The sequence below is a fragment of the Arachis hypogaea genome, chromosome 6 (assembly GCF_003086295.3).
Source record: "Arachis hypogaea cultivar Tifrunner chromosome 6, arahy.Tifrunner.gnm2.J5K5, whole genome shotgun sequence".
NCBI classification, from domain to species: domain Eukaryota; kingdom Viridiplantae; phylum Streptophyta; class Magnoliopsida; order Fabales; family Fabaceae; genus Arachis; species Arachis hypogaea.
Genome location: NC_092041.1, coordinates 19,318,066 through 19,390,154, shown reverse-complemented (window position 1 = coordinate 19,390,154; position 72,089 = coordinate 19,318,066). Strand labels below are relative to the sequence as shown.

Genomic DNA, 72,089 nt, shown 5'->3' with positions numbered 1-72,089 from the left:
TTTGAGTTCTCTATTTGAGACTTCAGCTTGCCCATTAGTCTGTGGATGGTATGGAGTGGCTACCCTGTGGCTAACTCCATAACGAACTAAAGCAGAGTAAAGCTGTTTATTGCAGAAATGAGTGCCCCCATCACTGATTAATACTCTAGGGGTACCAAATCTACTGAAGATGTGTTTCTGGAGGAATTTTAACACTGTTTTAGTGTCATTAGTGGGTGTTGCAATAGCCTCCACCCATTTGGATACATAATCCACTGCCACCAGAATATAAGTGTTTGAGTATGATGGTGGGAAAGGTCCCATAAAGTCAATACCCCATACATCAAACAACTCAATCTCCAAGATCCCTTGTTGAGGCATGGCATAACTGTGAAGCATATTGCCAGATCTTTGGCAACTGTCACAATTAAGTACAAACACTCGGGAATCTTTATAGAGAGTAGGCCAATAGAAGCCACATTGGAGGACTCTTGTGATTGTTCGCTCACTTCCAAAATGTCCTCCATATTGTGATCCATGGCAATGCCATAGGATTCTCTGTGCTTCATCTTTAGGCACACATCTACGGATTACTCCGTCTGTGCATCTCTTGAAGAGATATGGTTCATCCCAAAGATAGTACTTTGCATCTGTGATCAACTTCTTTGATTGCTGCCTACTATACTCTTTGGGTATGAATCTTACTGCCTTGTAGTTTGCAATATCTGCAAACCATGGCGCTTCCTGGATGGCAAAGAGTTGCTCATCCGGAAAGGTTTCAGAGATCTCAGTAAGAGGGAGGGACGCCTCTTCTACTGGCTCTACTCGGGACAGGTGATTTGCTACTTGATTCTCTGTCCCTTTTCTGTCTCTTATTTCTATATCAAACTCTTGCAGAAGCAACACCCATCTGATGAGTCTGGGTTTTGAATCCTGCTTTGTGAGTAGATATTTAAGAGCAGCATGATCAGTGTACACAATCACTTTTGATCCTACCAAATAGGATCTGAACTTGTCAATGGCGTAAACCACTGCAAGCAGCTCTTTTTCTGTGGTTGTGTAATTCTTCTGTGTGTCATTTAGAATACGGCTGCCATAATAAATGACGTGCAGAAGCTTACCATGCCTTTGTCCCAATACTGCACCAATGGCATGGTCATTGGCATCACACATTAGTTCAAATGGCAATGTCCAGTTTGGTGCAGAAATGATTGGTGCTGTGACCAATTTAGCTTTCAGGGTCTCAAACGCCTGCAGACACTCCTTATCAAAGATAAATGGCGTGTCAGCAGCTAGCATATTGCTTAGAGGTTTGGCGATTTTTGAGAAATCCTTGATAAACCTTCTATAGAATCCTGCATGCCCCAGAAAGCTTCTGATTGCCTTAACATTGGCAGGTGGTGGTAATTTTTCAATTACCTCTACCTTAGCTTGATCCACCTCTATTCCCTTGTTCGAAATTTTGTGCCCAAGGACAATTCCTTCAGTCACCATAAAGTGACATTTTTCCCAGTTTAAAACCAGGTTAGTCTCTTGGCATCTTTTCAGAACAAGTGCTAAATGGTTAAGGCAGGAGCTGAATGAGTCTCCAAATACTGAAAAGTCATCCATGAAGACTTCCAGAAATTTTTCCACCATATCAGAGAAAATTGAGAGCATGCACCTCTGAAAGGTTGCAGGTGCATTGCACAGGCCAAATGGCATCCTTCTGTATGCAAATACTCCAGATGGACATGTGAATGCCGTTTTCTCTTGATCCTGGGGATCTACTTCAATTTGATTATAACCTGAATATACATCCAGGAAGCAGTAGTATTCATGACCTGCTAGTCTTTCTAGCATCTGGTCTATGAATGGTAAAGAAAAATGATCCTTTTTGGTGGCTGTATTGAGCCTTCTATAATCAATACACATACGCCACCCTGTAACTGTTCTTGTAGGAACCAGTTCATTTTTTTCATTGTGAACCACTGTCATGCCACCTTTCTTAGGGACAACTTGGACAGGGCTCACCCAGGGGCTGTCAGAAATAGGATAAATAATCCCAGCCTCTAGTAATTTAGTGACCTCCTTCTGCACCACTTCCTTCATGGCTGGATTCAGCCGCCTTTGTGGTTGAACCACTGGCTTGGCGTCACCCTCCAATAGGATCTTGTGCATACATCTGGCTGGGATAATGCCCTTAAGATCACTGATGGACCACCCAAGAGCTGTCTTGTGTGTCCTTAGCACTTGAATTAGTGCTTCCTCTTTCTGTGGCTCTAGGGTAGAGCTTATGATTACAGGAAAGGTATCACCTTCTCCCAGAAATGCATATTTCAGGGATGGTGGTAATGGTTTAAGCTCGGGTTTAGGAGGTTTCTCCTCTTCCTGAGGGATTTTCAGAGGTTCTATTATTCTCTCTGATTCTTCCAAATCAGGCTGAACATCTTTAAAGATGTCCTCTAACTCTGATTCGGGACTCTCAGCCATATTGACCTCTCTCACCAGAGAGTCAATGATATCAACACTCATGTTGTCATTTGGGGTGTCTGGATGTTGCATAGCTTTGACAACATTCAACTTGAACTCCTCCTCATTGACTCTCCGGGTTGGTTTGACTTCTTCAGTCAAACCAAGCTTTGTGATAATAGATGCAGGTATTAGGTTGATACTTGCCCCAAGGTCACACAGAGCTTGCTTGGTGCAATTACCCTCTAATGTGCATGGTATCATGAAGCTCCCAGGATCTTTAAGCTTCTCAGGTAAGCTTTTCAGAATGACTGCACTGCATTCTTCAGTGAGGTAAACTTTTTCAGTCTCTCTCCAATCCTTCTTATAACTTAAGATCTCTTTCATGAACTTAGCATAAGAGGGTATTTGCTCAAGTGCTTCTGCAAACGGAATCTTTATTTCAAGAGTCCTGAGATAGTCTGCAAAGCGAGCAAATTGCTTATCCTGTTTCGCTTGGCGGAGTTTTTGAGGATAAGGCATTTTGGCTTTATATTCCTCAACCTTAGTTGCTGCAGGTTTATTACCTATAGAAGTGGGTTGGGAAGCCTTTTTAGAAGGGTTGTTATCAGCACTTGTATGTGACTGATCCCCCACTGGCGTTTGAATGCCAGGGGTGGAAGCTGGAGTGGCATTAGACGCTAACTCCTTATTTGTTACTGGCATCTGAATGCCAGAACTATGCTTCCCTTGGGCGTTCAACGCCGGATTCATGCTTGTTTCTGGCGTTGAACGCCAGAAATGAGCATTGTCTGGGCGTTCAGCGCCAGCCTTATTCCTTTCTGGGCTCTGATTGTCCTCAGAGGGATTTTGAGTAGCCATTTGTTCATTTCTTGGCTTCCTGCTGCTTTGAAGTGAGGTATTTAATGTTTTCCCACTTCTTAATTGAACTGCTTGGCATTCTTCTGCTATTTGTTTTGATAGTTGCATTTCTGTTTGCTTTAACTGTACTTCCATATTCCTGTTAGCCATTTTTGTTTCCTGTAGTATTTCCTTGAATTTGGCTAGCTGCTGGGTTAGAAAGTCTAATTGCTGATTGAATTCATTAGCCTGATCCACAGGACTGAGTTCAGCAGTTACTGTTTTAGCTTCTTCTTTCATGGAGGATTCACTGCTCAGGTACATATGCTGATTTCTGGCAACTGTATCAATAAGCTCTTGAACTTCTTCAATTGTTTTTCTCATATGTATAGATCTACCGGCTGAGTGATCTAGAGAAATCTGAGCTTTTTCTGTAAGCCCATAGTAGAAGATGTCTAATTGCACCCACTCTGAAAACATCTCAGAGGGGCATTTTCTTAGCATCTCTCTGTATCTCTCCCAGTCATCATAAAGGGATTCATTATCTCCTTGTTTGAAGCCTTGGATGCTTAGCCTTAGCTGTGTCATCCGTTTTGGAGGAAAATAGTGATTCAGGAATTTTTCTGACAGCTATTTCCATGTCTTTATGCTGTTCTTAGGTTGGTTATTTAACCACCTCTTAGCTTGATCTTTTACAGCAAATGGAAATAGTAATAATCTGTAGACATCCTGATCTACTTCCTTATCATGTACTGTGTCAGCAATTTGCAAAAATTATGCCAGAAACTCTGTAGGTTCTTCCTGTGGAAGACCAGAACACTGGCAGCTTTGCTGCACCATGATAATGAGCTGAGGATTCAACTCAAAGCTACTAACTCCAATGGAGGGTATACAGATACTACTCCCACATGAAGCAGTAGTGGGGTTAGCATATGACCCCAGAGTCCTCCTGGACTGTTCATTTTCACTTAGTTCCATGATGGAATAAAGGAGATGGTATGAATGTTGATATTATTTATTTTATAAAAATTTATTTTATAAAATAAAATAAAAACGAAATAAATAAAAGAAATTGAAAATATTTTGAAATTGAAATCTGAATTTTTATATAAAATTTTCGAAAATGTAGTTCAAAATTAGTTAGAAAAGATATTTTTTTTTGAATTTTGAATTTTATGATGAAAGAGAAAAACACACAAAAGACACAAGACTTAAAATTTTTAGATCCAATGCTCCTTATTTTCGAAAATTTTGGAGGAAAAACACCAAGGAACACCAAACTTAAAAATTTTAAGATCAAAACACAAGAAAGACTCAAGAACACCTTGAAGATTCACAAGAACACCAAGAACAAAAGAAAGAACACCAAACTTAAAATTTTTAGAAAACCAAGACAAATTTTCGAAAATTAAAGAAAAATTAACAAGAAAACACCAAACTTAGAGTTTGCCACAAGATTCAATCAAAGAAAAATTATTTTTGAAAAAGATTTTTAAAAGAAGATGCCCAATTGCCAAGAACATAAGCCAACGCTATAACCAACTGAGCTAAAAATGTAATGTATTTTAAAGATGTATTATTTTTGTGGATAAAAGTATAATTTTTGAAAGTTAATGTTTTGAAAAAGCACAAGAAAAATAAGAAAAGACACAAAACAAGAAAAACTCAAGATCAAACAAGAAAAATAAACAAGAACAACTTGAAGATCAATGAAGAACAAAGAACACAAGTTCGAAAATTTAAAGAAAAATATAAAATATGCAATTGACACCAAACTTAGAACAAAGACACTAAACTCACGAAAAAAATTAAAAATTGATAAAGAAAAATAATATTTTTGAAAAATTTTTAAAAAGGGATAATAAAAAATGCAATTCTAGTGAAAAAAAAAGGATAAATTCTTCCTAATCTAAGCAACAAAATAAACCTTTAGTTGTTCAAACTCGAATAATCCCCGGCAACGGCGCCAAAAACTTGGTGCACGAATTTGTAATTCGTACAACTAACCAGCAAGTGCACTGGGTCGTCCAAGTAATACCTTACGTGAGTAAGGATCGATCCCACGGAGATTATTGGTTTGAAGCAAGCTATGTTTATTTTATTATTCTTAGCCAGGATATCAATAAAAATTATCAGTTGGAATTATTAGAAAAATAAAAGAGTGTGAAATAATTACTTGTTATGCAGTAATGGAGAATATGTTGGAGTTTTGGAGATGCTTTGTCTGATTTATTCCTGTAATGTAATATTCCATCCATGGAAAAGTGCAAAGTTCCCTCCATGGCAAGCTGTATGTAGGGTGTCACCGTTGTCAATGGCTACTTCCCATCCTCTCAGTGAAAATGGTCCAAATGCTCTGTCACAGCACGGCTAATCATCTGTCGGTCCTCAATCAGGTTGGAATAGAATCCAATGATTCTTTTGCGTCTGTCACTGACGCCCAGCCTTCAGGAGTTTGAAGCTCGTCACAGTCATTCAATCCCGGAATCCTACTCGGAATACCACGGACAAGGTTTAGACTTTCCGGATTCTCATGAATGCCGCCATCAATCTAGCTTATACCACGAAGATTCTGATTAAAGAATCTAAGAGAAGCTCATTCAATTTGATGTAGAACGGAGGTGGTTGTCAGACACACGTTCATGGATTGAGGAAGGTGATGAGTGTCACGGATCATCACCTTCTTCATAATTAAGCGCGAATGAACATCTTAGATAGGAACACACACGTTTGAATGGAGAAATAGAAACAATTGCATTAATTCATCGAGACGCTGCAGAGCTCCTCACCCCCAACAATGGAGTTTAGAGACTCATGCCGTCAAAGTGTATAAAATTCAGATCTGAAAATGTCATGAGGTACAAGATAAGTCTCTAAAAGTTGTTTAAATAGTAAACTAGTAACCTAGGTTTACAGAAAATGAGTAAATTAAGATAATTGGTGCAGAAATCCACTTCTGGGGCCCACTTGGTGTGTGCTGGGGCTGAGACTAAAGCTTCTCACGTGCTTGGGCTGTTTCTGGAGTTGAACACCAGGTTGTAACGTGTTTTGGGCGCTGAACTCCAACTTGTAACTTGTTTCTGGCGCTGGACGCCAGACAGCAGCATGAAACTGGCGTTGAACGCCAGTTTACGTCGTCTATCTTTGCACAAAGTATGAACTATTATATATTACTGGAAAGCCCTGGATGTCTACTTTCCAACGCCGTTGAGAGCGCGTCAATTGGATTTCTGTAGCTCCAAAAAATCTATTCCGAGTCCAGGGAGGTCAGGATCCAACAGCATCAGCAGTCCTTTTTCAGCCTAACTCAGATTTTTGCTCAACTCCCTCAATTTCAACCAGAAAATACCTGAAATCACAGAAAAACACACAAACTCATAGTAAAATCTAGAAATATGATTTTTTGCCTAAAAACTAATAATATTTTATTAAAAGCTAATTAAAACATACTAAAATCTACATGAAATTACCCCCCAAAAAGCGTATAAAATATCCGCTCATCACCTGGTCCATCTCATGCCCCCTAGTACACCCATCATGTGGGCTTGACAGTTTGAGGCCCAAATTAATATCATTATCCTTGGGCAGCAAACGTTGGGCCATGGACTTATTAAGAACAACAGAAGCATCACTTTGATCCATCCACCTCCTCATACTCGTGGCATCACCTTCTGCACCCGTACCATTAACCACATCCTAGGACATAGTCCTTTCCGAATCATCATCCGCATCGTGCACTAAGGATCCGGCAAATCCAGCCTTCGTCATATTGGGAGTAGACTCCTTAATTATAGTCATTTCTGGTTTCAAATTCAAATGTTTATTACTCTACTCATTCAAATCTTCTGAGGAAATTACAATCCTACCCTTCATCTGTTCTTCCTTTCTTACTGGAAATGTCATCAACTCCACCGCTGCAGTCTAGCTCTCCAGCTGCCCATGACTACCATTACCAGCATCAGTGCTTACACCGCACCCATTAGCGCAGCCTTATCCAAGAATGAGGCCCTGGTTACCTCCTACCCCATTGTTCATCTCAGAACCCAGTGGAGTATATGCCCCGCTTCCCACCTCTGAGACAAACACCTCAAACATATCCGTGCCTACAGAGATGTGAACCCTTTCACGAATAACCTCGTAGTTACACGTATCGATCAACACCCGGCCAGCGCTAAACGATGAGCATAAAGATGTTGCAGGATCACAAACGACCACCTCTCCCCACTATTGACCAATCAAGCGGAACGTAGCTTCGGACCATACATGTATCGGGACACTGATGCACTCGAGCCAGAGTCGCCTCTTATCACACCGATCATTCTCACACCATTGACCAACGCGGTAGAAGAACTTCAATAAGCCATTCATGCCAAATGTGAGAGCCTCGTCTGCTGAGCGAGTACTATAAAAAATTAGCAAAGCTTTGTAGGCCCCTAATTTGCAAACCTTAACGACATGAAGCCATTTCGTTCGAGCTACAGCGTGCAGGAAACGGAAGTCAATAGCTTTCATAGTACTCTCGACAATACTCCGCTGCAGCCAGCCCAAATTATTCTCTGCCATTGATGCCTGTATGACCCTTGTCCCTGGGCCCTCCTTATCCTTCGGTGGATAACTTTGCAAGGGATCATTCTCATGTTCCATCCGTTTCCTACCGTCCAAGTGATCGTTGTCCAAAGCAAGATTTAACCCGCAATCACCCATTCTATCCACCAGAGGATCCCCACCCTTATCATGAAATATCCGACAATCACCCACCCTACTGCCTGTACCCTTCCTAATACCGTCACTCTCCAAGATCGTCTCCCCCTTAGAGGTATTCCTCCTAAACTTAGCCTCCCCGACGAATATCTCCTTTCCCCTTAAGCACATGCGATTCATATCTGCAATTGCCTTCAAAGTGCCACCCTTCGTAGTATACCGGATGAATGCAAACAAGTAAACCACCCCACTCCTCATCTTTCTGAACAGGTAAATGTCATTGATCCTCCCCGTCCATGAGAACAATCCAAACAATTCCTTCTTTGATATGTCTTCCGGTAGCCTGTTGACAAAAATGGTGAAAGAGTCCTGTTCCAAACGAAGAAACGCTTCTCGGTTCCAAACCCTTGGATCCTTGCCTACATGTTGGACCTTCCTAGTCCTACCCCTCCCGGTGTTTCCCCACCCCTCTCTCTCTCTCGCTCACTCATTTAATAATGGCGATAACTTACTCTCTATCCCTATGGAGACCGACATAACCTTGCAATATAACTCAATTTCTTACACACAGTAAATTTCTCTTCTCTTGTATGAGCCCCATGCACCAAAGAAAGCATAATTGAAATTATTTTTAGTAAGACCCATTCAACATATAAACAAAACTCCCCTTTATGACATAAACTCATTTTAAACATTATTTCATCCCAAATTAACAGTAAACCACTTGAGGCACTCTCCGACTCAACATATTTTCATCTAATAGCATTACTCCTCTAAATTCTTATTACATCAAACTTTGTCACTAGCTGCCTCTTAGTCTCAAACAAGTCTAACATATTCAATTTAAATTTTTTCTTGGGGTTTTTGACCATGCTCAGTTCTTCATCACCCCTCAACCCCTTAACATTCCAAGAACAAAATTATTTTAATAAATTATTACACACTTTATTTTTATTTTTAGACCTGCAATGCCTTGCTTTCTCTTTTTTGTTTTGCCAATCTTTTTTCCTGAGCAATTTTTTCATACTGTGCTTATGGAGAGTAGCCATAATATCATCTTCTTCATTGTATAAAATTGCACCTGATTCCAATGCGAGCTCCCAAGTTTTTCTATTTTCAAGCATCTGCTCCTCCAAAATACTATCTCTCTTGTCCGAACCACCATCATCAACAACTCTCTTCCCAGCTACTTCTTTCCGACAGGTCCTCTGTCTCTTTGTCAATGTTGTTCCCTTTCTGCTGAAACCCATGCTACTATCATTCACAATGTCATCTCCCACAAGATGGAGGATGAAAAATGTCAAGAACTCCTAGTTTTAAGAGATTACGATGAAAGGAATGAGGGGACAATGGCTTAGTAAAGATGTCAGCCAATTGTCCTGAAGAAGAAACAGAAGAAGTTTCATCATTCCAACTTGAGTCTTTTGACGGACTACATGACAATTAACTTCCAAATGTTTAGTTCGCTCATGAAAAATAGAATTTATTGCAATGTATAGAGTGCTCTGATTATCACAAAAAAGAACAAGAGTGCGATCATCAGTTAGAATTTAAAGAAAATGCAACATATTGATCAACCATTAGAGCTCACAGATGGTGTTTGCAAGAGCCCTGTATTTTGCTTCTGTTAAAGACATGGCAACAGTGGATTGCTTCTTTATTTTCCTAGAGATCAAAGACTTTTCCAAAAATAAGTAATAACCAGTTAAAGAATGGTGAGTATCTGGGCAACCCGCCCGTCAGAATCACTGAATCCACATATATGAACAGAAGACTTCAAGTATCTCAAAATTCGATTTGCTGCACGAAAATGAGATTCAGTTGAAGAAGCCATGAATTGACTAGGCTGCTGCGTAGCATATGCAATGCCAGGCCGGATAATAGTAAGGTAGCGGAGGCAGCCAACAAGACGACAATAAATTAAGGGATCAGGAAGCAACGGACTACTGTCCATGCAACTTTGTAGAACTATCCATGGGAATAGATACTAGTTTAACACCCAACATGTAACATAATACAGCTACATACTTTCTATTGCCCAATAAAACTGAAATGCAGCAAAATAGCAATCTGTTAGAGTTTGTTTTGTATAGCTGTAGATATAGCTTTGACTCTTTGAATCAATTAAATCATTCCAAAATCCCTTTCTCTCTCAATCACAATCTCGTTCTTCTCTCCTCTGTTTTCTCTACTCAAGGCTGCATGACAAGTCGTCTTCTCTTCAAGCTTGCTCTTACAAGTTATTTTAATTACAAGCTCAATACCATTTTACATGGCGACCTTCATGAAGATGTTTACATGAAGCTCCCAAAGGGATTGTAGTGTTCGAATCCAAAGTTAGTTTACAAGTTGACGAGGTCTTTGTACGGCTTGAAGCAGGCTAGTCGCTAGTGGAACATCAAACTCTCTGCTGCTCTTGCTGACTTGAGGTTCACTCAATTTAAAAATGATCATTCATTGTTTACTAAATCCACTGGTACAAGATTTACTGTCATCCCTATTTATGTGGATGATCTAGTGATGGCAGGGAACGATCTGGATGAAATTCAGGCTGTTAAGATTTTCTTAGATGATAAATTCAAGATTAAGGATCTTGGCATCCTCAAGTTCTTTATTGGTATGGAGGTAGCGCGCAACAAAATCGGTATTGCACTATATCAAAGGAAGTATGCATTAGACTTAATCACGAATTGTGACTTACTTGGTGCTAAGCCAGCTTCTACGCCTATGGAGTACACTACCTCCCTGTCTAAGGATTCAGGTTCTCCTCTTCCTAATGCAACCATGTATCGCAGATTGGTGGACAGACTTCTATATCTTACAAATACAAGACCCAATCTTAGCTATTCAGTTGGGTGCTTATCTCAGTTCATGGATTCACCCACTGATGCTCACTTGACGGCAGCCTATCGAATCCTTCGATATCTTAAGCAATCCCCTACAACAGGCCTATTTTTCTCAAGCAACAATTCTTTTAAACTGTCTGGTTACACAGATTCTGATTGAGGTTCTTACAAAGACACTAGAAAATCTATTAGTGGCTATTGCTTCTTTCTTAGCAACACTCTCATTTCTTGGAAGAGTAAAAAGCAAGTCACAGTTTCAAGGTCCTCCTCAGAAGCTAAATATCGTGCCCTTGCTAATGGCACTTGTGAGCTTATTTGGTTACTCAAGCTGTTAAAGGAATTTGACATTCACCCTCCACTTTCAGTTGATATTTTTTGTGACAATAATTCGGCTATCTACATTGCATCAAATCCTGTACTCCATGAGAGAACCAAGCATATTGAGGTAGATTGTCATGTGATTCGAAACAAGTTTAAAGAAGGAATTTCTAATCTCGGGCACATTGTCTCTAGCGATCAACCTGCAGATCTTTTCACTAAACCCCTTGCTCCCATTTTCTCACTTGCTTTTCAAGCTGGGCTTACTTGATTTGCACAACCCAAGTAATACCAGCTTGCGGGGGGATGTGACATAATATAGCTGCATACTTTATATTGTCCAATAAAACTAAAATACAGCAAAATAGCAATCTGTTAGAGTTTGTTTTGTATAGTTGGCAGATTAGTTAGTTTGTTAGATTTAAATCCTACACCACTAGTTAGTTATTTATTTTTTTCTATTTGTACAGTACAGCTATATATACTGCATATAGCTTTGACTCTTTAAATCAACTGAATCATTCTAAAATCCCTTTCCCTCTCAATCACAATCTCGTTCTTCTCTCCTCTGTTTTCTCTACTCAAGGCTGCATCACAAGCCTTCTTCTCTTCAAGCTTGCTCTTGCAAGTTATTTAAATTACAAGCTCGATACCATTTTACACAACAAATCAGAGTCTCCTAATAAATCAACACAATACTTTCTTTGAGATAAAGGAATTTCTTGAGCAGAATGAGCAACTTTAATAACCAAATCTTTGATTTTAAAATGCTGATTTGAAATAGATTTTATGGCAGTCATCTCAGAAATAGAATTGTCAGTGAGAACAATATCATTAACATATACCAATAAGATAGAAACTTCAGCACCAATAAATTTGACAAAAAGACGGTAGTAAGAGAGAGTCTGTTGATACCCACAAAAAATTTAAAGTTTGAATAATTTTTCATACCACATACGACTTGATTGTCGCAAACCATATAATGATTTTAGCAGTTTACAACATTGATTTGGATTACTAGAACTGATGCCAGGAGGCAAGGTCATGTATACATCTTCAAATAAATCTTCGTGCAAAAAAATATTATTAACATCTAGTTGATGGATAGGCCACCTCTTCATGGAAGCCAGAGCTAATACAAGTCAGATGGTAGCTGATTTCACTACTGGAAAAAAGTCTCGAAGAAATCCACCCTTCTGTTTAAGTGAATCCTTTTGCTACGAGACAAGCCTTATAGCATTTCACACGATGATGCTTGATCCGATACACCCATCTACAGCCAATGAATTTTACATTAGGAAGATAATCTACAACAGACCAAGTTTGGGTCAAATCCAGAGTAACAAGTTCATCTTTCATAGCACTGCGCCAACAAAAATATTTATTGGCTGAAAAGACTTTGCCTCAATTTCATAATGCAAGAATAAAATGAATTTCTTATGAGAAGGGGATAGAGAAGTAGGGTACCTATAAGTTGGATATGGTGGAGTTGGAGCAGCGAGAGAAGAGCCTCAGATGTAGTCAACGAGACGGTTGGGGGATGTCTTTGATGGAGGCTGTGACAGATGGTAGGAGGAATGGTTGAGGACGGTGTAGGAGAGATTATGCTTGATTGGGATGTAGGGGACGTGGGCAAGGATTGTGAAGGAGGGGGAAGAGATGAACTCAGGTGTATTAGATTGATGATGAAATATAGGTGGGTCAATGGGTAATGGTTCAGGCCTAATGGAAAGGAAAATGGGTTGTTCGGTTGGTGTTTCATGGAATTTTTTTTATGGACATGTGTGGGTTTGGTATGTTTAAAAATGATCTAGTACTAGTAGCAAAAGGCATTACCATTTCATAGAAAACAATGTTCTTAAAAATTTTAGTTTTTTTATTTTCCAAAGTATAAACAATGTACCATTTAATTCTACTTTTAAAACCAAGAAAAATAGCTTTCTTTGCCTTTGGATCAAATTTAGAATGATTAGCCATAAGAGTTGATACATAGCATAAGCAACCAAAAATCTTCATATCATCGTAGTTAGAAGATTTATTAAATAAAATTACAAAAGGAGTTTTAAAATTATTTATAGAAGAAGGGACTCAGTTAATTAGATAAATTGCATGATTGATAGCGTAGGACCAAAATGATAGAAGTAAGTTAGATTAGAACATGAGAGCACGAGCCACGTTTAAAATATGTTGGTACTTACGTTCTACTCTCCTATTTTGTTCTGGTATTTTAACACAACTACGTTGATGAATTATACCTTTTGAAGAAAATAAATTATGTAAGAAAAAGTTTAATCCATTGTTGGAACGTATATACTTAACTTTGGAGTTAAATTGTGTTTCGACCAATGCAATAAAATTCTTGACATGAGTTTGCACTTCGCTTTTTTATTGTAATAAAACTACCCAAGTGAAACAGTTAAAATCATCAACAACAGTTAAAAAATATTTATGATTATGAGTTGAATTTTGTCGAAACGGCCCCATATATCAAAATGCAATAATTCAAAAACTACATTAGCTTTATTAAAACTTGGAGAGAATGAAAATTTCTTTTGTTTGAAAAAATTACAAATATCACAAGGCTCATCATGGGGCATAGAAATAAAGGGAAATTGTCTATGTAAAAATTTTAATTTTTGTCCAGAAAGATGTGCTAAACGGAAATGCCATAAATTAAAAAGTGTAATGGGGTTGAAAATTTGACAACACCTTTATAAAAAGAAGTAACTTTAGAACCATTAGGCATATGAATAGTAACTGGATTAATTTTAGAAAAAGATATGAACCAAGATAAATTGAAAGTAATATGAGCAGTAAAATTATTTAAAATAGAATAAGTGTGGAATGAGCACAAATAATGGGTACCCAAAGTTGGGTTAGGAAGAAGCCCAATTTGATTGGAGGGTGAGAGACTTTTATCCTTGCTGTTTGAAGATTGAGATTCAAGCTTTTGTAAAAGTGCCTGAAGGATGTTGTGTTGGGCTGGAGTGAGGTCCAAAGCCTACTCTGTGTGTATTCTCTGACAAGGAGCCCTTTCTTCATGAACTAGGACATGAAAGAGAATTGGTGGCGTGGGAGAACCAGGAGGTGGTGTCGGCATGACGGCATTAACGGAGGCAGAGTCACGGTCAAAGAATCGTGGTTTCCTTGGGTGATGCGGGTGGCCGAAGGGTAGCAATGTTTGTTGTAACACACATTCACAGTGTGCCCTCCTCGACCACAATAAGAGCAAGCCTTCAAGGAACCGCTGCTGCCACATCCTGGCTTTGAAGAGGCATACTCACGACCATGGCCAAGAGGAGAACAACAAGCTTCTACCGCAGCAACAATGGTTCGTTAATCATCCGGAATCCCTAATGCGTTTTGAAGTTGACATTTGTATTGAACGACAAGAGAGAAGACCCTAGTGACGGGTGGAAGAGGATCGAGAAGAAGAACTTGTGACCAGACTACAAAAAAATGTTCATCAAGATCTTTAAGAAATCGAATGATGAAATCTTGTGGGCGATGTGTTTTGGATGGGCAATTACAAACGAAAAGAAGACATGAGTTATCGAGCTCTTCCCATAATGTCTTCAAAGAGGTATAAAATTCTGTTACTGATTGATTTCCTTGTCTAAGAGCATAAATTTCTTGTAATTTTGCAATACGAAGAATATCACTTTGGAAAAAATGCTATTTAAGGTCAATCCATACAGAAGATGCAGTAGAAAAATAAACAAGGCTTTGAGTAATAGAGGGAGAGAGGGAATGAAATAGCCAAGAGAACACCAGGTTATTACAATGCTCCCATATTAAAAACCGAGGATCATTAATTAGAGGAGAAGGAATAGAGCCCGTGAAAAAGCCATATTTGCTTTTGGAGATGATGACCATAGAAAATGGTCAACACCAAGAGTGATAATTACTGCCAATAAGGACAAGAGTGACAAGGTTGGATTTTCACTAAGATGAATATAGAAAGAGATGGTGGGATCTTGTAGTACGTTAGAAGATGATTCTGCTATTGGAGAAGAAGAAGGCGATATGGGACTGATTATTTGGATTTGAAGTTTTCACCATAGGTACCAACAGAGCTCTTGCTCTAAAAGAGCTCTGATACCATAACAAGAAAACAAAGATAAGAAAATAAAAAATATGTATTGAAGTTGTGTTTTACATGATACAAGAGTCATGCTATTTATAAAGATATTTCAAACTAACCACATAAATATTTATCTACCAACTACTTACTCTCAACTACTCATCATTACTCTAACACAACTAATCATTATTGCTCTAATAATCATTATCGACATACACACCCAACCCACCAGTCCCTCCATTCAATGTCACTGCCGGGAGAGTAGCGGCTTGGTTCTCCGGCACCAATTCTTCCTCAATCTCACAACCCAACATAGGTGGCATCAGGGTTACGCATCTCCCTTGCCATGTTGAGCCTCCTCTGCTATGGCCAGCTTTTAGCTTCACTCCTTCAATACCGATTCAGTCTCCTTCGGTCATCTCCGCGCCGGTCTCCAAGGCAAGTTTCGCAGATGCAGCTTCTTACACACTTGTCGTAAACCCTTCCCTAGCATGCACATCCCTATCGTGGAAATCGTGCTCCATTTTTGTCAAGCCTGACCCGAATTTTATACCAAACCCAACATTACCGAACCAGTTGATTAAGGAAACTAGGCCCAAGGATCCTTTCCTATCTTTTTTAGACATCCTTGAATCGTTGGTATAACACCCTAACTTTTAACATATCATGATTGCATTAAAGGTCCGGGCATTACCTAACTTTACTCCTTGAATTTCATACTTTATATATTTAATATTGAGTTTCTACACGTTAACTTGTTGATAGTTTTTAAGAAAAATAAAATTCCTTTTTATTTTGTTATATACATCAAACTCAACTATGTCAGATAAACATATACTCACATAATTACTATTAATACGTAATAATTGTTCATACAAGACTCAATTGCAAACCTACCCCTCTATAAAAATACAAAATTTTAAAACATCAAGGGCGAGGGGAATAAACCCAGAAGCAACTAGCCAAACAAGTCTTCTATTCGTCCATAGCTTTTCTGAAAAGGTTTTTTTTTTAAACTATGGGTGAGAACAAAGCCACACGTTCTCCGTAGGGAACGTGAGTGCCGCAATAAATAGAGTAAATACAAATAGTTAATTCATATCACAAAAAAATTATTACTGAAAACAGTTTTAAATCCCTTTCTTTAAATCACGTTACTTATACAAAATCTCAGTCACATTAACAATTCCTCTTCCATAAACAACATTCCTCAATTACTAAAATATCTAAATAAGCTAGCATCATAAATAATATACCTAAATCCAACACACAAGTATGAGTCCTCAATACATTATTAAGTCCACAGCACAAGTAAAATATCCAGTCAAGCACAAAAGCAAGTCACAAAAACAATAGCACAATCACAAATAAACAAAATAAACAAACACAATTAAATGTAAATACGCAAACAAGATGATTCATGTCTATTCCTAGCACAGGCCATGAGCTCATGCATCGGTTGTCTACCCGCAACTTGACCTTACTCGAAGCAAACCCCGAATATGGTTTGTTTATTGTATCAATTAGGCACATTGGTATCATCATAGGCGAACCCATGTTAGTTAGAATATTTTGACATCACGATTATCCGTGTTAGTTAGGCCACTTTACAGTAACATTTCTATGTACATCACAGTAAGAAAATGGACTATCAATTAGGCGAACATTTCCGCATTAACAACCTTAGGTTATTCGTTAGGCGGGTACTTTCGCATTAGCAATTTGGCAAAAAGGTCCATTCAACATACCATTTTTATGAAACATTATCCGTTTCAATTATCTTTTCCATTTATGTTTTCTCATTTTTTTTCTTTTCATTATACCTCCACATCACCAGTTACATACACACACCTCCGTATCACCATATTATTAAACGTACCTCCGCATCACCACTTAACTACACATACCTCCGCATCATCAATAAACTTTAAACTTTTCTTGGTTGTTATAGTACTACTGATTTAGAAAGAAAGACTTGGTGTTGAGGTAATTTGGTCACAATTAAAACTTGTACCATTTTTCTTAAAATTCTGTTATTATTTTCTAAGAAAATACAGAAAAAATAGCAGGGAGCAATAAGTTTTATAAATCCATTAAAATTAAATTTTCACCCATTGCCTTTCAAAATTCATGACCTCAAACAAAACTCTACTAGCTTTCCGGGAAATCAAATTCCAAATTGTTACCATATCATATGAAAAAGTTATAGAGTTAGAAACACAGTCCTGCCTTTTAGAGTTCTGTTTCAAAATCCAGTGAGCTACTGGTGCACGAAATTGCAATCACACTTTTTACAATTCCGCACAACTAACCAGCAAGTGCACTGGGTCGTCCAAGTAATACCTTACATGAGTAAGGGTCGATCCCACGGAGATTGTCGGCTTGAAGCAAGCTATGGTTATCTTGTAAATCTTAGTCAGGATATCAATAATTATCAGGGTTGATTGTAAAAAGTGAAAGAACATGAAATAAGTACTTGTTTTGCAGTAATGGAGAACAGGTTGAGGTTTTGGAGATGCTCCATCTTCTGAATCTCTGCTTTCCTACTGTCTTCTTCTTCAAACACGCAAGGCTCCTTCCATGGCAAGCTGTATGCAAGGGTTTCACCGTTGTCAGTGGCTACCTCCCATCCTCTCAGTGGAAATGTTCAACGCACCCTGTCACGGCACGGCTATCCATCTGTCGGTTCTCAATCAGGCCGGAATAGAATCCAGTGATTCTTTTGCGTCTGTCACTAACGCCCCGCCCTCAGGAGTTTGAAGCTCGTCACAGTCATTCAATCATTGAATCCTACTCAGAATACCACAGACAAGGTTTAGACCTTCCGAATTCTCTTGAATGCCGCCATCAATTCTAGCTTATACCACGAAGATTCTGATTAAGGAATCCAAGAGATATCTACTTAATCTAAAGTAGAACGGAGGTGGTTGTCAGGCACGCGTTCTTAGTTGAGAATATGATGAGTGTCACGGATCATCACATTCATCCGGGTTAAGAACAAGTGATATCTTACAATGGAAGCAAGCATGATTGAATGAAAAACAGTAGTAATTGCATTAATCCATCAAGACACAGCAGAGCTCCTCACCCCCAACCATGGGGTTTAGAGACTCATGCCGTGGAAGGTACACAAAGAGACGTGTAAAGTGTCATGAGGTACTGATACAATGTCCAAAAGATCCTATTAATAGTAAACTAGTAACCTAGGGTATACAGAAATGAGTAAATGACGTAAAAATCCACTTCTGGGTCCACTTAGTGTGTGCTTGGGCTGAGCAATGAAGCATTTTCATGTAGAGACCTTTTCTGGAGTTAAACGCCAGCTTTTATGCCAGTTTGGGCGTTTAACTCCAAGTTTTATGCCAGTTCCAGCGTTAAACGCTGGAAATTCTGAGGCTGATTTGCCACGCCGGTTTGGGCCATCAAATCTTGAGCAAAGTATGGACTATCATATATTTCTGGAAAGCCCAGGATGTCTAATTTCCAACGCCGTTGAGAGCGCGCCAATTGGGCTTCTATAGCTCCAGAAAATCCACTTCGAGTGCAGGGAGGTCAGAATCCAACAGCATCTGCAGTCCTTTTCAGTCTCTGAATCAGATTTTTGCTCAGGACCCTCAATTTCAGCCAGAAAATACCTGAAATCACAGAAAAACACACAAACTCATAGTAAAGTCTAGAAAAGTGAATTTTAGCTAAAAACTAATAAAAATATACTAAAAACTAACTAAATCATACTAAAAACATACTAAAAATAATGCCAAAAAGCGTATAAATTATCCGATCATCACAACACCAAACTTAAATTGTTGCTTGTCCCCAAGCAACTGAAAATCAAAATAAGATAAAAAGAAGAGAATATACTATAGACTCCAAAATATCAAGGAAACTTAGCTCCAATTAGATGAGCGGGACTAGTAGCTTTTTGCTTCCGAACAGTTTTGGCATCTCACTCTATCCTTTGAAGTTCAGAATGATTAGCATCTATAGGAACTCAAAACTCAGATAGTGTTATTGATTCTCCTAGTTAAGTATAATGATTCTTGAACATAGCTAGTGTATGAGTCTTGGCTGTGGCCCAAAGCACTCTGTCTTCCAGTATTACCACCGGATACATACATGCCACAAACACATAATTGGGTGAACCTTTTCAGATTGTGACTCAGCTTTGCTAGAGTCTCCAATTAGAGGTGTCCAGGGTTCTTAAGCACACTCTTTTTGCCTTGGATCACAACTTTATTTCTTTCTTTTTCTTCTATTTCTTCTCCCCTTTTTTTTCGTTTTTTTTTAATGAATCACTGCTTTTTCTTGCTTCAAGAATCACTCTGATGATTTTTCAGATCCTCAATAACAGTTCTCCTTTTCCATCATTCTTTCAAGAGCCAACAATTTTAACATTCTTAAAACAACAAATTCAAAAGACATATGCACTGTTCAAGCATTCATTCAGAAAACAAAAAGTATTGTCACCACATCAAACTAATTCAACTAGTTTCAAAGATGAATTCAAAATCCTGTACTTCTTGTTCTTTTGTGATTAAAGCATTTTTCATTTAAGAGAGGTGATGGATTCATAGGACATTCATAGCTTTAAGGCATAGACACTAAGACACTAATGATCATGTAATAAGACACAAACATAGATAAACATAAGCATAAAAATTCGAAAAATAGAAAATAAAGAACAAGGAGATTAAAGAACGGGTCCACCTTAGTGATGGCGGCTTGTTCTTCCTCAATGTCTCTTCCTTGCCTTTGTTGCTCCTCTCTCATAATTCTATGATCTTCTTTAATTTCATGGAGGAGGGTGGAATGTTCTTGGTGCTTCACCCGTAGTTGAGAAACAAAAAGCAACGCTTTTACCACACCAAACTTAGAAGGTTTGCTCGTCCTCGAGCAAAAGAATAAAGAAGAGAGAGTGTGGTGGGGTAGGTGGGGATCCTGTGGGGTCCACAGATCCTGAGGTGTCAAGGATAATTCATCCCTGCACCAAGTGGCGAGCAAAAATGCTCCTTATGCCAATTCTGGCGTTAAACGCCGGGCTGGTGCCCATTTCTGGCGTTTAACGCCAGCTTGGTGCCCATTCCTGGCGTTTAACGCCAGTCTGGTGCCCCTTTCTGGCGTTAAACGCCCAGAATGGTGCCAGACTGGGCGTTAAACGCCCATCTGCTAGCCTCACTGGCGTTTAAACGCCAGCAAGTTCTCCTCCAGGGTGTGCTGTTTTTCTTTCTATTTTTCTTTCTGTTTCTGCTTTTTCAATTGATTTTGTGACTTCTCATGATCATCAACCTATAGAAAACATAAAATAACAAAGGAAAATAGATAAAATATAACATTGGGTTGCCTCCCAACAAGCGCTTCTTTAATGTCAGTAGCTTGACAGTGAGCTCTCATGGATCCTCACAGATATTCAGAGCAATGTTGGAACCTCCCAACACCAAACTTAGAGTTTGAATGTGAGGGTTCAACACCAAACTTAGAAGTTGGTGGTGGCCTCCCAACACCAAACTTAGAGTTTGACTGTGGGGGCTCTGTTCGACTCTGTTTTGAGAGAAGCTCTTCATGCTTCCTCTCCATGGTTACAGAAGGAGAACCTTGAGTCTTATAGTTTGCACTATCTGCAAGCCACGGAGCTTCCTGAATAGCAAATAATTGCTCATCCGGAAAGGTTTCAGAGATCTCAGTAGGAAGGAGGGATGCTCCTGCTACTGGTTCTATCCTTGACAGGTGATCAGCTACTTGATTCTCTGTCCCTTTTCTGTCTCTTATTTCTATATCAAACTCTTGCAGAAGCAACACCCATCTTATGAGCCTGGGTTTTGAATCCTGCTTTGTGAGTAGATATTTAAGAGCAGCATGGTCAGTGTACACAATCACTTTTGATCCTACTAAATAAGATCTGAACTTGTCAATGGCATAAACCACTGCAAGTAACTCCTTTTCTGTGGTTGTGTAGTTCTTCTGTGCATCATTTAGAATACGGCTGCCATAATAAATGACGTGCAGAAGCTTACCATGCCTTTGTCCCAATACTGCACCAATGGCATGGTCACTGGCATCACACATTAGTTCAAATGGTAATGTCCAGTCTGGTGCAGAGATGACTGGTGCTGTGATCAGCTTAGCTTTCAGGGTCTCAAACGCCTGCAGACACTTCTTATCAAAGATAAATGGCGTGTCAGCAGCTAGCAGATTACTCAGAGGTTTGGCAATTTTTGAAAAATCCTTTATAAACCTTCTGTAGAATCCTGCATGCCCTAGAAAGCTTCTGATTGCCTTAACATTGGTAGGTGGTGGTAATTTTTCAATTACTTCAACTTTAGCTTGATCCACCTCTATTCCCTTGTTTGAAATTTTATGCCCAAGGATAATCCCTTCAGTCACCATAAAGTGACATTTTTCCCAGTTTAAAACTAGGTTGGTCTCTTGGCATCTTTTCAGAACAAGTGCTAGATGGTTAAGGCAGGAGCTGAATGAGTCTCCAAATACTGAAAAGTCATCCATGAAGACTTCTAGAAATTTCTCTACCATATCTGAGAAGATAGAGAGCATGCACCTCTGAAAGGTTGCAGGTGCATTGCACAGACCAAAAGGCATCCTTCTGTAGGCAAATACTCCAGAAGGACATGTAAATGCTGTTTTCTCTTGGTCCTGAGGATCTACTGCAATTTGGTTGTAACCTGAGTAGCTGTCTAAAAAGCAGTAGTATTCATGACCTGCTAGTCTCTCTAGCATCTGGTCTATGAATGGTAAAGGAAAATGATCCTTTCTGGTGACTGTATTGAGCCTTCTGTAGTCAATACACATACGCCACCCTGTAACTGTTCTTGTAGGAACCAGTTCATTCTTTTCATTATGAACCACTGTTATGCCTCCCTTCTTGGGGACAACGTGAACAGGGCTCACCCAGGGGCTGTCAGAAATAGGATAAATAATCCCAGCCTCTAGTAACTTAGTGACCTCTTTCTGCACCACCTCCCTCATGGCTGGATTTAGCCGCCTTTGTGGTTGAACCACTGGCTTAGCATCATCCTCCAATAGGATCTTGTGCATGCATCTTGCTGGGCTAATGCCCTTAAGATCACTTATGGACCACCCAAGAGCTGTCTTGTGTGTCCTTAGCACTTGAATTAGTGCTTCCTCTTCCTGTGGATTTAAAGCAGAGCTTATGATCACTGGAAAAGTGTCACCTTCTCCCAGAAATGCATATTTCAGGGATGGTGGTAGTGGCTTGAGCTCTGGTTTAGGAGGTTTGTCTTCTTCTTGAGGAATTTTCAGAATTTTTTTTATTTCCTTTAGTTCCTCCAGATCAGGCAGAACATCTTTAAAGATGTCATCTAGCTCTGATTCAAGACTTTCAGTCATATTGACCTCCTCCACCAAAGAGTCAATAATATCAGTGCTCATGCAGTCATTTGATGTGTCTGGATGCTGCATAGCTTTGACAACATTCAACTTGAACTCATCCTCATTGACTCTCAGGGTTAATTCCCCTTTTTGGACGTCAATGAGGGTCCGTCCAGTTGCTAGGAAAGGTCTTCCTAGAATGAGAGTTGCACTCTTTTGCTCCTCCATTTCCAGCACTACAAAGTCAGTTGGAAAGGCAAATGGCCCAACCTTGACAATCATGTCCTCAATTATGCCTGATGGATATTTAATGGAGCCATCAGCAAGTTGGAGGCATATCCGGGTTGGTTTGACTTCTTCAGTCAACCCAAGCCTTCTGACAGTGGATGCAGGTATTAGATTGATGCTTGCTCCAAGATCACACAGGGCTATCTTGGTGCAAGCACCTTCTAATGTGCATGGTATCATAAAGCTTCCTGGATCTTGAAGCTTTTCTGGTAAGCTTTTTAGAATGACTGCACTGCATTCTTCAGTGAGAAACACTTTTTCAGTTTCTCTCCAATCCTTCTTATGACTTAAGATTTCTTTCATGAATTTAGCATAAGAAGGTATTTGCTCAAGTGCCTCTGCAAACGGAATCTTTATTTCAAGAGTCCTTAGATAGTCTGCAAAGCGGGCAAATTGCTTATCCTGTTCCGCTTGGCGGAGTTTTTGAGGATAAGGCATCTTGGCTTTATATTCTTCAACCTTAGATGCTGCAGGTTTATTCCTTACAGAAGTGGTTGAAGAAGCCTTGTTAGAGGGATTACTGTCAGCACTCTCAGGTGTCTGATCCTCCCTTGGCGTCTGAACGCCAGGATTGGGTGGAAAATGGGCGTTTAACGCTAACTTTTCCCCCTTTTCTGGTGTTTGAACGCCAGAACTGGGCAGAGAATGGGCGTTTAACGCCAGCTTTCCTTCCCTCTCTGGCGTTTGAACGCCAATAACATTCCTCTCTGGGCTCTTACTGTCCTTAGAGGGATTTTGAACAGTGGTTTGGTTATCCCCTGTCAATTGTTCCTTGTTTGGCTTTTTGCTACCTTGAGCAGTGTTATTCAATGTTTTCCCACTCCTCAGTTGAACTGCTTGGCATTCCTCTGTTATCTGTTTAGATATCTGATGTTTTGCTTGATTCAACTGCAGTTCTATGTTCTTGTTAGCAACTTTAGTTTCATGGAGCATCTCTTTAAATTCTGCTAACTGTTCTGTCATCAGGAGCAATTGTTGACTAAGCTCAAGCATCTGTTCTTGAGGATTAGGATCAGTGGCTAGTGCCATGACTTCCTCCTTTGGAGAGAACTCATTGCTAGAATACAAATATTGGTTTCTAGCAACAGTGTCTATAAGCTCTTGAGCTTCTTCAATTGTCTTCCTCATGTGTATAGATCCACCAGCTGAGTGGTCTAAAGACATCTGAGCTTTTTCTGTAAGCCCATAGTAGAAGATGTCTAATTGTACCCACTCTGAAAACATTTCAGAGGGGCATTTTCTTAGCATACCTCTATACCTCTCCCAGGCATTGTAAAGGGATTCATTATCCTCTTGTTTAAAGCCTTGGATGTCCAGCCTTAGCTGTGTCATCCTCTTTGGGGGGTAAAAGTGATTCAGGAATTTGTCTGATAACTGTTTCCATGTCTTTATGCTTGCTGTAGGTTGGTTATTCAACCACCTTTTAGCTTGATCTTTTACAGCAAATGGAAACAATAATAGTCTGTAGACATCCTGATCCACCTCTTTATCATGTACTGTGTCAGCAATTTGTAAGAATTGTGCCAGAAACTCAGTAGGCTCTTCTTGTGGAAGACCGGAATACTGGCAATTTTGCTGCACTATGATAATGAGTTGAGGATTTAGCTCAAAGCTGCTTGCTTTGATGGGAGGTGTACAGATGCTACTCCCATATGCAGCTGTAATGGGGTTAGCATATGACCCCAGAGTCCTTTTGGACTGATCAATCCCACTTAGGTCCATAATGGATGATATGGATTGCAGATAGATAAATTTTTTTTTTGAATTAACCAAAAAAAATAAAATGAAACAAAAGGAAATTAAAATAAAAAAAATTCGAAAATTAAAAAGAAAACAAGATCAAAGCAAATTGAGAACTGAATCAATTAGTTAATTAAAAGGATTTTGAAAATAGCAATTAAAAAGATATGATTGAAAAATTTTATGAAAAAGATTTAATTTTTGAAAAGAGGAAAGAGAAAAACAACAAAATGACACCAAACTTAAAATTTTTAGAAAATCAAACACTAATTTTCGAAAATTTTTAAGGGAAAACACAAGAGGACACCAAACTTAGAATTTTTAAAGATCAAAAAGAGACTAAGGACATGCAAATTCGAAAAACTAAAAGAAAACAAAAGCATGCAATTGACACCAAACTTAAAATATGAAACTAGACTCAAGTAAAAGACTCTAAACCAAAAAAAAATAAACAGTCCTAATCTAAGCAACAAGATAAGCCGTCAGTTGTCCAAACTCGAACAATCCCCGGCAACGGCGCCAAAAACTTGGTGCACGAAATTGCAATCACACTTTTTACAATTCCGCACAACTAACCAGCAAGTGCACTGGGTCGTCCAAGTAATACCTTACGTGAGTAAGGGTCGATCCCACGGAGATTGTCGGCTTGAAGCAAGCTATGGTTATCTTGTAAATCTTAGTCAGGATATCAATAATTATCAGGGTTGATTGTGAAAAGTGAAAGAACATGAAATAAGTACTTGTTTTGCAGTAATGGAGAACAGGTTGAGGTTTTGGAGATGCTCCATCTTCTGAATCTCTGCTTTCCTACTGTCTTCTTCTTCAAACACGCAAGGCTCCTTCCATGGCAAGCTGTATGCAAGGGTTTCACCGTTGTCAGTGGCTACCTCCCATCCTCTCAGTGGAAATGTTCAACGCACCCTGTCACGGCACGGCTATCCATCTGTCGGTTCTCAATCAGGCCGGAATAGAATCCAGTGATTCTTTTGCGTCTATCACTAACGCCCCGCCCTCAGGAGTTTGAAGCTTGTCACAGTCATTCAATCATTGAATCCTACTCAGAATACCACAGACAAGGTTTAGACCTTCCGAATTCTCTTGAATGCCGCCATCAATTCTAGCTTATACCACGAAGATTCTGATTAAGGAATCCAAGAGATATCTACTTAATCTAAAGTAGAACGGAGGTGGTTGTCAGGCACGCGTTCTTAGTTGAGAATATGATGAGTGTCACGGATCATCACATTCATCCGGGTTAAGAACAAGTGATATCTTACAATGGAAGCAAGCATGATTGAATGAAAAACAGTAGTAATTGCATTAATCCATCAAGACACAGCAGAGCTCCTCACCCCCAACCATGGGGTTTAGAGACTCATGCCGTGGAAGGTACACAAAGAGACGTGTAAAGTGTCATGAGGTACTGATACAATGTCCAAAAGATCCTATTAATAGTAAACTAGTAACCTAGGGTATACAGAAATGAGTAAATGACGTAAAAATCCACTTCTGGGTCCACTTAGTGTGTGCTTGGGCTGAGCAATGAAGCATTTTCGTTTAGAGACCTTTTCTGGAGTTAAACGCCAGCTTTTATGCCAGTTTGGGCGTTTAACTCCAAGTTTTATGCCAGTTCCAGCGTTAAACGCTGGAAATTCTGAGGCTGATTTGCCACGCCGGTTTGGGCCATCAAATCTTGGGAAAAGTATAGACTATCATATATTTCTGGAAAGCCCAGGATGTCTACTTTCCAACGCCGTTGAGAGCGCGCCAATTGGGTTTCTGTAGCTCCAGAAAATCCACTTCGAGTGCAGGGAGGTCAGAATCCAACAGCATCTGCAGTCCTTTTCAGTCTCTGAATCAGATTTTTGCTCAGGACCCTCAATTTCAGCCAGAAAATACCTGAAATCACAGAAAAATACACAAACTCATAGTAAAGTCCAGAAAAGTGAATTTTAGCTAAAAACTAATAAAAATATACTAAAAACTAACTAAATCATACTAAAAACATACTAAAAACAATGCCAAAAAGCGTATAAATTATCCGCTCATCAGCTACCCATACTCTTTTAAACATATCTAATTGGTTAAATAGGGTATTGGCATGAAACTTAAATTGAAGATTGTGGACACACAAGGGAGTAGATCATCTCCAGTGAAAAAAACTGGATGGTGTCCAGTGTTTAATTTCACCTTTCATTGTTCTTTCTCTCCTATTTAATTTTGGTCCTACTTATAGAATTAAAGGTGAGAGATCACACTTTATTCTCTCAAGTGTTAAAAAAATAGAGAGGATCCATTTCCAACACACAAAGTTTGACATTGCCATTGGTTTCAACTCAAACACTAACCAGAATTAAAAATTAAGTGGGTTGGAAGTTGGTGCTTCTGCAGTAAAAAAAATAGAATTTTTTGCAGAAATCATCAATCTTCAAAAATTCATTTCTTCCAAACCACTCATCAATTAATTCTAAATTTTTTGTGAGACGTTTACAACACATTAAAGCTTCAGGAAAAAATAGTTTTTCATTCAAAATCATGACCTGGACCGCTCCCAAAAATTGATTCTTTCTACTATCAATTATGCATAAATTCTGCCTTAAATTTTTTCAACAACCTTACAAACCAAATTCCACATTTAAATTTATAACCCTTCCAAAATCACACGTTTAACCTTTCTTCAGTTATTCAAAGTTATCTTCACTACCCACACAGCCCAAGAACCCAGAATCAACAATTTACACGATTTCAAGTACTTAAACTTAATCAAACCTTTACTTTTCTACACTATGTCAAACATAATTTTTCATATACACTCATCATTCAAACACATAATAATCTTTAATTATCATCAATCAAGCATATAATAAATAATTAATCCTCAACCGTAAGCACAGCCACAAAAATAATAATTTATCTGTCCTATCCCTTACAACATGCAATACGCAAAATCATCATCAACAAATACTAGCAGCAAGTATAACTTCAAAATATACAACATCATCATCAATAATTATCGCATTAAATCATCAAATCAATCACCAATTACAGCTATAATTCAACTCAATTTCATCAATTATTCACACAAAGCAACCATAAACCCTTTGCAGTTACTCATTTAATTTTATTGCCATTCATAATTTAAAAACTTTACTTTTAAAAAAAATCTCCTACCTCAAATAACCGAAATCTCTGCGACAAATTTCTTTTTCCTTTCTCACATCAGTAGTAGCCTTACACCGAACTAGCAGTAGATATAGCAATCCCAAAACAACATCGCCACCAATACTAGTTGCAACAGAAATTTAGAAGCAAAGTGGCAGAACTAAAATAAGAATATATGTGACTAGGATTAAAATAAGAACATGGCAAAGGAACAAATTTGAAGCAGAACAAGGATGAGAGTGTTACAGTTTCAAAAATGGAGGAATTTGAATTGGAACGGGAAGGATTGTGCTGTTGTAGACAACAGCGGTGGTATATCCTTCAGCGGCGATAGTCCTGGTCCCTGAGCCCTAGCAGCGACGCAGTGAAGTTGACCTTCTCATCACCCGTCTCTTTTCGTTATTGTTCTTCTCCCTGGTGAACTCAACGGCGGCCGTGGCTTTAATTGGCAACAAGGACGGCAGTGACAGAGATCCCCTTCCCTCTTCACCGTCGTGCTTCTCCCTTTCTCGGATTCATCCGTTCTCTGCTTCAGTCTCCTGATGGTGACACAAAGCAGATCAGCGGCGTCTTCTCTCTCCCCGCAAGCTTCCTCCCTCAACGCGACAGCGATGGTAGCACGGGAAGCCTTTGCGACGGTGTGGGCGATGGCGGCAAATTGGCAGCATGGCGGAGCCTACCCCTCCCTTCCTTCTTCTCCGATCCCCTCTGCTCTCTCTCGGATCACTCTCTCCCTTTCTTTCGTTTCCACCATTAGTTTATGTATGTGTGTCATGTGTTGGTGTGGGTAAAAGGGAAAAAAATTGGCAATGGTGAGTGATACTACAAGAAAAAGCAATATTTGTAACAAAAAAAATTGTTACAAAAGACCAGAATTTTGAAACAAAAGGAATTTGTAACAAAAAAAAGGCCTGTTGCAATATGTCCCGTTACAAAAAGTTTTTGTAACAAAAAATGAAACTGTTACCATACAAAGTAATATTTTATAACAAATTTTTTTGATACAAAAATCGAAATTTGTTACAAAAGCAATAACAAATTTAACAAATAAACTCTTTTTTTGTAACAATTTAAATTTGTGTTATAATATTTTGCTACAAAATACTATTTACTTTTGTAACATTTTTTTTATTTTTAGTTACAAAAATAGGTTCATTTTGCAAAATGTATTTAAATAATTGATATATCAATTAATTTTCTAAACACGCTAACTCAACATTTATATAATATATAATCAGATAGATAATTAAAATATCTTACATATAATTAAGATTCTTTTATAATAAAATAAGTTATATAAACTAGAATGAGCCCGCGCAATGCGCGGAACAGTAAATTAATGATAGTATATAATAAATATTAAAAATTGTTATGTTTTGTAGAAATAAATTAAATATGTGTAAATTGAAGTTAAATTTAAAAGGTGTTTTATTTTAAATAATTTTTAGTACAAAGATTTGGATGTTGGAGTTATACAAAGTGACATTTTTATTTGGTGGTTTGATTTTTGCATTTGTTTTAGTTGATGGACTTAGTCATCTTATGTGGCGCTCGTCCTCCTTTTTTGTTGGTTGTTAGAGTTGCTGCTTTCTTCTTTTTGTCGTAGGTTCTTGTGAAAACATGTTCTTTATGAATTGTTGAGTTTGATGCACTTTCTATTTGTTATTTGGTTCCATCTTTGTATGTATGTTCTTCTTCCGAAGACGTGTCTTGAATTTGTATGGTTTTCTTTCTCCTTAATCTCTTGATGGGTGGTGCTTCAATGTTATTATTTTTCTGAAATGTCATTAGATTTGAAGCAGTTGTGCCCAATAAGTTTTCTGCGTCGCCATCAAATAGTACAAAAGTTGTTGTAACACTTTGATCTGAAACCTTTAATTATTGAATTCTGAACCTAAAATAAGTATTGGGTTAGTGATGAGCGGATAATTTATACACTTTTTAACATTGTTTTTAGGTAGTTTTTAGTAAGTTCAAGCTACTTTTAGGGATGTTTTCATTAGTTTTTATGTTAAATTCACATTTCTGGACTTTACTATGGGTTTGTGTATTTTTCTGTGATTTCAGGTAATTTCTGGCTGAAATTGAGGGACTTGAGCAAAACTCTGAAAAAGGCTGACAAAAGGACTGCTGATGCTATTGGAATCTGACTCCCTACACTCGAAATGGATTTTCTGGAGCTACAGAACTTCAAATGGCGCGCTCTCAACGGCGTTGAAAAGTAGACATCCTGAGCTTTCCATCAATATATAATAGTTCATACTTTATTCGGAAATTGACGACGTAACTTGGCGTTGTACGCCAAGTACATGCTGCTGTCTGGAGTTAAATGCCAGAAACACGTCATGATCTGGAGTTAAACGCCCAAAACACGTTATAACTTGGAGTTCAACTCCAAGAAAAGCTTCAGCTCGTGGATAGATCAAGCTCAGCCCAAGCATACACCAAGTAGGCCCCGGAAGTGGATTTATGCATCAATTACTTACTCATGTAAACCCTAGTAGCTAGTCTAGTATAAATAGGATAAGTTACTATTGTATTAGACATCTTTTGACAGTTTAATCTTTTGACTTTGTAGTCTTTGATCATTCGGTCTCTTGATCATTCAGGGGGCTGGCCATTCGGCCATGCCTGAACCTTTTACTTATGTATTTTCAACAGTGGAGTTTTTGCACACCATAGATTAAGGGTGTGGAGCTCTGCTGTACCTCAAGTTTCAATACAATTATTATTACTTTCTATTCAATTCTCTTCTATTCTTATTCCAAGATATACGTTGCACAAAACTTTGATGAATGTGATGATCCGTGACACTCATCATCATTCTCATCTATGAACGCGCGTGACTGACAACCACTTCCGTTCTACTTTAGACCGGGCGCATATCTCTTAGATTCCCCAACAGAATCTTCGTGGTATAAGCTAGATAGATGGCGGCATTCATGAGGATCCGAAAAGTCTAAACCTTGTCTATGGTATTCCGAGTAGGATTCTGGGATTGAATGACTGTGACGAGCTTCAAACTCCTGAAGGCTGGGCGTGATGACAAACGCAAAAGAATCAAGGGATTCTATTCCAACCTGATTGAGAACCGACAGATGATTAGCCGTGCTGTGACAGAGCATAGGACCATTTTCACTGAGAGGATGGGATGTAGCCATTGACAACAGTGATGCCCTACATACAGCTTGCCATGGAAAGGAGTAAGAAGGATTGGGTGAATGTAATAAGAAAGTAGAGATTCAAGAGGAGCACAACATCTCCATACGCCTATCTGAAATTTCCACTATTGAATTACATAAGTATTTTTATCCCTTTTTATTTTCTATTTATTATTAATTTTCGAACTCATCATAAACCAATTTAATCTGCCTAACTGAGATTTACAAGGTGACCATAGCTTGCTTCATACCAACAATCTCTGTGGGATCGACCCTTACTCACGTAAGGTATTACTTGGATGACCCAATACACTTGCTGGTTAAGTTGAACGGAGTTATGATCACACCAGGGATTATTAAGATCCCAATTTATCACACCATGATCTCTTTGGGGTATTTTTGATTTCATACAAATACAAAGAGACCAACTTTAAGGATCACAATTTCGTCCACCAAGTTTTTGGCGCCGTTGCCGGGGATTGTTCGAGTATGGACAACTGACGGTTCATCTTGTTGCTCAGATTTGGTAATTTTCTTTTCAAAAACTTTTTCAAAATTTTTCTTTTCTTTTTCGTTTTTCCAAACCTTATTTTCGAAAAAAATTAATAAAAATCCAAAAAAAATCATAAAATCATAAAAATAAAAAAATTATTTTGTGTTTCTTGTTTGAGTATTGAGTCAATTTTTAAGTTTGGTGTCAATTGCATGCTTTAAAAATCTTTCTTACATTTTTTCGAAAATTCATGCATTCATGGTGTTCTTCATGATCTTCAAGTTGTTCTTGACAAGTCTTCTTGTTTGATCTTGATGATTTGTTGTTTTGTGTCTTTTGTTGTTTTTCATATGCATTTTTTGTTTGTTAGAGCCCATGCATTAAAGATTTCTAAGTTTGGTGTATTGCATGTTTTCTTTGCATCAAAAATTCTTCAAAATTATGTTCTTGATGTTCATCATGATCTTCAAAGTGTTCTTGGTGTTCATCTTGACATTCATAGTATTCTTGCATGCATCTTGTGTTTTGATCCAAAATTTGCATGTTTTGGGTCATGTTTGTATTTTTCTCTCTTATCATTAAAAATTCAAAAATCAAAAAAATATCTTTTCCTTATTTCTCTCCAAATTTTTGAAAATTTGAGTTGACTTAGTCAAAAATTTTCAAAATTAGTTGTTTCTTACAAGTCAAGTCAAATTTTCAATTTTAAAAATCTTATCTTTTCAAAATCTTTTTCAAAAATCATATCTTTTCCAATTTTTCCTCTTTTTCGAAAATTTTCAAAAATCTTTTTCAAAATAATTTTCAAAATCTTTTTCTTATCTTTATATCATATTTTCGAAAATTAGCTAACAATTAATGTGATTGATTCAAAAATTTGAAGTTTGTTATTTCTTGTTAAGAAAGGTTCAATCTTTAAGTTCTAGAATCTTATCTTGTAGTTTCTTGTTAGTGAAGTAAGTAATTTCAAAATTTTTAAATTAAATCTTTTTATCTCTTATCTTATCTTTTTCAAAAATTTTATCTTTTTCAAAATTTGATTTCAAAATATCTTATCTAACCTCCTATCTTCTTATCTTTTCAAATTTTGATTTTAATATCTTTTTCAACTAACTCTTTGACTTTTTATTTGTTTCTTATCTTTTTCAAAACCACCTAACTACTTTTCCCTCTCTAATTTTTGAAAATATCTCATCTCTTTTTCAAAAAAAATTCTTTTTTTTTTAAATTTTAATTTTAATCTTATCTTATCTTTAATTTTCGAAAATTACTAACCCCTTTTTCAAAATTGTTTTCGAAATTCTCCCTCTCTTTTCTTATTCTATTTATTTATTTAATTACTAACACTTCTCTTCACCCCTCTCCACCTAATATCCGAATCCCCTCTTCTACTTTCTTCTCCCCTTTCTTTTTCTACTAACATAAAGGAATCTCTATACTGTGACATAGAGGATTCCTCTTTCTTTTCTTGTTTTCTTCTCTTTCATATGAGCAGGAACAAGGATAAAGGCACTCTTGTTGAAATTGATCCAGAACCTGAAAGGACTCTGAAGAGAAAATTAAGAGAAGCTAAGTTACAACAATCTAAAGGTAATCTTTCAGAAATATTAGAACAAGAGAAGGAGATGGCAGCCGAAAATAATAATAATGCAAGGAGAATTCTTGGTGACTTCACAAAGCCAACGTCCAAATTTGATGGAAGAAGCATCTCCAGTCCTGCCATTGGAGCCAATAACTTTGAGCTGAAACCTCAGCTAGTTGCCTTAATGCAACAAAACTGCAAGTTTTATGGACTTCCATCTGAAGATCCTTATCAGTTTCTAACTGAGTTCTTGCAGATCTGTGAGACTGTAAAGACGAATGGAGTTGATCCTGAAGTCTACAGACTCATGCTTTTCCCTTTTGCTGTAAGAGACAGAGCTAGAATATGGTTGGATTCACAACCCAAGGATAGCCTGGACTCATGGGATAAGCTGGTCACAGCCTTCTTGGATAAATTCTTTCCTCCTCAAAAGCTGAGCAAGCTAAGAGTGGATGTTCAAACCTTCAAACAAAAAGATGGTGAATCCCCCTATGAAGCTTGGGAAAGATACAAGCAGCTGACCAAAAGATGTCCATCTGACATGTTTTCAGAATGGACCATATTAGATATATTCTATTATGGTCTATCTGAATTTTCAAAAATGTCATTGGACCATTCTGCAGGTGGATCTATTCACCTAAAGAAAACACCTGAAGAGGCTCAAGAACTCATTGATATAGTTGCAAACAACCAATTCATGTACACTTCTGAGAGGAATTCCGTGAATAATGGGATACCTCAGAAGAAAGGAGTTCTTGAAATTGATGTTCTGAATGCCATATTGACTCAGAATAAAGTGTTGACTCAACAGGTCAACATGATCTCTCAAAGTCTGAATGGATGGCAACATGCATCCAACAGTACTAAAGAGGCAGCTTCTGAAGAAGCTTATGATCCTGAGAACCCTGCTATGGCAGAGGTTAATTACATGGGTGAACCTTATGGAAACACCTATAATTCATCATGGAGAAATCATCCAAATTTCTCATGGAAGGATCAACAAAAGCCTCAACAAGGCTTTAACAATGGTGAACGCAATAGGCTGAGCAATAGCAAGCCATATCCATCATCTTCTCAGCAACAGACAGAGAATTCTGAACAAAACACTTCTAATTTAGCTAATCTAGTCTCTGATCTATCAAAGGCCACTTTCAGTTTCATGAATGAAACAAGTTCCTCCATCAGAAATCTGGAGGCACAAGTGGGCCAGTTGAGTAAGAAAGTCATTGAAACTCCTCCCAGTATTCTCCCAAGTAATACAGAAGAGAATCCAAAAGGAGAGTGCAAGGCCATTGATATAATCAATATGACCGAATGCATAAAGGAGGAGGAGGACGAAAATCCTAGTGAGGAAGACCTCCTGGGACGTCCTTCAAAGCAAGAAAGAGTTTCCTATTAAGGATTCAAAGGAATCTGAGGCTCATACAGAGACCATAGAGATTCCATTAAATCTCCTTATGCCATTCATGAGCTCTGAAGGCTATTCTTCCTCTGAAGAGGATGAAGATGTGACTAGAGAGCAAGTTGCTCAATACTTAGGAGCTATCATGAAGCTGAATGCCAAGTTGTTTGGTAATGAGACTTGGGAAAGTGAACCTCCCTTACTCATTAATGAACTAGATACCTGGATTCAGAAAACTCTACCTCAAAAGAAACAAGATCCTGGCAAGTTCTTAATACCTTGTACCATAGGCACCATGACCTTTGAAAAGGCTCTATGTGATCTGGGGTCAGGGATAAATCTTATGCCACTCTCTGTAATGGAGAAGCTGGGGATCATTGAGGTACAACCTGCCTTGTTCTTATTACAATTGGAAGACAAGTCAATGAGACAAGCTTATGGAATAGTGGAGGACGTGTTAGTAAAGGTTGAAGGCCTTTACATCCCTGCTGATTTCATAATCTTAGACACTAGGAAGGAAGAGGATGAATGCATCATCCTTGGAAGACCTTTCCTAGCCACAGCAGGAGCTGTGATAGATGTCAACAAAGGTGAACTAGTCCTTCAATTGAATGAGGACTACCTTGTGTTTAAGGAACATGGCCATCCCTCTGTGACAAAAGAGAGTAAGCATGAAGAGCTTCTCTCAGTTCAGAGTCAAGAACAGCCCCCACAGTCAAACTCTAAGTTTGGTGTTGTGAGGCCACAACCAAACTCTAAATTTGGTGTTAAGACCCCTTATCCAAACTCTAAGTTTGGTGTTGGGACTATACAACATTGACCTGATCACTTTGTGGCTCCATGAGAACCACTGTCAAGCTATTGACATTAAAGAAGCGCTTGTTGGGAGGCAACCCAATTTTATTTATCTAATTTTTATTTTATTTTATTTTATTGTTATTTTGTGTTTTATTAGGTACATGATCATGAGGAGTCACAAAAAAAATATAAAAATTAAAAACAGAATCAAAAATAGCAAAAGAAAAATCACACCCTGGAGGAAGCACAGGCTGGCGTTCAACGCCAGTAAGAAGCATCTGGCTGGCGTTCAACGCCAGAACAGAGCATCAACTTGGCGCTGAACGCCAGAAACAAGCAACATTCTGGCGCTGAACGCCAGGAATGTGCCTAAAAGGAAAAGCTAGTGCTGAACGCCAGTAACAAGCATGAAACTGGCGTTCAACGCCAGAAACATGCTTTATATGGGCGTTCAACGCCCAGAATGTGCACCACACGGCGTTTAAACGCCAGAATGGTGTGCAAAGGCAATTTACATGCCTATTTGGTGCAGGGATGGAATTCCTTGACACCTCAGGATCTGTGGACCCCACAGGATCACCTCAGGATCTGTGGACCCCACAGGATCCCTACCTACTATATTTCCACCTTACCTCCTAATCCTATTTTGTGATGAGTATTCCCCATGTCACACTTCCCAACACTCTTCACCAATCACCTCAATTCCTCTTCCCAATCACCCCCTTCACCACTCACATCCATCCACTCTTCCCCATAAACCCCACCTACCTTCAAAAATTCAAAAACATTTTTCCCATCCATTCCCACCCTAAATGGTCGAACATACACTACCCCCTCTCCCTATATATACCCTTCCATTCTACTTCATTTTCACACAACACAACCCCCTCTTCTTCCCCTTGGCCGAACCTACATCTCTCCCTCTCCTCCATATTTTCTTCTTCTTCTTCTTCTCTTCTTTCTTCTATTGCTCGAGGACGAGCAATATTTTAAGTTTGGTGTGGTCAAAGCATAATCTTTTTTGTTTTCCATTACCATCAATGGCACCTAAGGCCGGAGAATCCTCTAGAAAAGGAAAAGGAAAGACAAAAGCTTCCACCTCCGAGTCATGGGAGATGGAAAGATTCATCTCCAAGAGCCATCAAGACCACTTCTATGATGTTGTGGCAAAGAAGAAGGTGATCCCTGAGGTCCCTTTCAAGCTCAAGAAAAATGAGTATCCGGAAATCCGACATGAGATCCGAACAAGAGGTTGGGAAGTCCTAACCAACCCCATGCAACAAGTCAGAATCTTAATGGTTCAAGAGTTCTATGCCAATGCATGGATCACTAGGAACCATGATCAAAGTATGAACCTGAATCCAAAGAATTATCTCACAATGGTTCGGGGAAAATACTTAGATTTTAGTCTGGAAAATGTGAGGTTGGCGTTTCACTTGCCCATGATGCAAGGAGATGAACGCCCCTACACTAGAAGGGTCAACTTTAATCAAAGGTTGGACCAAGTCCTAATGAACATATGTGTGGAAGGAGCTCAATGGAGAAGAGACTCCAAAGGCAAGCCAGTTCAACTAAGAAGACTGGACCTCAAGCCTGTGGCTAGAGGATGGTTGGAGTTCATTCAACGCTCCATCATTCCTACTAGCAACCGATCTGAAGTTACTGTGGATCGGGCCATCATGATTCATAGCATCATGATTGGAGAGGAAGTAGAAGTTCATGAGGTCATCTCCAATGAAATCTACAAAATAGCCGACAAGTCCTCCACCATGGCAAGGCTAGCTTTTCCTCACCTTATTTGCCACCTATGTTACTCAGCTGGAGTTATCATAGAAGGAGACATCTCCATTAAAGAGGATAAGCCCATCACCAAGAAGAGGATGGAGCAAGCAAGAGAGACCCTTCACGGTTCTCAAGAGATGCATGAGGAAGCTCATCATCAAGAAATCCCTGAGATGCCTCAAGGGATGCACTTTCCTCCCAACAACTATTGGGAACAACTCAACACTTCCTTAGAAGATTTGAGCCACAATGTGGAACAATTAAGGGTGGAACATCATGAACACTCCATCATTCTCCATGAAATAAGAGAAGATCAAAGAGCAATGAGGGAGGAGCAACAAAGGCAAGGAAGGGACATAGAAGAGCTTAAGGACATTGTTGGTCCTTCAAGAAGAAGACGCCACTAAGGTGGATTCATTCCTTGTCTTATTTCTTTCTGTTTTTCGGTTTTTAAGGTTGTGTTTATCTATGTTTTGTGTCTCTACTTCATGATCATTAGTATGTAGTAACCATGTCTTAAGGCTATGAATAAACTCCATTAATCCTTCACCTCTCTTAAATGAAAAATGTTTTAATTCAAAAGAACAAGAAGTACATGAATTTCGAAAATTGTCCTTGAATTTAATTTAATTATATTGATGTGGTGACAATACTTTTTGTTTTCTGAATGAATGATTGAACAGTGCATATGTCTTTTGATATTGTTGTTTATGAATGTTAAAACTGTTGGCTCTTGAAAGAATGATGAACAAAGAGAAATGTTATTGATGATCTGAAAAATCATGAAATTGATTCTTGAAGCAAGAAAAAGCAGTGAAAAAGAAAGCTTGCGAAAAAAAATGGCGAAAAAAATAGAAAGAAAAAGAAAAAGCAAGCAGAAAAAGCCAATAGCCCTTAAAACCAAAAGGCAAGGATAAAAAGGATCCAAGGCTTTGAGCATCAATGGATAGGAGGGCCCAAGGAAATTAAATCCAGGCCTAAGCGGCTAAATCAAGCTGTCCCTAACCATGTGCTTGTGTCATGAAGGTCCAAGTGAAAAGCTTGAGACTGAATGGTTAAAGTCGTGATCCAAAGCAAAAAGAGTGTGCTTAAGAGCTCTGGACACCACTAACCGGGGACTCTAGCAAAGCTGAGTCACAATCTGAAAAGGTTCACCCAGTTATGTGTCTGTGGCATTTGTGTATCCGGTGGTAATACTGGAAAACAAAATGCTTAGGGCCACGGCCAAGACTCATAAGTAGCTGTGTTCAATAATCAACATGCTTAACTAGGAAATTCTATAACACTATCCGAAATTCTAAATTCCTAGAGAAGCCAATCATTCTAAACTTCAAAGGAAAAAGTGAGATGCCAAAACTGTTCAGAAGCAAAAAGCTACAAGTCCCGCTCATCTAATTAAATTAATATTCATTGATATTTTAGAATTTATAGTAGATTCTCTTCTTTTTATCCTATTTGATTTTCAGTTGCTTGGGGACAAGCAACAATTTAAGTTTGGTGTTGTGATGAGCGGATAATTTATACGCTTTTTGGCATTGTTTTTAGGTAGTTTTTAGTAAGTTCAAGCTACTTTTAGGGATGTTTTCATTAATTTTTATGTTAAATTCACATTTCTAGACTTTACTATGGGTTTGTGTGTTTTTCTGTGATTTCAGGTAATTTCTGGCTGAAATTGAGGGACTTGAGCAAAACTCTGAAAAAGGCTGACAAAAGGACTGCTGATGCTGTTAGAATCTGACCTCCCTGCACTCGAAATGGATTTTCTGGAGCTACAGAACTCCAAATGGCGCGCTCTCAACGGCGTTGGAAAGTAGACATCCAGAGCTTTCCATCAATATATAATAGTCCATACTTTATTCGGAAATTGACGACGTAACTTGGCGTTGAACGCCAAGTACATGGTGCTGTCTGAAGTTAAACGCCAGAAACACGTCATGATCCGGAGTTGAACGCCCAAAACACGTTATAACTTGGAGTTCAACTCCAAGAAAAGCCTCAGCTCGTGGATAGATCAAGCTTAGCCCAAGCATACACCAAGTGGGCCCCGGAATTGGATTTATGCATCAATTACTTACTCATGTAAACCCTAGTAGCTAGTCTAGTATAAATAGGATAAGTTACTATTGTATTAGACATCTTTTGATAGTTTAATCTTTTGACTTTGTAGTCTTTGATCATTCAGGGGGCTGGCCATTCGGCCATGCCTGAACCTTTTACTTATGTATTTTCAACAGTGGAGTTTATGCACACCATAGATTAAGGGTGTGGAGCTCTGCTGTACCTCAAGTTTCAATACAATTATTATTACTTTCTATTCAATTCTCTTCTATTCTTATTCCAAGATATACGTTGCACAACACTTTGATGAATGTGATGATCCGTGACACTCATCATCATTCTCATCTATGAACGCGCGTGACTAACAACCACTTCCGTTCTACTTTAGACCGGGCGCATATCTCTTAGATTCCCCAACAGAATCTTCGTGGTATAAGCTAGATAGATGGCGGCATTCATGAGGATCCAGAAAGTCTAAACCTTGTCTATGGTATTCCGAGTAGGATTCTGGGATTGAATGACTGTGACGAGCTTCAAACTCCTGAAGGCTGGGCATGATGACAAACGCAAAAGAATCAAGTTATTCTATTCCAACCTGATTGAGAACCGACAGATGATTAGCCGTGTTGTGACAGAGCATAGGACCATTTTCACTGAGAGGATGGGATGTAGCCATTGACAACGGTGATGCCCTACATACAGCTTGCCATGGAAAGGAGTAAGAAGGATTGGGTGAATGTAATAAGAAAGTAGAGATTCAAGAGGAGCACAACATCTCCATACGCCTATCTGAAATTTCCACTATTGAATTACATAAGTATTTTTATCCCTTTTTATTTTCTATTTATTATTAATTTTCGAACTCATCATAAACCAATTTAATTTGCCTAACTGAGATTTACAAAGTGACCATAGCTTGCTTCATACCAACAATCTCTGTGGGATTGACCCTTACTCACGTAAGGTATTACTTGGATGACCCAGTACACTTGCTGGTTAAGTTGAACGGAGTTATGATCACACCAGGGATTATTAAGATCCCAATTTATCACACCATGATCTCTTTGGGGTATTTTTGATTTCATACAAATACAAAGAGACCAACTTTGAGGATCACAATTTCGTCCACGAGTTAGCAAATAATAATTTGATAGATGAGATTATGAAAAGTATATAGAGTTACCTTATTGTTGGATATTGTGGTGTTTGATTACATGTGCCACAAATGTAGTTGTTTCTTTTTTTATATGCTTTCTTCTGACACTTTTTACATTTAACATAGTTCCATCCTAATTTATCATCAATTTCGTTTATAGTTGCTAAAATTGTGAAGATCTTTTCCTATTCCAATATTAAATTTATGTTATCATTAGCTATATGGTATTTGAGTAAGTATGAATGTATAATGCATGTTGTGATTTTTTTGTCATACCTGATCATCAAATTCTCATTGCATGGCCATTAGATCTTGGATAGTTATTCAATTTCTAATCGTTCTGCTCTGAAAGAATGATGCTCTATTGAGTAAGTTTGAAATGTGCAATTCGAAAATAAATTTTTTGTACTAAATTTGATGTTATGTGAAGGAATAGTGATAAGAGACTTATATATGTAATTTAAATGGTATGGAATTTAAATACTTATAACATAAAATTTATTATGATTAATAATATTATTATGACATTTGTAATATGAATATTTATTACCTTTAGTGAGTTATTTATAAAAATTAATAAATTAATTGTTGCGGTTATAAATTTATTGTATTGTTTATAACGGTAAGATATAATAAATATAGGAATATGAATTCAATGTATTTGTAGGTTACAAATTTATTGGATTCTATTTTTTAGTTTTTTATTTGTATATTTTATTTTTTTGCTAATTTGAAAATAATAGTTGATTTGGCAAGAATTGAGTGGTTGATTCTAAAGTTGTGCCAAGTAAGCAATATTGCTGACATGACATTAGTAGGAGAAAAAAAATGTCTCAAAAGTTATGTGGTACATACTTATGTATTTACTTTTATATATTAAAAATAAATTCAACTAAATACAACTTTTTCCTAACATAAAATTTGTATCATATAGAATTTATAATTCTTGACTCTTCTATCATGTTTCCATCAATATAAAGCCTAGCATGTTGCTATCAATTTTGTACTCCGACAAACATAAACAACGAAAACCAAAATTAAAAACAACACATAACACTATCTTCGTCCAAGTGCAAATTAAGATAGAAGTTAAAATTAACTAATTTTTTGAAAATCTATTCTCAAAGTTTAAAACCAACTAATCAAGGATACAAATGATCAAGAATTGACAATTCAATATATAAAATGTGGGCTAATAATCATCGTTCAATCACAAATATACTTGACCTATTTTTCATGCTTTTACACTCATAAATTTTTATACAAAGAAAGTTAGATTCATGTCAAAACACAAGCACAAGAATATGGAGAACAACCAAAAGAAACCAAATTTAATCCAAATTTAAAGCAACATAATACAGGAACAAGATGCAAAGCTTCATAGTGCACACTTAATAAAGAAAAAGAAAGTTAAGAAACACATAAGTCAACATATTTGCAATATCAAAGTCCTTTCAGGTAAACAATAATGTAAATCATCCTCCTCCCTTAAACAAAAACTCTTTATCACGTGGTGTAAAGTAGCCAACAGAATGGTTGACAAAAACATAAATGATAATGGAAATAAGAATAAGATAAACCATAGAATTTGATTCTTCTCATATTTTTACTTCATAAAGAAACATAATCATACTATAAAGTTTCATAAGACAGATTTGACTTGTGATGACAATAAAATCAATCATCTCATAATTATAATAATATATAATATATACTAATTAATAATTACTTATCTAGTAACTTAATAATAAATTTGAAGTTCAAGATCATCTATCTTCAAAATTAGGACAGAAGAAAAAGAAAAACTCTGAACATAATGGGCCTTGAGAATCTGAACACAACACATTATTAGTATAAGGTACCTTAATGTTCTTGAGGCAAGGTTCAACTCACTCCTCACTAGCATAAAGAGCTTTTGAAGAGGTCCGTCATCGGTCTTACAAACTGGAATTTTCATATATTCAGCAGCTTTTATGAAGACATCCATGACTTTGCTGTATCACACAGTAACCGCAAATATTAAAAAGACAAAAACACAGAAACAAAAAGAGAAGTTTCAACTTCAAAGAAACAAGATAACAAATAATTTACAAGGAAAGAAAAGGAAGGCATGATATTATCAAACACCATTATCCTTATATATAACTAATATCATGCAAATTGATCAACTAAAAGACTTATTGCTTCACTGTTTTCTCCTCTGTTTGACAATTGTTTCAATTAACTTTTTCATCAATATTGCAGTGCAATTCAGTCTGATAAGTCAGTATCGAAAGGGATTTAAATTTTAAAATATAATTTAGTTTTACACAAGTAGTCACGTACTAATTAACATGATCTTTCTCATTGAAACTTCAAGCTAACTTAAAAAATATAATAAATATCCATGAAAAAGAAAAAGATAATAAATTGAGCAGTCAATATCTTACAGCATACAATAACGTGGAGTCTTACACACCAACACATGATAAGCTACGTATCGAAAGTCAGATGGAGCTTAACTAGTACAAAATATGAGTTTATTTGGGAGCCAAAAAAGACTTCATAAGGTAATAATAAGTGGACAGTGTTTAATGCATCACATAGTTGTCAGTATATTTCGATGATCTGAAAAAATAAATTAGAGCAATAACCATTTTAAATAATACACTAATTTTAAAAATTACAGAAAATTAAATTAATTATTCTTAAAATAATATTTTATTATTAATTTATAAATTATTTTTAAATAAATACTAATTAAGATAAAATTAAAAATAATCAAGTGAATTTTTTTTATTCATAAAAGTTAAAATATTAAATTTAAAAATTTTAAATATTTAAATCAAATCATATGAAATTTTTATATTTTTTAAATTACTAAAATTTTAAATTATAAATAAAAAATACTCCATTTAATATAAAAATCTCTAAAAATTCATTTTAAATAAATATAATAAATTATAAATAATTTATTATTTAATTTTTAAAATATTTTTAAAAATAAAGTATCATTAATTTGACTTAAATTTTTTTTAGTAAAATAAATTTTTGAATATAAAATCTTAAATAAATATAATAAATCATAAATAACTCATTATATCAATTTTTAAAAATTCAAAGTCTTACATTCAATATGTTGAAACAAAATTTTTTATTAGTTACAAAAATTCTTTGAATTTCGTGACAAATAAATAACTTGTTACAAAAATATTGTATTTTGTAACAAATTAATTTTTTGTTATAAAATATTTAGAGCTTTTGAGACAAATCGATATTTTATTACAAAATATTTTAAATTTTTGTAACAATATAATCTTTTGTTGTAAAACATTATAACATTTTGCAACAAAACAACAATTCGATACGAAAGCCAACATAATTTGTAACAAAAGGAATCACGTTGTTACAAAATATTCTTATTTGTAACAATAACTAATTATTGTTACGAAAAAATTATAATTTATAATAATTTTAAATTTGATACAAATTTTTTGTTATAAATGCTCCATTTTCTTATAGTATGAGTGGCAAGAAGAATGTGAACGTGGTTCACTAAGGAGTAAATAGGTGGGGAGGAGGGTTACTGGTTACGTGTGTGTGAGTTGGGTGAGAGAGATTAGAACGAGTAAAATTAGGGTTTAAAATTGGAAATTTAGGGTTTGAGTAGAATATTAATTAAAAATTAAATTTAATCTAATATAATTATTTTTAAGAATACTATTTATTTGTTTTTAAATTACAAAATATTTTTAATTAAATACTCTAATTTAAAATTAAAAATAAATAAATAATTTTTTAATTCATAACATTAATCTTTTAATTATTCAATTTAAATTGTATAAAATTTTTATTATTTTCAATTATGAAAACTTTAAATTCTTAATATAAAAATACTCAATTATTTAAAAAAAATTATAAATTCTAATAAATTTTAAACTCAAACTATCCTAAAATTTAATTTAATTACATTTACAAAAAATATTCAAATAAAATTATCAACAATTATCATAAATAAACTAATAACTCATTATTTATTTTTTTAAAACTAAGGTTGTTATAGTTGGACCTAGTACTAAGCCAACAAAAAATCTTCTTTTTCTTATTCCTTTTACCTTTTCATTTCAGCCCATTAAAATTTTTTCATAAACTCATGTAATTGTATTTTCAGAATCAGTTTCATAATTAATATAACCACATCCTACATAATCTGCTCTTCCTTCAATTCCTTTATAAATTGGTTGATATGTTACTATTTTTACCTGATTTTGTTTTAAATGATCATTAATCCACTCATTTAAAATAATTTCAGGAATTACTAACCTGCCTTTTTTTTCCGTCTTTTCTCAACTTCTCCATCACCACATCGACTGCCTGGTCGTTGAAAACTACTGATTTTGTAGTCGGTGCACTCCTAAAACTCGTATCCGCATACTCCCTTTTCACAACTGTTCTTCGTTGTTCACAGTTATAGTCACTTTTTTCATTAGCTTCTTCATAACAAATCAATTCAAAAGTCTCCTATCCCACTTCTTTCACTAGCACATCGAATTCACTAATACATCATATGTACCCATTCATTATCATATCCATGATATAAGTGTTAATTTACATTCGTCCTACACTAAAAGACATGTACGATTCTATCACTTTGTCACAACCGATTACTCCGCCTATTGGCCTCCTAATATACTAAAGGTATCTGTTGACCACGGATGTAACGGAACTCCGTAATATTCTAACCACACTCTTCGAGTTTCACATTGCTCCGTTTCATCCCATCTCCATATACTATGGAAGAATTACAAGAGACTATGCATTTTAAACGTATATACTTCTTCCGTATTCAATACAGAATCGAAAGTCAAAAGAACTTTATATGCATCCAGTTCCTATACTTGGACAACTTGAGGCAGGTTTTTTCCAATCATCTTCTTCAAGGAACTAAAATTAATTACCTTCGTCGCACCACCGACCAGACTTCTTTGTAGCCAGTCCAAATTCTCTTTCATCACTGATACTTTTACTTTCTTCGTCCACCCATTTTTATGCGTGTCTGGTTCTTTTTGGTGCCTTGTTAGTTTCTCTACCTGCCTTCGGTTATCTCCTTCCTGAGGTTGAGAATTTGTCTATTTTCGACTATCATCACCTCCTTCCCGAGTTGTCTTTCGGACCTTTGTCTCAGTTGTTCGTCTATATTTCGCTTCTCCCATGTACACATTTTTTTCTCTCAATCGTATACGATTCATTTCTGCTATAGCCTTCAGAGCCTCACCTTTCGTTGTGTATCGGATGAACGCAAAAACATACATATTACCAGTGATGGACCTAGAAAAATTTTATAGTGGGATAAAAATATAACAAAATTTAGGTATAGATATTTTTTTGGCATCTTACAATCCCCAACATATTAAGTATTATTCCATTATAAATTTAAATTTCATTTAAGATTCTGCAATTGGCTAATGTGTAACACATATGAGATAGAATTCGAACTCTCAGCACTTGTTTAAGTGGACGACAACTAAACTGATCACTCGACCAACCTAAATTGGTTTAGATATATTTAAAATTTTAAATTATAACTATCTATATATATTGATAAAAACTAAAAATATACACACAAAAACTTATTATAGTATTTAAAATAATAAAAAGATAATTTCACACCCACAGTATAATTTTTAAAATAATAAAAATAATAATTTATAATAATTTTCTTTTTATTTTTAACATGATAATATTATTTTTTATATATATGTTCTTAAAAAATTATTTTATTTTTTATTATCTCATATTTAAGTATTTAACTGTTAGGTCTATTTATTATAGTCTTTATAGTATAAAAAATTTTTTTAACCAAAGTAATTATTATAATCAAGACTATTTTAATAATAAATATTAATACAATATATTAATATATAAATAATATATTTTATCTTAAATAATTTTTAAAAAATTACTAATAATTTAAGTTGTATTTAATTAAAAAATTAAATTTTAATTTAATTATCAACTAATTAACTAATATAATAAAATTAATTATCACTATTTTTTCAGTTTATTTATTTATTTTTTATTATTATACTAACTCAAATTTAATAATATAATTATTATCATTATTTGTTAAGTTTAACAAAAAAAGAAATTTAACATAAAACAGAAAAAAATTATTTATATTTTATTTTAGGATAAATATAATATAAAAGAGGCAAAATATATATATATAATTATTTTTTTTAAATTTTATGGAGACATATGTCTTCTCTATATTACATTACATGTAGGTCCGTTCCTGCATATTATCATTTTTTGTTTTTGTGATATATAAATATCACTAATGCGTCTATTCTAATTAAACAGATAGAATAATTTATTTTTTAAAATATCTTTCTAAAGATTTTCAATAAAAGTGAAAAAATATTCATTTTCCAAATGTTGGTATTCTCATTTCCAAATCTTAGTATCTTTTGCATGTTTTCTAATTTTAACCCACCCTATATTTTCCGCCTTCTGTCTCACTCTTTCTCTCATCTCTCACGTGTTTAAAATAACTCAGCTAGCAACGCTATATCACTCCTATTTAAGAAATAAATACCCTCTCGTTAGCTCATTTTGTTTTTAAAAAATAAAATATTAAATTTCTTTTGTATGTTCTTACTTCTTACGATTATTGGACAGAAAATTTCAATAGACTAAATTATATAAGCTGGAGAAATGAATCTACTTATTTTTTTTTTAAAGTGCTACTGTCAAGTGTAATTTATTATTATACGCATTTTAAGTTAGATGAAGAAAAATACCGCAGGGTGATGAGAAATTAGTCAAATTACATTTGACAATATTATTTGAAAGAAAAAAAAAATCATTTTTAGTTAGAAAAGGTTTTGAATACTTAATTAAACCGCATGTCGATGAAATGCATCAAGAACTAATTAAGATACCGATTAGTAATTATAGGTCGTCCAAGATGTTATTTATGCCAAGTTGAAGTCCACATGAGTTAGCTTGGATGGAATTTGCTTCAATATTTTAGTTTTATTTCAACATGTTTAAAAACTTGTTTCAAATTTTATATTTCAAATCCAATAATGATCGCTATACATACACTTTAGAACTCAAGTAGGCAGCTAGATGGCTTTCAAAGAGAATAAAGTAGATATGATGTTTTCAATTAGAGCTCGCAATACATATATCTTATTTTATTTATTTATTTATTAAAGATAAGGAGATTTAAATCTGCGATATTTAAATGAGTATGAGAAAATTATATTATTTGAACTATAGTTTATTGGTATATCCTATCCTATTTTATCCGTACCTCATATATAATACATATATTTATAAAAATTAAATATATAAATATGAAGTACGGACACTTTGCTGAATTGCTGTGTTTACGTATCGGCCACATTTTAGACCTGATATTTATTGACATTCGTCTGACACACGTGTCTGCCGTGTCCAACCGTGTTTTAATAAAAAATAAAAAATTCTTCTCCGGATACACACACACCTAAATACCATCACGTGTCAGCGTATCCGAACTTATTCTTAACATGTATTATTGAAATGAGTTTAAAAATAATATATATTATTTTTATTAAAACAAAAAATATTTTAAATATTTTTATATAGTTAAAAGAATACATTAAAAATAATTAAAAAATTATTTTATATTTTAATACCAATAAAATATTAAAAATTTATTGTAATTTATCTAAAAAAATATTTTATATTTTATAGTTTATACATATACCATGTCTCCGTATCTTATGTATGTTCGCGCATCTCATATATAACACATATATTTTCTAAAAATTAGTTATATAATGAAGGAGATGGGAGATGAACTCACAACATTTCTCATGTAATAACTTGTAATAAATAAACAACCACTAAACTAATTAATTAATTTAACAATTTAGATTATTTGTATATTTATAATGTTAACATAAAATAAAAATAAAACAAAAGTAAAAATCATATATCATTGATCATTTAAAAACTTTAGTACCTAAATGAAATTTAATATTTTTACGAGGAGAGTACAGTAACGTAGGATTTAAAATTTTAAAGTGCAAGTAAAATTAAAGTAGAATTTTAAAAATATTGTCAATTCATGAATAAAGTTAGAATAGAATTCTATCCTACCTTACTTATTATCGATCCTATTCTCAATACAAGTTGGTTACTTTATTAAAGTTTATGTTTACTTCGGTAGTTCAGTTAGTGGCTTTTAATCGGAATGGATCCTCTCAATTTTAAAAAAAAAAATTGAAAGTGTAAAGTATAATATCTAATCTTTTATTGTTTTTTTTCTCATATTTATTTTTAATTCCACTTATAAAATTAATAATAAAAAATTATATTTTATTTTTTTAATTATTAAAAAAAATTGAGAGATCTATTTCCACTTTTAATCATTGAATTGGAGGTACGCTATAAGTTTTTCTTTTGTTTTGTTTCTTCCTATTCTTTTTGTTCTAAAACTATTGGACTTGACGTCTTGCAAATTTCAACAATAATGATCAAGTGCTTAAGCTATTTTGTTCAGCCGAGTAGCCGACAAACTTGGCCCCAATATCAAATCCAATTAAGAGTTAAAAGTCCAAATAAACCCACCCTCTTTGTACGTTTTTGTGCTTGTTGATCCAAAACAAAACACTGCGATTTGTGATTCTGGATATAGATCTAGTTGCATCCTGACCCGTTCGGCCCTGAACAAAAAAAAAAAGAAGATCTAGTTGCACACAAGGTTTGTGTGTGAATAATCTCTACAAGAGAAATATGGCTACAATCCTACTTGACAAATATGCAATTTAAAAAGAGAGATTACTAAACATTATCACTCTATACATGAACGGTTAGAATTTTCCCAAAATTTCTTAATTCAAAGATTATTTATGTTAAATTATTAAAAAAATAAAATACTTGAATGTGTAAGTATACTCGAATTCATAAACATGAATTATGATTAGAAGATTTTGAATCTTATAATTCTTTCGATCTTCTTCGACCAAAATTTTTTGTATTTTTAAGCAGTTGAATTGTAACTTTTCTAATGGAGAAATAATTGCTGAGACGGCTTTAGTATGTTAAAAATTGAAACTCTGAAATAGGGATATCAACGAAACAGAGCGGGAGCGAAGCATGTCAACGGGACAGAGCGGGAGCGGAGGATGCCTCCCTGCTCCCCATTCCCATCCCCAGATTTGCTCTTTGTCCTCGTTCCCATTTTTCACTGTGGGAGAATATTGCTCCCCATCCCTATTCTTCACAGGGTCTCATTTCCCGCGAGAACTCCATTTTTCATCTATCTAATAGTTCTAACTAATTATTAATTTCCATATGAATAGAGTTGTAAGTATCCATTCTATACAAAAAGTCTAAACAATAAGATGGTGACTTCTTTCGAAATGACACAGTGGGAAGACGCATCGGCGAGTCTGAGGATAGAGCAGTGGACGAGGTGGGAGACGCTGCAAGACTGCAACAGAGAGGAGAATGGATACGACGACAGAATTACGGAAAGGAACGCCGCAAATAGAGAACATGACGCAGTGAGGATGATGGCATGGTGAGGTATGGCTATGCGATGAAAAGGGAGAGTGGAGAGGGGGTGGTTGTAGAGAAGTTAGATGGAGTATGGATAGCGCTAGGAATTTCTAAATTGAAGAAGGGTTATGTAAATGAGGATTTGTGTGTGTGTGAAATAACTAAAAAACATATATGAGAAATAAACTATTAAGAACAATTCAGTAAATTTATGAATTTCAGAGATTAGTGGAGATAGGGCAGGGATCTCCGCTCGGGTCCCTGCGCCTGCCTCGGAAAATTTTGTCCCCCGTTCCCATCTTTGCGAGAAAAATTTCCCACAGTCAGATCCTATTTGAGACGGTTCCCACAGGGTTCCTCGCGTCTCGGAAAGTTTTGCTATCCCTACTCAGAAGACACTATTTATATTTGAGCATGAAATCTATTAAACCCTAAAACTTAAATAAAAATAGTATTTGTTCCGTTGGCTATAACCTGGCTCAGGTAAAACTATATAAATCAGAATCTTTTTAAAACTAAATAAATAAACACGTACTATCTTAGGAATATGTGGAGTACGTGCGTGCTTATCTTAAGAAGTCAAACATCAATAAAGAACAGTTATCACATAATTAGGTTCACATTTTAAGCAACTCCACAATATTAGACCCACTAAGTAAGTTCCTGTAGTACAACAACTCTATAAATACATCCACTCCTGACACGAGAGAAGTACTTCATGTATCTTCTACTTTTACTAACTTGAGCGTTAAAGTGCTTTTGCAGGTGTCCACCGCCGCCGTTCTTGGAAGAACCGACTCTCACCCAATCCAAGGATAGGCGAGTTCAAACATTGAGCATGACAAACTATGTCTGTGAGAGTCGGCTACTCACACAAGAACAATATCTAAAGTTCAAAAGATAATATATCTAAAGTCCAAAAGATAATATCTAATTTTATTCTCATTTAATTCCAAATAAAAAATAATTATAACTTATCCAATTTAGTATTTATAATAATAAATGAGATCTATATAAGTCATTTAATTTAAAATAACATAATTTGTAATTATAATTAATATATGTATTCTCCACATGCACAAGGAATATCTTACTTGGGGCGTAAAGTCAGTTGTGTCCAACTGCAGAAACAGCATCTACTTTTGGAGATTGGTTCCTAAGCAATGTGTGGAAGATCAGAATAAGTGCCTCAGCTGATCAAGATGAATTGATAAGTGGAATTGGTTTCTTATGCTAGAAAATTTGGAAATCTAGAAAAATCAACCTCAAATTCACTATCATTAGAGAATGAGCAGAGAAAAATCAACAGCAACTGAAGAAGAATAGTCAGAGCTATTACCTGGAAGCCACCACGGGAAGGACTTAGAGGAAGGTGCAATTGCAGTTATAGTAAGGGACAACAGAGGAAAGTTGTTAATTGGTGCAGCAGAGAAGATTGTAATGCTGTTATCTTAGAGAAAGTTGGGTTTTGAAAAAATTGTAATTGAATCTGATAATTTACTGATAGTTCAAGCTCGTTTGATTGGAGAGGTTGAGCCCATCTTAAGTGACGTGCTTGATTGGAAGAAGGCAATTTGGTGCACATTGTAGCAACTATGGAGCAGGAGCGAAGGCTCAGTAGATCGTGGGAGACAACAATCCATGTTGATGGAGGAGACGGTTATCATTAATAGAAGGCATGGTATCGATGCAACCACAGACAGGAACAATTATAGTAACTTATCTATCTCTTAAACCTAGACAAGGTTGGATTATATGGAAAACACAAATCATTTTTCAGTGTTCTTTTTTAACAATGTTGCAAAAATATATTAAATAAAACTAGTATGCTACCATGCATACTTATTCTGAGTTTATTTCAAAAGATATTTACATAATCTATGGTTATCAAAATCATAGGCAATGCTAGATTAACGGTGTCGCAGATCAAAATTAGACATAACCCAAAATGAGTTGGTACCAAACTTCAAATTCCCGCAAAGTTGTGTTACTTTGTCTGCCTGGTTAACATAGCTAGAGACAGTAGTGGCCACCACAATTACCAACCATATTGCTCCAATTCTAAGCCAAGCAACGCATAATCACTTCTTTTTATATATAGTACTCCTAGATCAAACCCCTCTCTCCAATTCAATAATTATAATCCCTCACTAAAAACAGTTTCTTTTTTTCTGAGTGGTGCATGAGATTTTGAATGCAATAATTGTCCTCCAAATTAATATATGGAAGACAATAATTATCTGTTATTCTTAAATATGATACATTCAATCATTCATGAAAAAAAAGTAACCTTAAAATGCATGCACTATGAGGATTGCAAATTGAGAAAAATTAGGATAGTGAAAGTGGCAATAAGTAAGGTTGGGCAAGAGTAGGACTTGGGCGAGAGTCCATAAAAAATATCATAGAACCATGAACTGTTCACTATCATAGGCATCTCCCCTGTTCCTGTTTCAGGTGGCGCTGGTGGTGACACTCTTGCTGATTTTTGGCTGCATACAAACACATAAATAAATTTAGGACCCACTTCTATAAAGACGTTTAAAATATCTTTTTTTTAAAATATTTTTTAATAATTAAAATTTAACACATATAATAAATTAAATTGTATTATTTTTGTTAAAATTAGGCCAAACAAATTAATTTAATTGAAAAATAGTGAATCAAATTTTGAATTGGTCTAAATTAATATTATATTTTATAAAAAATGACTACAATAATATTCTTATTATAGAAAATGACTAAAATACTCTTATTATATTTATATATATATATATATATATATATATATATATTAATTTTGAGAATCCTAAATTCTAACCCTTTTCTTTTTTATGGGGTTAAAATTTAGAATTTTCAAAATTTATATATATATATATAATATGGGTATTATTTTAGCTATTTTTTATAATAGAAATATTGTAATTATTTTTTATAAAAAATATTAATTTATACCAATTTAAAATTTAATTTATTAATTTTTTGGCTAAACTAATTTGTCCGATTTAATATCAATAAAAATAACACAATTTAATTGATTATATATGTTAAATTTTAATTCTTAAAAACTATTTAAAAAAAATACGTTTTTGACATCTTTGTCTAAATGACTTAATTACAACTTGTGGACTTATAACCGAAAGTGCTAATCAAAGTAAACTAGTAAACTAAATAAGGAAAAGTCTAGGGCCAGCAGTTTTATTGAATTTTGGCCAGCATGTAACCAGCAGGGGAAGGTGAGCCATTGGATGAAATCTCATACCAATCTCACACCATCAAATCATCATTGATGACTAACAATCACAAAAATTACTGGCCCTAACATTGCTCGCTAAATAATAACATGCATGCATGTAGTACAGATAGGATAAGTCACAAAGTGGCAAAGAAATTAAATAATAATGAGAATCTACTTTATTGTGGTTAGTTACCTTGTGGTTGAAGGGCAGAATGTGATGGTATAATCAGCTCCCGTACACGTAAATGTACTCGTAAGGTCGTCGTATGCGTAGCTATACGATTTGGGGCACGCGCTCTTGAACATGGTGGAGTAAACCGAAGGCTTGCATGTGGCAGGTGAAGCGTAGGTGCCGCTGCAGCAGTATTCAGCCCTCTGAAACGCTTCGCACGCGCTCTTGCATGCCACTCGGTTACTAACCCTCAACTCATTCGGGCATTGCCGGTTCAGGTCAGCTATGCAACCCGTTGACCCACACTCACCCGACCCGCCACCCGCATCCACCATCATAGGAAGATTGTATCCGTCAACCAGGCTGACGTCGTAATAATCCTAATCAATTAAGGTTAGTCATAGAATATCAATTTACTTCACAGGAAATTCTAAAGACAGACATACCTGGGATTGGGAACCCGACCCGATTGTGAACTCGGCTAGTGTTACGGGTGGGTCTGCCCCGGCACCATTGCATTCAAGTTTGTTGGAGCCACAATCCCCTGTGGTGCAGGTGCCCTGTTGGGTATTGGGGTCAAAATTGCAGCCGGTCCGGCCCCAAAACCTGCCTGACCAATTGGGTGGGGCTTGAAAGCTCTTCGACCCGCCGGATGGGGGGTGGAAGCCGGTGGTATCCAATGCGGAGCTGCCAGCATTGGCGAGAATCCCAGGCCACACCGTGTAATCACACTTGTTAATTATTGTAAACTTGGCCCCTAATGCTCCTTTATCTATATTCCAAATAAATAAATATTGACCATTTTATTTGATGAATATATAAGATCAAGTAGAAAAGAAAGGAACGAGAGAACCTACCCAAGCAAAATAGAAACAAGATGAATGCAATCTGTGTAGAGAAACAGTAATAGGAAAACAATAAGGAACCCATTGGTAAGAGAAGAATGGAGGTTGTGACTTATGAGTTGTGACACTGTTTGGGCTACATGCCCATGCATAAAATGTAACAACTAACTTGTGGATATAAAGTTTTAGATTTGATGTTATTTGAACTTGTCGAGAGTGTGATAGATGGAGTGCAAATGAGAGGAAGAAAGTTGGGAACTAAGATTACAAAGTGTGAATAGATACATATTTACAAATGGATCGGAATATTACTTTGAGTAAGACCCACTATAACTTTGCTGCCTCATTCTACATTCTTCAACAACCAAAACCTGTAACGCTAGGGGAAAATCACATATCTCCTCACCATTCACCAACATTATTCTTCATCTTGGAAAAGTGATTGCAGATTTTGGAGGCCCAACTTTTTGTAGTAGTAATCGATTATATTCGATTCTTTCTCTCTCTTCCTTTGTTTTTATTGCAACGAAATGAATTATTGACATTTGACAGTCCCATGTGTTTTCTACCAATTGAGAGGGTTTAAGCGATTAAATTTTGCTACATGCAAAGATCACAATGATACTATATATTCGAATTTTGATAAACAGTGTTGTCTACAATGAAATGTTTCAAACCATTATTCTTTATCTTCAGTGGAAAATTTAAAAGAATATGAGATATGAGAGAATAAAGTACATGAAATAAATAATCTTCAATTAAATTTTCCACCTTTGGAATTTCAAAAACCAATACAAATCATCTTACGGCGGTTGTACTTAGCTCTCAATTTTGCCTAATATGCTCGGAACGACATTTTTAATTAACAATCTCTCCCTTATAAAATTCTACAGCATATATGATATATATATATGTTCTTTCTAGTGTCAATCAAATTTGTCGGTCATCTACATGTTAAATTAGAATAGAAATTATCTGTGTGAAATACTTCAAACAAGAAGTCAGGATGGCCGAGTGGTCTAAGGCGCCAGACTCAAGTTCTGGTCCTCTAACGAGGGCGTGGGTTCAAATCCCACTTCTGACATTTTGTCGCTTCTGTTCTAATTACAAAAGTTTTGCTATATTATATGATCTGTAGTTTGCTATGACTAATATGTGACTGTCTTATATTATTTTATCAAAGGCTATTAAAGAGGGTTACTAAAGTCTATTTATTAATACATGTTAATCTCTTTGATGACGTTGGTTCCAACAAGGCAAAATACTCAAAATAGAGCAAAGTGAGGTTGACAATTCAAGCCAACCTTAGTAGACTCTTTTTAAGTTTTAAGCACACATGCAGCTAAGTAGCTAGCTTTCTAGTTTAATTAGTCTATATGTCGTGTACCTACCTAAAATTATTGGAGATTTGAGTAGTTCTTTTCAGATATTAAGTTACAAAATGAACATCCTTCATACTATCTAGAATAACCATCCGAGTACTTCCGACACTTACTTAAACGGACGAGTGAGCTGACCACTCGACCAACCTAAGTTGGTTAAATCAAATTACATTTGTGGCTATGCATTGACCATCACCATCGCCACTAATAGATGTTCTTTTGCAAGAGTTACAGCAACGTAATCTGTCTTTGTGCGTTGCTCAACATATTTTGGATTTTGCTCACACTATTGATATAGGGCCTTTCTTAAAATAATATTTTTTCCGCTAGAATAGAAGTTGTAGTTTGTTCCAAAAAAATGGGCTGCCTTTCTTAAAAATCTACTAAGGTTGTTTAGGCCCAACAACGATTAAGGGCCTCTTTCACAGATGATATTCTCAGCTGTGGTCCACTACTGGCTAGCACATGTATGTTGAGCAAAAAAAAAATTGATGTGTCTATGCTTTATATGGCACAATTTCGATTGAAAATGATACTCGGATGTTCTCTTTCCTCTCTACCTATAATTGATTCGAATAAAAGAAAAAAAAATCAAAAATAAAAGAGGGACGTACACACTTACAATGCTTTTTCACTTCTAATTAAAGCAACTCATCTTAACCTTGTGGATAGAAACGTATATATGGAATCCTCAATTATAAATTTTTAATCACTATACTGTATAATTTGTGTTTTATGTGGGAATTGAATGTGAAACCACTTACAAATTTGGTTCATTGGTTTGACAAAATGAACATAATCAATATAATAAATGGATTTCGTGAAGCACATATAAACATTTGAGATTGAGATTCACGTAGGAACACAAGAGGGGATCGGAATGAAGCAGCGGGTCAGAATACGCTATTCACACATCCCATCATTAGTCATTACATTAACATATCTTATATAGCTTCTTTTATTTTGTGTATGGATGCGTAGGAATCAAGCCTGAAATGTGACGCTAATTAATTTGTTTGTATTCAACTATTCATGGACTCATTATTAAGTGAGTAACCCATGAATAGACAGAAACAATTTTTACATGAAACATTTCCCAACAATAATGTTAATGTTTATTACTAGCTACCGATCTGCGTAGCTTTTATAGTTAATCTCATACTCTTGATCAACGTGTGGAGGAAAAAGGAAAGTAATGCACAACAAAAAAATATTAGATTAAAAAATGAAAGAAAAATAGTTTAATAAATCATTGCATAGATATTATATTGTTTTGCAGGTTACTTGAAACTGAGTGGTATTTGGATCTAGACATATGATCTAAATTTTTTTAAGACAGTGTTCGACTTGTATTGATACCGAAATGCGATCGTCTGAGTTTCTCGTGAGAAAGTGGGGGTAGAGATGTAAATTAACAAGAATTTTAAGCTGGTTTTTAAATAAATTGAATTTTGAATATAGTTGAGGGTGTTGATATATTTATAATAGAATAAAAGCTAACCAACTTTTAAAGTATTTTCACTCTTGATGGTGGATGACCGTTTCTTTTTAAGTGGGAAATATCTTAAGAGTTAGTTACTTATTTAAATAATTAAAATTGAACTGCAGTTGTCGCACCCAACCTCTATAAAATCAGGTAGAAGTGGATGAGACCACTTTTATTGAATGAACTTTTATTTTTTTATGTTTAACTATCATCTTTTTAGGCCTCGATATAAATAGATATATTTTAATATTATATTAAAATTGAGTGGATGTAACCTAAAGTAAATAGGAATTTTGTTAGAAAGAACAAATAATAATACATAGATAAAATTTATATAAAATTATTGTTAAAAAATAATGATGTTTGTTTTATTTTTTTTCTATACATCTCTTTTGTGTATAATTTTTTATTACATTAAAAATAAATATTTTATCTTTTCTCATTTTTATCAATTATTCTTAATACCCAAAATTAATGATGTACAAAAAAATGTAAGGTAAAAATTTATGTGCAGTCGACTTCACGTGAAGTTGATACTTGAGAGCCGTTAAATGATTTGACTCATTTGACTCATTTGACTAAATTTTTATCTAATAACTCTCAAATATCAACTTCACGTGAAGTCAACTTCACATGAATTTTCACCAAAATGTAAACATAATAATGCATCTAACATTACTCATTTGTTGGAGCTTAGAGAGAACACAAGAAAATTGATATTATTTAGGTTTTGTTTGATGAATAAAGGACACACAATGATAGAGTTCCCTGCTCCTGGTCACGCTTAAGAAAGGCCATACACCGGTGTCATGAATGAGCAATAAATCAAGCATGATTATAACTGAGTAAAATGATATTTATATATTTGAAAATTTTGACTTCACCCTAATTAATCTTAAAAAAAATACTAATTTAATTTTCTAAAATAGTAATTAATGGATATTATATTCTTCTATCAATTTATAACATAAAACTTAATAATAATACTTATATGTACCGTTAACCATTATAACGTATTTATTTATAAAAAATTGTCATATAATAAATAATAATTTTTTGAATAAAACTTCATTTATATTTGGTAGGATTCGTGATAAATAAAAAATTGTTGTTAAAAATTATATAAAAATTTAAAAATAATAAATATTTTATTGTTTAAAATTATAGTATCATTTTTATATTCATGTGACAATGCAACATTAGAACACGCACTAATAATTTCATTTTGTTTTACATTATCTATTAAAAAAATAATACATATGTCTATTATTTATTGTTGTAAAAGACTTAATTAATATTTTTCTTTAAAAAAATTAATTAGTTCAAAATCAAAATTCTTAAAGATATAATTGTCACCTTATTAAGTTATATTATGAGGTGAGACTAGGTAGCATCAATATTCATCTAAACATCAACCACTCCATCGGTGATTCATGTTTACAAAGTCAAACTGTCAAAGTATCATGTTATCCATAAAGCCAGGCATCTACCATTTTGACATTTATATCACTTCATTCACATAATACTACTAAAGTAGGTTATCTAAAATATGATGCCCATAAATTAAAAGTTGAACTACTCAATGCAAGGACTGCTACATACTTAAGTTTGCCATACGATTAGCCTCACTCAAATCTCAAATAAATTGGAACATTAAGAAAGATTAGTCAAATTATCATTTAGTTTTCTTCATGCATAAGGCATAATTAAATGTTAACTCAACAACCTGGTGAGTTTGACTTTTAGAATTGTGCCGGCGGCCGAATCTGGATTATAATCGTGCTTCCAATTCCGTTGAATTCAAACACCACGTATCAGCAAGTTAAGGATTGGTGTATTTTTGAATAGTTACAGAACCATGTTGCCTAGCCTGCTATATGTGAATCAATTCTCTAATTTTTTTCTCTCAATTATTTGTTAAGTGTGATGTTACGTTATCGCTAACTCGAATATGATTATATTATATATAAAATAGGATGATGTATGTTGTTTCACCGAAATAATATATCATAATAAATAATTATTATGAGGTTTTTTTAAGAAGCTAAACAAAGATAGAGAACTTGTAAAAAGAAAAGATCGTTACGTTAAATTGGTTATTGTAGAAACTTAAAACATATACTTTTTCCTATTGAAAATATTTCAATTGAATGAACCGTAATTAGAAAGTAATAATAATGAAGAGCGAATTTCAATCCAAGCTAGCTATAACATGATGTTGTCGTGGATGGAGAATAAGATATAGACGCGACCCACCAACAAGGCATGAAATATGGTTGCTGAGAAAACTAAATAAATAGACATGAATGATAATATAATAATGTGAAGGGGAAATAAAATGACTAAAAAAACGCTTGGTTGGAGATTATTGCTGCATTACACCACTCACTCTTATTATAATAATACAAATTAATCCATCTGTGGCAAGGGGCACACCACTCTTATGTATGTATGTTCATAATAATTGCAATTGGAATGGTCCCATTAGTATATGTTGATTATTCATATAAAAAGGCCATAAATTTAGATATGCAAAATATATTAGCATTTAACCTTCTATATCAACATGTATTGGAATAAACTAACAACAATTATTAAGAATAAAACTATTTTTAATAAAAAGTTAAAAACTAAAACTAAATATGAATATTTTATATGAATGAAAAACTTATAAGTTATTCTTTTGCATAAACTCCAAAAAGAGCAAGCTATTGAAAAGACCCAAAATTTCTTTTTCAGTCGCTAGTCATTCTTATAATTGCTCATTGGTGTCATCATTTCTTTGTGCGACCTAGCTTGAACATAATTTATGTTATCCATTCTTATTATTTTGGCACTTTTTTGACACGACAAGGTTGGTATTATATATTGAATAAGTCTCACACGGCAACAAATAGAAGAAAGTAATAATATACCAATCCATCTAATTTCTTTATATCTGTTCTCAAATACCATAGCCTCTCACATTACATAATGTATTAATGTTCCCCAACCAATAAATGAATGACATTGCCCACAATAAAATGAATCCAATATTAGTATACCAAATTACCAATTGATCTAACCTAGGGAAAATAATAATAATAGTAACAAAATTAAAAAAAAAACCTCGACAAACTTCTCTCAACTACTTTACCTATATTGGTATATGAATACACATGGAGTAATTAATAATAATCTAGAGTGGGATTTGGAGGGAAATAAATAATTAAGTGTGGTAGGATAGGCCGATAGGGTGAGCCTTTCGCCTTTCTCTCCAAATGAGTCATGTCCTCGTCATCACGGCCTAACGAATGTGGGCCCTAGCCAGCTCACATGGCCCATGCTGGTCTTACCATTCATTTTGGGCCAAAGAACATGGAAGCATGTGTGTATCTTACAAGGTGATGGGCCTCGGTACTAGTAGTTAGATGAGCTGGGAGAAGCGCCAAACTGCCATGGTGACACCAACAACGGCGGCGATTGCTCGAGATTGGAACACATGGGTGCACGTGGCCCATGAGATCTCGCTCTGACCGAAGCCTTGGTACACCATTGTGCCATTGTCCAGTAAAGATGATGCAGAAGAACCACCTTCATTTGACGCTTTCTGACTGCAAATCAGAAAACAAAACAAACAATTTTATCACTTCTTCAAATGGAAGCAGTAACGTGTAACTGTCATGAGCTCCATAATTATTACTACTATTATCAACTGGGCACTTACTTTAATGCCGGTAGTACCAGTATCGTGTGCTATAATTTTCAATGGATAGATGACAACTTTGACTCATATAATCAATCAAATTATGTGCATGTTAACACCTTATTATGTGATTATAATACACTAAAATAATATTTATATACAGCTAAGTGTGCACTTGAAAAATATACTATCGGCAGATACAACTCATTTATGTGAAGTTGCGTGATTTTACAAAAAAGCCCCACTCGTATGTCAGTTATTACTCGACCAACCAAGTGAAAACGAAGACGTTAGAAAACAACAGAACGGTAACTGTACTTGCAAATTGCAAGTGTCCAAACTCCAAACCCAACGTTCGTTCATCTTCACAAATTGCAAGTTGCATGTAAACATGGACTAAACTACCCTTTAAAACCATTAAGCTTTAAGGAGTTTTGCTGATTACTAACCTTGTACTAGGGGCAGGGCAAAAGGTAATTGTGTAATCGGCATTGGCGCAAGTAAACGTGCTGGTCTTGTCATCGTACGCGTAGCTATAGGCGCGTGGGCAGGCGCTCTTGAATATTTGCGAGTAACTCGATGGCTTGCAAGTATCCGGCGTCCCATACGCGCCGCTGCAGCAATATTGAGGCGAACCGAACGCTTCACACGCGCTTTTACACGCGACTCCTTGTTTTCCATCCTCACTCATAACCCTCAGCTCCGAAGGACACGCGCCGTTCAAATCTCCGACGCATCCCGTGGCGGTGCAGTTTCCGGCGCCGGATCCGCCGCTGGGTGCCACCAGCATAGGGACGTTGTAGCCGTCGACGAGGCTGACGTCGAAAAAATCGAGGCCGCCAGAGCCGTCAAGTGTGAACTCGGCCAGCGTGGCCGGTGGCGTGGCGCCGTTGCCGGAGCACTCAAGCTTTCCTGAGCCGCAGTCGCCAGTGACGCAGGAGAATTTTCCTGTGGAGTCTTGGGAGCAGAGGGTTCGGCCCCAGAAGCGGCCTCCCCAGCCAGCTGCGGCGGTGACTGGAGTGGACTGGCCGGGTTGGAGGACGAAGCCGGTGGTGGAGAGAGGGGAGACTCCGGCGTTAGATAGAATTCCCGGCCATACTGTGTAGTCACATTTGTTAACCAATGTGAATGTGGTTGCCATTACCCCTGCATAATCAATATTCGATTATTCAAAAGTGATTATTTGATCCTAATGAAATTGCCTACCAACTTTAGTTGTAATGTCAAATTATTTTACGGATTCAATGGTCATTCATGTACTTCATTATTATTGTTAACATGTTAGTCTTAAAGTCGTAAAATAAATATATGAAATGACTAATAAAGGATGGATGGGAGCATGGAGGTGAGATATGTGCATGGTTGGTGTGATTTAATTACCTGATAATGAGAGATGAAGTGTTAATAACAAGGAAATGAACACTGAGACTTGACGATGATCCATAATACAAGGAAGCTAGGGTCAGGTGGGTGGGGGTTTCGGGAGAAGAAGGTGATGAAGCAAGTTGTTGCTGCTTCTTCAAGTTGATGAGATGAGAGAAGAATGGTATGATATCCAAACATTACTTATTTATAGATGTTAGAGTTAGTTGATTCAAAAGGGATTACAATGTAATTCATTAGTATCTTACTTTATTTTTACCCTTTCCCTTTGTGGGTCCCTCCACCAGCTGACCAAAGTAACGTTCTTTCTTTCCTTCACTTCTTTTTATTTCTCATCATTAAACGGAAACATTCTTCCATCTCACTCCATAATTAAGAACTAGCTACATACTAGTTAACTAGTAATTACTCCGCTTAATTTAGATAAAACTTTTTTTTTCACCATGTACTTGTCTTCGTGTTAGCAATAACAAAGAGTTTTTACTTTTTATAATAATCTGTTCTCTTTTCGTTCTCACATATTTTATTATATAACTTATGTGGAGTTCTTGTAGAATGAGGGGTGAAAATAGACTAAGTCAGATTAGACTTTATTTTTAATAGGATTGACCTGTCATACAGTTAATTAGCCTGAATCTGATCTGTTATTCAATCTGACCTGATCTGAAGTTTCTGTTAAAAGATTTGATAATTTTTTTTACAAAAATAAAAATATTATTTAAAAAAATTATTTTTTAATAAAAATATCTATATGTAATATGTCATATATTTAATATTTAAAAAAATTTTAAACTTTTAATGTATTTAAAATATACAAAAATATTTATCATAAAATATAATAAATTTAAAATATTTTATAATTTTGTTAATAATAAATAATTATTTATATATTTAATTATATTTTAGCAGGCTCAAACAGGCCTGACAGGCCAATAAGACTAATTAGTGAATTTGAGCTTCTTGATTTATTAATATATTAAAGTTTTTAAAAGAATCCGAACCTATGTCTATTTTATAATAGACAGACTAGGCCAAACACAGACTAAACTGAAAACCCTAACAAACTGTTTAACCTTTTTCATCCCTACTTAGAGCACAAACACACGAATTAATATGTTCTAAGACACATAACTCAATATTATAATAGTGTTTATCATTGTTTTGTGACCTAAAGGAAAAGAAGAAAAAGAAAGAAAGGGGGAACGGAGGGGCACTTTTGGAGGCTTGTTGTATTGATATGCTCAGAAAAAAATGTCTTTCTTTTATTCAATACCATTTGACTTTTTCTTTTTTATTGTTGCAATGATATAAATAAGACAAACCAGATATAATATACTTTTATTATAGTTAGCTTCAAAGTAATAATCATAGTTTAACATATACACAAAATGGGCTATACTTTTTTCCCTTTCTCAATTATATATATGTGCAAAAGAAATTTTCAAAGAACAGAATTTCATTGCATTCAATGAATCAGAGTATACATGTGTATCTCATTTGATATGTAATTTCTCACCTGACGAAAACCCATTGTAGCCAAACAGATTCAATGTTAATTTCATGGGTTTTTTCCTTGTCTCTTAGCTGAATTGAACATAATAAGATATGTTGCAATTGATTTACTATGATCACATGCACGCATGTTCCTAGACATTAATAATACGTGGTGGGTCATTGCTTTTGTTTTATTTTCAATAATAATCTGAGATATATTTGATTATTGACACAACAACTGAAATTACAGCTGAACATTCTTGTCGTTATATGAAAATTAACGTAACGGCTGTTTTCCTTAAAGTCCTGCTATCTAATATCCACCCCATGCACACCTGGTCCTAAACTCATTATACTAAACAAATTAATTTAATAATCGTAATTTATTAGTAACTTAAAATTCTTTTATTAAAGTATCACTAATTATAAATACTACTAGAGTAGCTAATTAATGTATTGTTTTTTTTTTTAATATGTTCAGCAAATAATAATTATATCATTTACATGTTGTTAATTCTATATGTTTATTTTGTCTTTGAATTCTATCAATAGCAGGTATAAGCGAAATTTTGTTTCATTATCCAAATTTAGATTTAATGATTACTTTATTTTGAGACGTAAGGTGTGACTGCAGTAGCTAAACAACTATTGGCTTTGATGTTACGGTGGAAAGCCAAAGGAACCCACCGTACCACTCATATGTAAATATGCGAAGGAAAATGGGAAAAGGGTTTTGAATTTGTATTGAAATTTTGGTCAAGTGTGACTTCATTCTAACTTGTGAGCAGCCCCTTGCTAATTGCTAACCAAATGGATAAAAAGGTTATTTAGTCTTATTTGGCAACCTTTTCAATTTTGACGCGTTTTACATCATCTAAAAATTAATAAATTATTTTTTTTGTTTGTCTCAAACGTGTATACTTAATTTCTTAACTTATTTTGATCTTTTAATTTCACGCGCCATTTTATTCTTAATGGTTAGATTTTATGATTTGTAGTAATTAATTAATTATTATTAATATTTTTAATGATGTAAAATTATATTAGATATAAAATTATTTATTTTTTTATTAATTAAATAATGACCAAATTTTAATTAAAATACTGATTTTTTAGATTTTTTTCGATTATATATTAGCAATTAAATTAATCAATCGAATTGCTGAGTCTTCTCGTTGAAGTTAAGCTTCAACTTTCCAATTTTCCTATTATTGTAAAAAATTCTTGCCATTGTTGAACTGCTTCAGTACTTGGCTATATAATCATTATGTATTTAGGCTTAATTATTAGGTAATTGTCCTGAATATTAGTTTCACCAGAAAACAACCACTCATCAAGTCACGTATTCAAACATCTAATTCACATTAAATTCTCTTAAAAATATCCAAAAGTCAGAAAAAGCATACCCTAAATTAAAATATCTGGGTTTTGATACTGATATAGGGGCTGAAAAATCAATTCAATTTAGTATGAAATTAAATAATAACAGTGGCATTTGAACTATGACAAATTCATAGGTTCTTAACACATTTAAGTAGCTATCTACACAGTATTTGGGTTTGGGCAGTTAAGGACGTAAGTTCATGTTATTGAATAAGAGTGTGCATGTTGATATATAGAGTTGAGATTATTAGAAAGTTAGAAACTAAACTAAATAGATATTTTGTGACATGTTCTACCAAATAAAGTTCTATTGGGCAAGTGTCACTCGCCCTGTTTTAAATGGAAAAACGTACCCATGTATTTAGGTAGCGACGGAGATTCATGCTAGGAACACAGACAAGTTTTAATACATCAATGACAAAAGTAGTCATTTCTGACGTCATATATAATAAGAAAATTAATATGTCCATTTTTTGCAATTGTAAAAGATTAATCGGTATAGTTATCATTTATAAATGGATAAGTAGTACCGTTTTTAGGCTCAATTTTTTGGAAATGGGGGCATGTGTGTGCTTTGCTCCGATATGGTTTAGGGGTGAAACAGACATATTTGTGGGACAATTTTTTGTCAGTGTAGGCAGAAGGAAATCGGACCTTGCGTTTTCTTTGAATTTTAAATTTTTCATAACAAATTGAAGGGTCCGATTTGTTTGGGTGAGAGATAAAAATTCGTATGTATGAAATCGGACCCAACGATATCACAAGGAAGAATTTTGCATGCATATCGCAGGGTCTGAGTTCGCTGACGAGGCTATGAGTTTGGGAACAATGAACTCGGACCCTCCGTTTTTGTGAGAGCTTGAGGGAACTCGGATGGTCCGAGTTCGTGGACCAAGTTTTTTTATTTTATTGTTTAACCTAGTCGAAGGGTCCGATTTCAGTATAGATGATGATATAAAAGCGTGAGGTGAACTGGTGGGAGCCTTGTGCCGTCTTCCTCCTTCGAGCAGCTTCTTTTTTCTTCTTTCTGGTTCAGTTTTAACTTTGGAAGTCTAGTAGTTAGAATTAATGTTGTCTTTTTTGTGGTGAGTGAGGAAAAATGAGTGATAGAGTATTACTTAAAATATACTATTTTGGTCAGATTTTGTTACAAACGACTGAAGGAGTTAAATTTATTTGTGAAAATCCGCTAGATATTGTCATTCCTTTTATTATCTCATTTGAAGAGCTGAAAGGTGTAATATGTGAAAAGATTGATTCTGAGAGGGCAAGAAAGATATCGTGTGTACTATACAGATATCCCATTCCGGTGTTTGGCGGATTCGTCCAGTATCAAACCAAATATGTGACGGACGAAGCGAGCATGCAGGAGATGTTTTCAATGTATATTGAAAACCGGTCTCAGATCTCGTTCATCGAGTTGTATGTTGAGTTTGAACAATCTGAGGCTGACCGCAATATTCTACGGGAAGATTATAATAGTGACAGTGAAGAAGAGTTCGAAAGCAACTATGAATTTGTTGCTCCAAATGGAGATGAAGATCAAGGTGACGGAACCATGGCTCCAGATGTGACAGAAGTGGAAAATGCACTCGTGAACGAAGTTCCGTTTGAGGAGCCATCCTTCATGCGAGTTTTAGACCTGGAAGCTATGCATGTTCCAGAATTTCCAGAATATATAACTGCAGGTACGTAAACGTGGTGTTAGTCCTATTTTAGTTAGACATTGATTGAGTTATGAGGAAGCAAGGTTAGCTCTATTTGATATTTTTTTTTACTTTTATATGCTAGAGGTATTAATTGGAAAATAATAATTAAATTATCCATAGTATGGTTATTACCGATTGCATGACTTTGTAATAATATTTTGCACTGGTTCTATCATTGTTACGGTTCAAACACCATGAACCGGACCGGTTCGGTCTGGTTTATTGGTTTGCCGGTCGAACCAGATTGACCGGTCCGGTTCATTTTTGTATGCCGGTCGAACCGGCAAATCCGCTATGGTTTTTAAATATGCTGGTGCTGTTATTTAATTGTCTGGAGTGACATCATAACATGTTGTTAGGTTTGGAGTTATAGCGTACTGGATTCAGTTAAATTTGATTAACCTTTACAATCGTTTTTGAAATATGTACGTGTTAATGAAATTTTTGCTGTGCTTGTTGTCCCAGCAGAAATTCCTATTGTAGAAGACGGTGAATTTCACGTAGGTATGGAGTTCAGTTCAAGAGAAGCTGTTATTAAGGCAGTAAAGGACTATAGCATACGACGAAGCGTAGACTACAGGTTGTTTGAGTCTGAGCCGTTAGACATTTTATGCCAAGTGTACATAGTATGGGTCAGGATGTGATTGGCTTATTAGGGTAAGCTTGATCAGCAGGAAGTACTGTTGGGTTATAAGGAGGTATAATGGTAGTCACACATGTACAAGAGCCACCATTTCACAGGATCATTCGAAGCTGGATTCTATCACAATTGCAGAAGCAATAAAGTCACTGGTTGAGGCTGACCCATCCTTAAAGGTAAAATCAGTTATAGCAGAAGTCCAATCGAAGTTCAACTACACCGTCAGTTACTGGAAAGCATGGTTGGCTAAGCAAAAGGCAGTTGAAAAAATATTTGGTGGTTGGGAGGCATCTTATGAAGCGTTGCCAATATGGTTTGAGGCCATGTGTCACAAGGAGCCATCAGCTGTTGTCCATTTTGAGACTATGCCTGCATATCAAGGCGATGAGTTGGTGGGGGATATTCGGGTCATGCATCGTGTATTTTGGAGTTATTACCCTTGTATTAGGGCATTCAGACATTGTAAGCCAATTGTCCAAGCCCATCCGAGTAGAAGTGTTAGTGGACCATCTATTTCCTTACAGTTATAACGAGATGCCCTGCATAACGCCCTGTAAAGGTGTGCTAGACATGCCGAGCCCCAACTATACTGTCCAATATTAACAAAGTCACGTAACAAGGGTAGAAATTTCCAATGAACACCTGCTTCTGACTTATCCCCAAGCAGGATCGTTCCGATCAGCAACATAATGTGGCACATAACATACCTCTGTATATTTATTTCATCAGTCAATTCTATATTCTCTTTTAGATTCCTCAGCCACGTCAGTTTTATGCAGCTAGATCTACAGTCCTCCCTTCGCGGTGCAACGCCAAACTGAAGCAAACACTCCGCCTCCAAGGCTTCAAAACTACTCATAGTCATCCCTGTTACTGGAAGACCATCTGTGGGAAGACCAAGAATTAAAGCTACATCTTCAAGTGTCACAGCACATTCACCAATGGGAAGGTGAAACGTATGTGTGTCTGGGTGCCAACGTTCGACTAGAGCATTTACCAATGCTTTCTGACACTGCACTATCCCAACCTGAGACACATGATAGAACCCGGTAATTCGCAAATGATCCTCCACCCTATCGTTGTACCGATCCGGAGGAACTGGATGGTTACATGTCAACATTCTTGATTTCTACAAAAAACATAACAACTTACCAGTCAGATAATTAACAATTACTAACTTACCATCATCAATCAATTTATTGAATCCTTATACAACTAATTCTTCTAACTTCTAAAATTATTTAATTAATCCTAAAAATTATTCATAACTGCAAATGAAACTCATCACAAACACATATATTCCTAATCGATATTCTCAACAATATTACAACATCTACAATAAAATCTAATGTTAATAATTCTTTTGTTAAACATTTTTTTCCACTGTGTAAAGAAATAGTAACAATGAGTATATGCCATCATTCATACTCTAATAACGGTAATAATTAACTTCCTAATAATAATTACTACAATTAAAAATATTTCAATTTTCTCAATCAAATAATTATAACATGGATTAATTAAAATAACGCTACTAATCATTCAGCATTACAACTTTATTGTACTAACAATAAAATTAACATTTAACCAAAATCAATAATAATTATATTAACCATTTAAAAACGCATTTAAATAAGATTGACTTACATATAATATACTAAAAATAAAATTAACAAAAAATTACATAATCTACTACATATTACGGTCGAAAAAACAAAACATAACAACAACATAATCATAAAAGATTTTCTTTTCATGATATTTTTAACTAATATTCAGTAAAAAAAAATTTTTAAAAATATAACTAATATTAAAAAATTCGTCATAATCATTCTATTTTTTTTGTTCAACTGCACCGCTAACAACAACATAATATTAAAAAATTTTCTAATCTTAATTTATATATTTAATAATCTGTAATATTTTTTTGTAAGCTCATCTTTGATCTTTAATGTTTTGGTGAAGGCTTGTTTGTATCTGTTATTCTGTTCCTTTTTGGTGCTATAGATGTTAGAAGCAATGACGTTAGCAATAGGTAAATTAAATTATTGGATCTACAAACTAGTAACAAGTAAAGTGCGTGGGGAATTCTAAATTTCTAAGCGAATCTATGAATTGAAAATATCTATGTACTTCTCCATAAGTGACAAAACGGCTTTTTTTTTTAACAAATTAGAAAAATATATTTATAGTTGATTCGGATGGGTTTCGTGAAAAATAGATTAAGTGAAAAATAATAGTTAAGATGAGAGATTTGGAGTAAGTAAACTTGTGAGGAAAAACACTTCTATTAATGACAAATAAACAATACAAGAACTAATGATGAGAAATAGAGATGGAAAACAAGTGTTGAGACCTCCACTAATGTCACAAGAGAATGAATGAGCTTTGTTTAAAGTGAACATGGGTTGGTTAATGGTTGTTGAGCGTTTTGGTGGAACATCAGAACGCCAATTTTTACTCGTGAAGGTGGTGAATGAAATGAAGAACAATGAAAGAAAATTTGGGTAGAAGAAAAAATGGATTTTTTAGCTTCTTAGTTTCAGAAGTCAGAAAGGTCTAAAAGAAGGTGAAGGTAAAAGTGAAAAGTAGTAAAAGTGAAGGTGAAAGTCTGGTTGAAGGTCTGTGAAGAAGAAAATGATCCAGGTGAAAGTGAAAAATGAGAGTGCTTTATAGAGGTGGCTTGAGGTCCTTTTTATAGTGTAAAACCATGATGAAGAGAAAATCTATTGTCCAATAATTTTAGTCTAATATTTGGTTTACTGCTTTTTCTAAAATATCTTTAGGTATTCGTGTCACCTCAAGTCTTGTCAACTGAAAAGGTATGAAGTTGATTCTCGCACGTTAAACTAAAGCTCCTGACATGTGACATTAGTGAAGGGACATCTAGTTTGGTTTTCTTTTAACTAGATGACACATTTACACTCCAAATCCAACCAATCCACTTCCACCAATATAGTTCCCATTGAAGAAAAATTCAACTTCTCAAGGTGTTCTTTTGGGTTCCATCCTTTTAGCCCAATACCTTTAGGAGGAACTTAACTCTTTTTTTACCATGTTTGTAGGTCATTATAAAAATTTATGTACAAAAAATGTTTATATTTTTAGTACACAATCATAAGCCTCCATGCCGTCTTTGAAGGTACAAAGTATTCTCTCAAAATGCATTGAATTTTTTTGTGCTCAACAGAACAAGAATAATTTATTTATTTATTTATTTATTGGTTAACATATCATAACTCTAAAGAATCAAATCTCTCCTCTTTTATTTATTTATATTTTTTTTTGTCATAATGAGATATGTATTTGTAAATATTATGATATTCAAATATTAATATTTCTGTATAATATGAATATAATTATGTACTCATAAAAAATGAATAAAAGAATATTTTTGTACAAATATTTTAAATATTAATAAAATAAATAAATAGATAAATAAGATTAGTAAATAAATATATTAATAATTTATTTGTATATATGTATGTATTTATTCTTAAAAGTAGTGTATGTGTGTATATAATATTATTATTATTAATTATTTATATATATATATATATTTATGAAAAAAGAGGATGGTTTGATTTAATATAATAGTTTAATATATAAGAAAATAAGAATGGGAGAAATTCTTACCCTTTTAATTGGACGCGTTTTAAACTTGAATACTTGGATTTGGAGAGACACATAAGAAGGGAGAACACCTGGAAGGGTAGGAGAGAGGGTATTTCTCATCATCTCTGCTATGGCATTTTTTACACAGCGCAGTATCATCACTACTATCACCACCACCATCCAAATCCTCTGTCTTCTTCATCAATTGTGAGTTTTTCTTAGGGCAAAGGACACTCCCACATTCAATTTCGCTCTGTTCTTTTTACTCTATCTTTTTATTTGGTAAGATCCTTTTTCTTCTTTTCTTGTTTTTGTCTTAACCCCTCTCAACCCCATGTATATTGGGTTGCTAATTTTGGAATTAGCTATAGAAATTTTTTTATAAAGATCTTTCACCTCTACAACTTTGATGTTATATCCTCATTTGTGCATGTTCTCATTTGTATATGTTTCCAATGGCATCACAAAATAAAAGAAACTGAGTTAAATATCATGAGCAATGTTCATCTGTAACCATAAAATAGATATAAAAATAATTTAATTTAATTATTATTTTTTTTGGTGCAGGAGGAGGGTGTGATTTTAAGAAAAGCAAGATTATCTACTGCTATCTTTCTTCTGTTCTCCTTTTTTAGGCCAAAAAAGGAAGGTACCCAGAACTTTCTTACCCTATTTATGCTCTCTTTTTTTTAGGAGCTTGGAGGATGAGACACTTCACTTTTTAGAAATATTTTGTACTGCAAATTTCTTAAGATGCATCATTCACAACTTTTGAGTGTATGATTGCTAATGCAGTTTTTTTCATGCATTGCAGGATGCTTGCAGAAAAATATAACATAAACATTGGCTCTTGATAAAGAAGCCTTTTGGAATTGAAATTCTAACTCCTAAAACTGAAATTAAGCATAGTACTTCTTAACATACTTGAAATTGATGGGGCCGGTGGTTGTTCCAGGATCCGGGTCCAGCAGGATGCAGTGTCTGTTGGGTTGTACTTCAGAAACAATGTAAGGACCTTCCTATTTGGGAGCCCATTTTGGCAAAGACATCTTTCTCATTACTGCGTCTACTGATTTTAGTACCAGATCTCCTTCTAGGAACACCCTGGGCTGAACGTGCTTGTCATAAGCTAATGCTAGCCTCCAGTGATATTCTTCCATCTTGCTTCCCACAACTTCTCTTTTTCCTTCCAACTCTTGCAACTCAGCTTCACGATCCTTTGCTTCACCTAACAACATCCTGGCGGTGGGTACTTCAATCTCTGTTGGCAGTACAGCTTCAACCCCATAAACTAATGAGAAGGGTGTTACTCCAGTTGTTCCATGTCTGGTTGTT

The 72,089-nt window shown here is 35.2% G+C and overlaps 2 protein-coding genes and 1 non-coding gene across 5 annotated transcripts; 1 reads left to right on the top strand and 2 right to left on the bottom strand.

Moving 5' to 3' along the window:
* Window positions 1–48,562: 48,562 nt before the first annotated feature.
* On the bottom strand, window positions 48,563–54,435 carry LOC112696387 (thaumatin-like protein 1). 3 transcript variants are annotated; one of them, XM_072196845.1, is made up of 6 exons: window positions 53,990–54,435; window positions 53,579–53,904; window positions 53,154–53,512; window positions 51,062–52,214; window positions 50,817–50,878; window positions 48,563–48,884 (listed from the first exon to the last, which is right to left on the bottom strand). In XM_072196845.1, exons 1-4 carry the CDS (start codon window positions 54,060–54,062, stop codon window positions 52,028–52,030), a joined length of 945 nt encoding a protein of 314 aa, XP_072052946.1. In that variant the 5' UTR covers window positions 54,063–54,435; the 3' UTR covers window positions 48,563–48,884; window positions 50,817–50,878; window positions 51,062–52,027. The 3 variants fall into 3 exon arrangements, with proteins under 3 accessions (XP_072052946.1, XP_025604916.1, XP_025604917.1); XM_025749131.3 differs by lacking the exon at window positions 48,563–48,884 and having other exon boundaries at window positions 50,795–50,915; XM_025749132.3 differs by lacking the exons at window positions 48,563–48,884; window positions 50,817–50,878; window positions 51,062–52,214 and having other exon boundaries at window positions 53,150–53,512.
* A 542-nt stretch (window positions 54,436–54,977) lies between these two features.
* Window positions 54,978–55,061, top strand: TRNAL-CAA (transfer RNA leucine (anticodon CAA)). The gene has a single exon. It is a non-coding gene; the product is annotated as a tRNA-Leu (tRNA).
* Window positions 55,062–59,752: 4,691 nt separating this feature from the next.
* LOC112696386 (pathogenesis-related thaumatin-like protein 3.5) lies at window positions 59,753–62,141 on the bottom strand. Its single transcript, XM_025749130.3, has 3 exons — window positions 61,911–62,141; window positions 60,980–61,676; window positions 59,753–60,438 (listed from the first exon to the last, which is right to left on the bottom strand). Exons 1-3 carry the CDS (start codon window positions 61,972–61,974, stop codon window positions 60,252–60,254), a joined length of 948 nt encoding a protein of 315 aa, XP_025604915.1. The 5' UTR covers window positions 61,975–62,141; the 3' UTR covers window positions 59,753–60,251.
* Window positions 62,142–72,089: the final 9,948 nt, after the last annotated feature.

Coding starts and splice junctions, on each gene's coding strand:
- LOC112696387 (XM_072196845.1), bottom strand. CDS start 54,062: ATGGGTTCCTTATTGTTTTCCTATTACTGTTTCTCTACACAGATTGCA. Junction 53,513..53,578: donor GGTCGGGTTCCCAATCCCAG/GTATGTCTGTCT, acceptor TTAATTGATTAG/GATTATTACGACGTCAGCCT. Junction 52,215..53,153: donor TTCTGCCCTTCAACCACAAG/GTAACTAACCAC, acceptor GTTTGTATGCAG/CCAAAAATCAGCAAGAGTGT.
- LOC112696386 (XM_025749130.3), bottom strand. CDS start 61,974: ATGGATCATCGTCAAGTCTCAGTGTTCATTTCCTTGTTATTAACACTT. Junction 61,677..61,910: donor ACTTCATCTCTCATTATCAG/GTAATTAAATCA, acceptor TTGATTATGCAG/GGGTAATGGCAACCACATTC. Junction 60,439..60,979: donor TGCCCTGCCCCTAGTACAAG/GTTAGTAATCAG, acceptor TCTGATTTGCAG/TCAGAAAGCGTCAAATGAAG.